The sequence below is a fragment of the Doryrhamphus excisus genome, linkage group LG15, assembly GCF_037039965.1.
Source record: "Doryrhamphus excisus strain RoL-2023G ecotype Guam linkage group LG15, RoL_Dexc_Guam_v1.1, whole genome shotgun sequence".
NCBI lineage: Eukaryota > Metazoa > Chordata > Actinopteri > Syngnathiformes > Syngnathidae > Doryrhamphus > Doryrhamphus excisus.
In genome coordinates, this window is record NC_136371.1 from 13,816,898 (window position 1) to 13,880,723 (window position 63,826).

The 63,826-nt window shown below is 44.9% G+C and overlaps 1 protein-coding gene across 2 annotated transcripts; it reads right to left on the reverse strand.

Moving 5' to 3' along the window:
* Positions 1–741: 741 nt before the first annotated feature.
* emilin3b (elastin microfibril interfacer 3b) lies at positions 742–30,456 on the reverse strand. 2 transcript variants are annotated; one of them, XM_058052281.2, is made up of 6 exons: positions 30,074–30,456; positions 11,870–11,992; positions 8,844–9,142; positions 8,425–8,771; positions 7,998–8,345; positions 742–5,055 (listed from the first exon to the last, which is right to left on the reverse strand). In XM_058052281.2, exons 1-6 carry the CDS (start codon positions 30,244–30,246, stop codon positions 3,922–3,924), a joined length of 2,424 nt encoding a protein of 807 aa, XP_057908264.2. In that variant the 5' UTR covers positions 30,247–30,456; the 3' UTR covers positions 742–3,921. The 2 variants fall into 2 exon arrangements, with proteins under 2 accessions (XP_057908264.2, XP_057908265.2); XM_058052282.2 differs by lacking the exon at positions 30,074–30,456 and adding an exon at positions 18,592–18,722.
* Positions 30,457–63,826: the final 33,370 nt, after the last annotated feature.

Here is a 63,826-nt window from a genome sequence, read left to right on the forward strand (position 1 = left end):
ATACAGCACTTCCTGTCTTGCACGATGACTCTTGTCACAGCATGAACACTCCCCAACACTTCCTCCATCTCTTATTCTAGCCTTTTTCCTCCAAATGCTTGCTCTAACCAGCATGCTGAACCTGACTGCCCTCTATAGGTTACACATGGAACAGCAGCTTGGAACAACACAATATACCCAACCTACAATATTTTGGCCATCCTTGAGGTTATGGCTGTTATTAATTATTCCTTACAGGTTCATTGGTGGATTTATGAAAAAATATCGACCAATTTAATTAATTAATTTAATTACTTTTTTTTATTATTATTATTATTATTTGTATTTAATTTAATTTAATTAATTATTCTTTTTATTTTATTTTACTGAAATACAGATACAAATACTATTCCGACTTCAACAAATACAAATACTGGCTGCGTTACGCATCCCTGTTCCTTGACATGTATGTTTGCCTTATTCCATGATGTCATCATAAAACAGGTATGCTACTTACAATATATATATATATATATATATATATATATATATATATTTATACTATCAGTTGGCAGTGCTGACAGTAATCAATTGACTGTCGCATTGGCCAGAAAATTAGGTACACCTGTGCAGTAGCTGCATCAAACACTGGATGACTATGGTCAAATATTACACCCCTGTCAATATGCTGGAATATGCACATTGTAATCTTAAACTTGTCCACCGCGCATTTCACAAGATACGAGTCGTCACTGCCGGTGTTTTTTTTATTTTTATTTTCCATCTGCTCTCGCCCAATTTGGCTGGTGAGACAAAGTCGCTTGGAAAACTTTGATTCAAGTACTGAACACTGTGTCTTTTGAGAAAAATACAGTGAACAAAGCTGACAGATTATTTCCCATCATTGCATGTTTGCACAAATCAATGTCACACAGATCATTAAAAAAAAGTCGTATTGATCACGTACATACACAGCACACATGTAGCGGGATAATCATAAATATAGCAACTTCTGATCGATCCATGTCTATTTCAGACTTCAAATAATATGATATAATAAAATGTAAGCCCCACACATTTCCGATTAAACTACATCCCTTTCCAGTTTAACCGGCAAGTGGTGCATGCTGAATAGGAAGAGAATAAATCTATTGCAAATGATAAACTCTGCTTCTTCCTACTCCTTTTGGACATGTGGAATTGCTAATTGTAATACGTGATGTATAGCAAGGTAAACGTACGTATGTCCAAATAAAATGAAACATTAGTTTACATCACATTGCGCAGGCTACGGGATCGCTGCATGGACATGCAGACTAGCTACACATGCTAGCATAGAAAGCTACTGGGCTAACTGGTTGGCCTCTCTAATATGTCAGTACTTATTCTAAACTTAGTCTTTCAAATGCAGCGGGGAAGAATGACACAGGAGTCAAAAACGTATCACTTCCACACAAAATGAGATAACTTTTTTCCACTTTTTGAAAACATGTCATGTCGGCTCAGGTCTGTCAGCTTTGTAGGAACATGATGACCAGTGACCAGAATACTACATATAACTTGTATTTCAGTGTTTCCACCAGCACAGGGGTCAGCAACGTTTACTGTTGTGATGGAAAAATTCATATTCCACAGGTATACATAGGTTACACATTATGAATTACTTTATGGCCTCTTGTAGAGCTTCAACTTTTGTATCCGAGCTATCTGTCCCTTCAAGGATGGTGGGCCCAGCAGGAGGCTATCTGTAGCCTGGGGTTACGAATAGTGTCAAAAGAGGCCACTGGTTGATAAAAGCGCCCCCTCCCAGGACACGGGGCATCAGGAAGTCTCTTTAAACACGGTTGGCCTCTCAGTCGGGAGGTTATCAAGCATGGGTGTGACAAACCATGCCAGAAGAATGGGTTGTAGACTAACCCCCACACACGAGGGCGGCATCGTGGGAGTGACAGGAATGTCTCCTTTCTCTTGTAATGTAATTCATTTGCATATTATAGAGCAGGGGTGGGCAAACTACGGCCCGGGGGCCACATGCGGCCCACCAAGCCTGCCAGTTGCTTTTTTATTTCAACTTTTAACATACAAACTGGCAACATGACTTGCAAGTCGGATGTCTTATTTAGTAAAAAAAAAAACAAAAAACAAAACTGTTAAATGATGTAGTTTGATGTGGTCTGATGATGAAAATTATAATCATAAAATAGTGTGTGTCTGTGTGCGTGTGTTAAATATATGTTCTGCCCCCCCAAACAATTTTGTTAACTCAATGCGGCCCACAAGTCAAAATATTGGCCCACCCCTGCTATAGAGTATAAAAGTTCCCGCCAAGAGGCCCTCTTGGCTAGATGCCTACAGGCCGCTGTGCATACTGTGTGTTGGCTGACCCTTTTGTTTTGTAAAGGTAATAAAAAGTGCCAAAGTTCTGTATTTATGTGGCTTAGTCATGGCTAGTTTACCGTGTTGGGGGAAGACCTGTAACATCCCAACCAAAGCAGGCAACCAAACACCCGCTTCCCCTCCATTCCTTGAGCTCATCCAATCACTAGTCAGAACTCAGCCAGGATTCATTCAGGGTCTCACAGAACGTCAGATTTTTTAAAAAGTCATTACAAATATGCACATTTTCCCCATTTGGGTGTTAAAAAATACTTGAGCATTGCCGTGGGTTGCTGACCCCTGGACTAGTAATATGCCATAGTCAACCACGAAACAGCAATGATTTATGAATTATTATTATTTTAAACTAAGCAATATATTGAGGGAGAGATATTGGAATATTTAACATACTGAGGGACGCATACACCTGCACACAACATATTATCCCCGGTGGGTGAAATGTTACAAGCTTCTTCTTTTCATGGCAGACGGCCCGGGTTCAACTCCCTGCCAGGGTTGCATCAGGAAGAGAATCGCATAAAAACAAAGCCAAAACCGTTCAAGCAGTTGATGATCTGTGGTGACCACTGACAGGGAAAAGCCTATAGAAGAATCATTTTAACTCGTACACTTTATCAAGGTATGTTGTGTTATATACACAAATGCAACAAAATGACTAGCCTGTTTCATCTAGTACTAATACATAATGCATATGCTACAGTGTCTAGCATTAATATTGTCCCTTGATGAAAACACAATGAGACATACAGTAGCACACCACCTGATATGGAAACCTCAAAGAAAATCGAATCTATAATAATCTCAATTCTAAACCCGATATTGCCTCAGTTGTATAACTTTAGGCCTCATGAGAAATACATTTGTAATGAATTGAACAAAGATACTATAGTTCACTGTGTGCTACTCATTCATCACAAGAGGATTACAAGCTGAGTAAAATATTCCTAAATTGCACAACTTACTTACTTAGATACTTTGGGATTTTATTTCTTTTCCACCAACCAATAATGTGTTATCTTTTTCTCCATAACTTGAAGCAATGCAGCCAGAAACAAATACAACAGTCACTGCAGAAATACAAAACATGTTTGTAAACAGGTAGATGTTTAGAAACATGTAAATAGCACCATATTGATATAACATACTAGAGTATATTTAAGAAAAAGACCACACAGAAAGTTGAGTGTGGTTGTCAGCAGAAACCCACAGCAACATAGTCCCAGCTCCTTCATTCTTGAACAGACATCTTAAAAGCAAACATCACAAAACAATAAGTTAAAAAGATGAAACATGTCGGGGGAAATGCCCTAAAAGTAAACCATGGTCCAGCGACATGGCCATAGGTGTGTGCCTTCCTCTTCCACCTGGCTGAACTACAAACACACTGAGGTGGGGTGCTTATGGCAAATGGTTTTCACCGCTTCAATTCATTTGCGTTTGTGCAGATGGAAATTGAAAGGAGGGGAAGCAAGCAGAAGACATCACTTGAGCCATTTGAAAAAGACACACAAGCCTCTTTTTTTGGAAGCTGCTGTGGCTCAGCTGCTACTGGTCTCCTTTCCGGTTGGCCGTTTGCTTTGGCACACGGTCTTTGACTTCTCCTTTCAGCTCAGCAAGCTGCTCTGAATGGGCGGCCAAGGTGCCGTTCATCTCAGCCAGGTAGGAGTCAGAGTGTCTCTCCAGCTCGGCCCTGATCCTCTCCAGGTGCTCTGCCAGCTGCCCCAAATTGCTGCACTGGCCCTCTATGTGGCGCACCCGACTATCCACGTCCTTCACCTCGATCTGAACTTCTCTAGCTGTGCTCCGGCAGCCATGGAGCTCCCCGCTAAGCTGTCTCTTCAAGGCCACGAGTTCTCCCTTCAGCTGGGCTAGGCGCCTCTCCCCGGCCCCCAGGAGAGAGGCTTGGTGGCCTACCAGTTTGGTGATTCCTTGGACATGATTGACCAGCTGGTGTTCCCTCTGTTCCCAGGTGGAATTAGCATGCCCCACCTCACCTGCAATAAAACTAATAGAGTCCTTGAGGCCTTTGAGAGTGCGGTTGACAGAGTTGATGTTGACTTTCAGCAGGGTGATCTCACCATGGATTGAGTCGCCGGCTGCTTCCTGGGTGATACGGAAGAGCAAGTTTTGCAGCGTGTTGTTTAGACGGTCCAACTGGTTTGAATGAGAGTCCAGACGATTCGTCATCTTTTCCTCCATATCCTCAAACTCCTGCACCACACTGCCTCTGACGCCCCCTGCTGGAGGAGTAGAAGGTGAGCAGGTGGAGGTGCACAGGAGCTCCAGGTCTATGAGCCGCTTCTCAATGCCATCTAGATTTCCATCTAATCTCCTCCTCACAGACTCAATCTCTGTCCCCAGGGCCGGGACCACCTGGCCCTCCAAGAGTGCCGGTGCAGTGGCGTTACTCAGCTCCTCCACAGCCGCAAAAACCCTCTCCTCCAGAGTTTTCAACTTGTCCTCCAGCGTGTTCTTGAAGCCATCAAGACCACCAGGGATTCCAGAGACTCCAGCGTCTGTAACGTTGAGACGACCGTCGATGTCCACCAAGCGGGTCTCAATCAGCGTCTCCACGTGGAGGCTCTGCTCACTGAGGGATGATTGGAGCTGCTTCTGGGATTCTGTGAGACCTTTCACTGACTCCTCTAGGAGCAAAACACGCTGGGAGAGACCGTTTACCTGCAATGATCATCACTTTTTAACAACAGACTTTTTTATGTCTTATATAATACTGTATATACAGGGATCCCTGTGAATTGCAGTTAAGTAGTTCCAGGCCCAACCATAGGAAAATATCCACAAACATAGTTGTAGTTAGAGAACCTGTTTACTGCATTTGAACAATATTAGAACCCTCTAAACATGAAATAACACTCCTATACGTGACCTTTGCACTCATATTATCCAACACAGGAGACACAATAAGAGTAAATGGACAATTTAAGACATAAATAAGAGATAATTAAAAGCTGCAATGAAAGCCTGGAGCTCTTGTCTGGTGCTTGTGTGCCTTACCAAACATTAAAGGAACATTACTGACACCTAGTGACCAGCAATGAGTACTGTACGTATATTCTCAAGTCTTTTATTATGTATTCTGAATGCCTTATATTTTTGTTCATTTAGCAATATTTATGCATGGAATGTGTGTTTTAGGTAAAAATACATATAATTTGCTTATTAGGCATTTTTAACTAATAATGGGCCGTATGTGTAAAACAGCATGATTTATTAATTTTAATATCTTTGGAAAAACGTGATAGAGTGAAGCCACAAAATTAGAACAGTGAGAGACTTTGGTAATGTAATCAATTTACCCACTAATTTGCAATATATTTATCTTTCTTGGTGTTTGCATCTGTACAAATATTTCTATTGCTTTGTAACGGGTCAATTTAAAAGCCTGCATTCCGGAGAAACCGTGTTGGGCAAAGTACTTTCAATAAGTCATCTGTTAAGTTAGTAGTTACTTCCCAAAAAAGGTAATTGAATTGGTCACATAAGTACTCCTTCATAAATGTAATTGGTCACAAGGGAAAGTAATTATTGCAATACTTTTTCCAACAAAAACCAGTTAGCTTTGGAGTGGCTGTGCCATTGAGAGATCATCCATGAGTATAGTCTGAGGGCCGAAAGTGAGTAACCACGACTCTTGTTAACTAGCTATTTAATTTCCTGTGTCGTAGTAAACAATGGTGACTGTGTGTGATATCATCGTGATGTCATCGTCATTGATACAGACATGCATAATAGCCAGCGCACCTCATTTCACTGTCGGTATAAAAGGGTTGTATAAATACAGTAAACCTCGGATATATCGGACTCGGATATATCGGAAATTCGCTCACAACGGACAGATAAAAAAGAACCAATTTTTCTGTAATGCATTTCCAATAAAAATTCATTGCATATATCGGATTTTTTATAACGGATTTCGCCTATTTTGGACAAAATCTCCAGTCCCCTTCCAATTTCCCTCGCATATATTGGATGGCCGCATCGTGGCCTTTGATCCATCTTTGATCCATGTTCACAGCCAAAAATGAAGATTATAACATCTTTGTATGAATTACAGACATGTACATGAGCATGTACAACGAAAAAAAAAAATTCTCAAATCTGTAGAAATGCCTTCTTGTTGCTATTAGCGAGGTTTAGAGACCAAACGATAAATGTAAGTGCAAACGATAATGACGTCACATGCTATTGAAATGTATGGGAACTTGCCGACTTGTCAATAGCCTGTGACGTCATTATTGTTTGCGTTTACGTTTATCGTTTGGTTTCTAAACCTCCCTAATAGCAACAAGAAGGCATTTCTACAGATTTGAGAATTTTTTTCGTTTATTTCGTTGTACATGCTCATGTACATGTCTGTAATTCATACAAAGATGTTATAATCTTCAGCTTTGGCTGTGAACATGGATCAAAGAAAGTTCCCCCATGGCATTGCGCATCCGTGTAATGAATGTGGCAGGAAGGGTAGGCCCTAGGTCTACATGAGGCCAAATGCCAAAACAGTAGTGAGGTTAAGATCACGTAGGCCTACGTTATGCTAATCTTGTTGATGTCACTGGCTATTGTCTTTCTCCTGGCTCCAGATTTAGGACAAATATAAAAGTGAGTGACGTCAATAATACTAGCACAGCAGTGAATGAGATCTTAACCTCACTATTGGAAATAACGTAGGCCTGGCGGGCGTAACAGGGCCTAGCTTAATTAACAATTTGTTATGCTCAGAGTCCAATAAAGTTAAATTCTCATTACCTTACGTCTCTTTTCATTGCCCAGTCCAGGTACATTGGAAACATAGTCAAGGAAGTGCCTTTTTATAACGGATAAAATCCGATTTACACATATACCGGATATAAATCTGATATATGCGTAAAACGGACATTTTCCGGTATACGCATATAACAGATTTCGCTTATATCGGACAAAACCAGTGGGAACAATTGAATCCGATATATCCGAGGTTTACTGTAGTACTGATTTAGATCACCCTTTACTGGAAGACAATAATGGTTTTAGTAACTGTTATTTTTACACAGTTACTCTCCACACTGCTAACTGGATATAGTATCTCACAAAAGGGAGTACACCCCTCAATCTTCTCAAAAAAAAAAAGCTATAGAAACTGAATTCGGGTATGAGTTTGAGTAGTCAGTGTACAGGTTCTATGGATATAGATTAGTATAGATGAACTATCCTTTGTGACTATAAGTCACTACAGCCATTCTTGTTTCAACAGCGGGAAACACATGAGTGCACCGAACAGTGAATGTTCAAATTGTGTCCAAAATGTCCAAGGTTGTCTATCATGGACATGGAGTTCACCAGAGCTGTGCTGAGCTTATTGAAATCCCCCACCATAACTGACTGTAAGCCAGACAAAATTATCTATGTGTAAGTATTTATTTTTCTGTGTGTTGATTTATTTTCAGTGGGCACTATAGTATACATTACTTCACTAGCTGTACACTGACAACTCTAAAGTAAATCCAAATCTCATTGATTTCGTATTGGGCCCCTGCAAAAATAATACAAATGGTAGCTGAAACATGAGGGGTGTACTCACTTTTGTCAGATTTCCTGCCCGGATAAAATGTGTTTTATAATACCTGTCCACAGCAGCTCTCTGTGAGTGTTAGGCCTTGGATCTGAGCTTGCAGAGAACCCAGCTCTGCCCTCAACCCAGTCTCCCTTCCATCAAGGGACTGTTGCATCTGTTCTTGGCCATCTATCTGCTCCCTCTGGCATTGTTTCTGCACGACACTGATCTTCTCTTCACAGTGGCTTTCCAGACGAGTTAGCCGGCGCTCAAATCCATCCAAGAGCTCAGCCCGAATGCCGGCCAGCCTGACATCAAGGAGGTCATCCAGTTGAGCTGAGCCAGGGACAGGGATAGGCCTTCCTCTTGCTCCTTCTAGTAGTCTCTTTATTTGTCCGTCATGGCCCAGAACCATTCCCTGCGGTGACATAGGTGAAGCCACAATCAGGTTAAGCCATTTAACACAACACTATTTGGTACAACAGGATGGCACAAACCTGAATCTCCTCTAATATATACGTTTTGGCTCTAAGCTCATCTTTCACTTGTGTCACCCTTCCTGCAAGGTCCCCAAATCCATTGAATCTGTCTTCCCCCTCCAGTACACCAGGATGCCCATCTGGGATAACCCCATGTCCCACAGCTGAGTCAGGCTCACGTGGCATGCTGGGCAGAAGCGCCACCAGGATCTTGTTGGTGTCTTCCCGAAGAGATGTACGCAGTCGCTCCTCTAGGCCCGCCACAACCCCATTGAGAGTATGAAGACCCTGAGTGAGGTGTCTTAGGCTGTCCTCCATCCGATCCAAACGTTCACCAGTCACACCGGAAATCCCAAATTTGTTCCCTATTGAGAGCATAGGTCTGATGCATAAGCATATTCACCTCGTAATTACACTGCAGAGCAGGATGGTCTCACCATTATTTGGTTTTCCCATGAGAAGCTGTCCACTAGGTAGTGGTCTGTGCTCCGGCAGACTGGGGTAAGGTTTGCCAGGCTCCAGCTCTGCTCCTCCAGGTGTCTGGTCAATAGGGACCCTTGTGCCAAGGGGGACACCTTTTATCCCAGGGCGATGTGGCAAAGCGGCTCCCATGTCAGGCAGTGAGGTGGGCCCATCATTGCAGTTCTCGCCTGAGTATCCGGGGCAGCATCTCCATTCCAGCTCAGTCACTGCTTTATAACCCACTTTGTATGTTGGTTTGTAGAATGTCCTGTACCTGTATGAAAAACATATTCATATATTTTTTCAAAGAGGACATATTGTGCTCATTTTTCGAGCACACACGATAACCCGCACAGAAAGTTTTGTAGGGCTTCCAGATTGCAAATTTCCCCACTGAGGGACAAATAAAGGCATATCTTATCTTGGACCTCTTTCTGCAGTGCTTCCATGGACTTCATGTTTCCAACCCAAACGGTCTGTTAATTTACTCCACGACTAATCTACGACAGTTACTGCACCCCACTTTGCTGTGATTGGTCACACTCCCAAGCATTCCCAAGGACTTCCAGAAACATAAGCTTGCGTTCACTGAGGCAGGCGATCTGCAGCCCATATAAGGAAGTCTGCATCACATTGACGTCAGTACACTGTTAGCCCGGATTTCGTTTGTAATTGAATTATATAAGTATAATGTCATAAAATTGTTGAGTATGACTCCATTACTATAAAATCAAGTGTACTCTACTAATTTGCTGACATAATTGAAACCACAAATATTGTTATGTTTTCGTTCTGACAACACCTCTTTATCTGCCCTGGTCGCCATGAGTTCATCTCTAATTAAATTATTTAAGTATTATACTCTTCAACTGTTGCAGTCATCACTCTAAATTACTGAGTGTATTCTATTAGTCTCGGACATCGCCAAGTTAGCGTCAACGAAGACAAAACAATACAAACACGCATTGAAATATACCGTGTGTTTGATGCAAGAGTATAAAGTAATGATTTCTCCGCTTGGACAAGCTAATATGTGTTGGTGAAGATAGCGTTGATCAGGGATGATGTCATAGTGGACTACGAGCGGAGAATAGCAGTTGAGTTCATGTCGTGCTCGACTTGCGGCTGTGCTGTCGAACACTCAAGCAGTTTACTAAGAACACGACTGGCTGAAGGTTGTTCGCGCTCTTTTTTTCCCGCTTTTTGACTTTGTCGGAGGTAGAACTCAACAGGAGGTACTTTGTTCCCTAAACAAATATAATGCGAGCAACTTTTGCACAGTCAACTTCGACACAGGGCAGTCGACAGCTGCAGTTGTTCCACGAGATGGGCTGCAGAACAGTGAAAAAAGACGCCATTTTGATGACAGTGTACTTTTTTGGTGAGTGTTTTTAGTAGATGTTGGGGGAGACGGCCATTAGTTACATTCATAAATAGAAGAAATAGAAGTTCTTCTAATCATCCAAATGGTACATGTATATACATCCATACATCCAATGCTATTCACAGGACGTCAGGTTTGTTTGAGTTTTTTGAATGATATCAGCTAAGGACTTTGTGTTCTAAGTAATGTGATTTTGCACTGCACTAATATTTTCTTTTGTCTGTAACTGGGGACTGGATGTAAATGAGCAACTGGAATTGTTGAATGCCATGCCACTGAAAGCATTTTCATCTTTCAGGTTCATCACGAGTTCAGCAGAGTGGCGGGCAAAATCTAAGAGAAAAAAATCTTTGATGCACTCGACCACTTCCGTCCAAGGCTGATGGATCTCCTTAGGATGAAGCGAGGCCTCACTGCTTAGCTTTTAGCTGACTTTTTACGTCAGACACAGGTAAACGTAGTTGTCTACTCCGTTTTGTTTTCCTGCAACAGTCCTGAACCTTTGACTGTGTTAGTTAGCAAAGAACTACATCATCACATAGACCAGCAGAACTGATGACTTGCGGTTCCAGTTTCCAGTTGAGAGCATGCTAACAAAGGCACTTCACGAACACAGTTGAACTCGGGCAGTGTATTAAATGGGTAGTTTGGATTTTCTCACTTCCAATTGTGCAAACATTTGATGCTTTGGCATCAAACGTGAGAATTTTAAGGTGAGAATGTAACATTGTAACAAGATTTTTGGATCAGAATAGTGGAAAAAGCATAATCGGTCCCCTAATGTCAACATATTGTCTCTCATCACTAATTTGATCTTTGTTATAAATAATTATTGCCAACGAGTTGAGAGGGTTGGCGGAGAGATGGGAAGGGCAGGGCAGGTAACTGGATGCATTTGTTCTTTGTGGGATTAAACACAGATTAGAGGGAGATTAGGAGATTAGGCAAAAGTGTAATGTAAATGATGTGGCATCAGGAATCAGGGATCGAGCCAGGGTCATTATTGGATGTTAGGGTTATCTTTCTTAAGCTTGGATTTCCTTTTGATTGCTTGATTTGGAATCAACGGTCTCATCACACACACGTACACACACACAGAAATAATTCTTCTTTTGGGGGTAGAAAATCCACTCCTTAAATTTCCCTTGTGAGATTCAGAATGTTATTGCAAATGGGCCCTTGAAAGTGAAACCAAAGAAAGAGTCACACAGTATGAAATCAAGAAGACATCGCACTGATAGGAATATACTTTAAGACATTTTTCCATGTCTTTCAGGCAAAAAAGAGCATTTAGAGCCTAAGCATATTTTTTCTAAACAGACAGAAACAATCCCCTCATCAGATGATATTGCTGAAATGAGCCACTTCTGCCTGTGCTTTTGTTCTTTTAAATTCAAACTGTAATCATTACATTTCCACTGATCTTCCCTCTATGGATTAATACATTTTAACACGAGAGGGCAGCAATGATGTGGCAAAAAAGCACATATGTTACAATGCACGGTTTCTTGCATTTCAGGTAATAGTTGAGTTTTATACTGTTGAGCAGTGACTTGCAATTATATATATATATATAATATATATATAGTATTACTGTTTGTTTGTGTACGAACTTACATCACAAGAGGACATTTCTGGCCCCAGATGCATTTAGTTGTGTACTGGGCCTTCACGGATGTTCCTACTCCATCCTGCATTGTGCATGTGATGTTCCTCTGAACCACGTAGGCACAGTGGTTTCTGCAGGGAAAGAAAAGGGAAGGGAAAGTAGAAGTTAATATTCCACAGTGTAGAGTCGTCCAAAAGCCTTTGCTTGTCCAGCTGCATGTGATAACAATATTTTTTTCCGATATATTTCTGATGTTAAAATGAAACCTTCATAAGTTTCCAGGGTTGTCGCTTCCATCTGTTCTTGATTTTTTTTTGTTGCTCATTGACAGGAAAAGTGGAGTGTATAATGAGGGATGCACTTGCCATTCTTTAAAACTTGCATTTTTGTTTCTCATAGATGGGTGGTAGGAATCCACTGCCTTTTCACGCTAAATGCATTTGCTAAATAATGACTGAACGGTGATATGCTTTTAGGAGAACTGCAGCAGCAGTTAGTAGACCTTTCTCTCTTCCCCTCTCATCCTTGCTTGTACGTTGACTGCAACTGCAAAACGTTCTCCCGTCTAAGACAGGAAATGATCATCTGCACTCTTTGGACTTACACGTGAACCGGGACTCAGAGGGGACTATTTAATAACACAAGCAGCCCTTAATGCTGCTCCGCAGCTGTTCCAGGCACATCGAAGTGTTTGGAGGAGCAGAGAGGAACACGGTGAGTGCCAAGTCAACCAGCAAGGAAGGTGAAAAGAAAAGATAGGACCGCCTTTAAGCAACTGTGAGAAAGTGTTGTCAGCTAATCACTGACTGTGCTGACAGTGTTTGTGTGTTGCCTCATTGCCTCATGTACAACAAGGGACAACAGCAGAGGTCAGAAGAACTGTAATCACCTAGCATGCTGCCAGGTCATGCATTGTTTGGGACGCTGTTGAAAACAGGTTTCACATTAATTTAAAAATCTTACTCTAAAGCTGATTCTGATGTATTAATTATCATTTGGGATGCAAAATGAAGAATGTGAACTTCAACTGACCTCAGAAGTGGTGCAAGAGCTAACAAAAACCTCCTAAAATAATCATTTATCGTGGTTAACTGGTTCAAGACCTGGCCATTATAAGTGAATTTCCATGAAGCCCTTATTCATAAATCAAATATTTTCATAGTTAGAGCATAAAAAAACTTTTTACTACTTTCTAAATACAGTTTTTAAAAGGGACCTATATTGCTTTTCTGACCTATAAATGTAGTTATAATGTTGTGGTCTTGTGTTAAACGTTGCCACAGTTTCATATAATGAGGTTTGCGCATTTGGAGGTGAGCCCTAAAAGAAGTCTGGGATGGCTCAAAATGCTTGGTTTGAAAAGGCGTGGTAAAACCGCCCCTTTGTGATGTTACAGACGGGCAGACTTCCTTATATATAAACTCTTGGCCCTCCCCCAAGCACTGCTCTGCTGTTGACTTGCTAGCAATGCCTCCAAAGGGAAAGCCACATTTGTTTCCAATTCCTAAAGTCCAAGACCATCAGGCACAAGTGGTTGGATTTCCTGGTTCCCTACCAGCAATAGAAATACATTTTCATCTGTCAAGGGCATTTCCCACTGGACTGTTTAGTGAACATGGGCCACTATGCAGCTGGACTAGCCCACAAACTTGTTGAAGCCCTACGCCTTTCCAACGTTACTTGGTGGGGTGGAAGAGTCAGAAGGGCCAGCAGTAAGTAATGGTTTATCAGTGTCCAAACTGTCTTTATTTTGTGGAAAGCGCTTGCCTGTGTAGCAGCAGAGTGGGCATGCCTGGAGGTGGGCTATGGGTGGAATACATTAAAACAGACCAGAACCACAAAATCCAAAGAAATACAGTTGAATAGGTGCAGATTCTGGAAGAACTAGAATGCTTTGTGTGCTGGTTATTGTGTGTAGCTGCTCTATAGGAGTCCACAACTCAATACGAAGGGCCAAAAAATGAGCACTATAAGTCCACTTTAACAATATTAGAGCCTTCTAGACATGAACTAACACCCTTACCTTTACACTCATACTACTCAATATAGTAGATATTAGAGTAGGTATTAGAGTTGAGTTTATAACCTTGTCCACACAGGAAGGTTCCTGACATTGTTTTTATGAGTGGGCATAAAAAAAGTTTCGGCCATACTTTTTGGCATTAGTAATAGTAAAAGTTGTATCCAGATGGGAACCAATCACTGAGTGAAATCAATGTAACACACAAGACACGCCTACATGTGGCGCTGTGGAGAAATGTGGGTGGAACCATGTGACACACCAAAGCATAGAAGAAGTAATCCACAAACCAGTCGTCTTCCACTTTTCAAGGCTCTTTTACACTTATGAGAAGTGGAATTACTTCTTTGAGTCATGATGGGGTATACAACAGCAAAATATGAGGAAAAATGTCAATTTGAGTGAGCCATGTCCGATATTATGTTCGTCAGAGCTGACTTCTGGTGATGTGACGGTGACAAGGGGGAGGTTCTTGGGTGGATGAGAGACTGAAACGATAAAATACTTCACCGTTTTGACCTGAGAACATTCCTTGTGGACAGCGCATCAGTTTGGGATTTTTATTAGGTATTATTGTTCCTATTGTGAGATAACACAAACCTGCAATAAAAGCATGTTGCTTCGGCAGTCACATCTGGTGCACACGTCTGTCTCACCAAACATTACAGTAACATAACCGACACTTAATAGCCAGTGTGGGCATGCCTGCCTACATAGTCAGTCACAGCGTCTTTCAATGCGTGTTCTGAATGCCTGACTGTATATTTGTATTTTAGGCCATTTTTATGCTTCAAGATGTAAGAATATGTAACATTTTTTTCAATGTGCATATTTGTTTCTGTAATCATAGGCCATATTCAACCACGAAACAGCGTGATTTATTAATTTGCTTTTTTTTTAAAACCATAATTGACTCTAGTTTTCTAATGCTTTTGGAACTGTTATTAATGTATTAAAGCTCAAGCACTGAGAGCACCCAACCTACGGGCTCTGCAGGTATACATTTCCAATTCCTGAAGGAGATTAAACGCTGTTCATTTCCTCTGCTCTCATGATCTGCGAAGCATGATTTGTTGACATGACACTCTAAATCTTTAGTTTCAAAATTAATAAAGACTTATTTCATCACATGGAAAGTTTGGCATCATTCATCTTGAGCAAGGTCCAATTTATTGCAGACAAATGTGCCTGGTGTAGTTTATCCACAATGACAATAAGCTTGGTGAAATGCATGTTTGTATAACAGAGTTGACTGGACTGACGTTTTATTGGGAGCATGTGTGAATATGTAGTATAGTAAAGAAGAGTGGTACACGTGAGATACACATATAAGTGGGGGAGCCAGCAACCTTTATTCATTGCAAACTGAGCATCCAAAGTAAGGAGAATGGTCCTCATTCATGTCTGTTTTCACACTTCCATCAATAGCTTTTGGGTCTGTGGGTGCTATTTTATTCTTGCATGTGCACATTTCAAACAGGTGTTTTTTCACTTCATATTCCGACACACACATTTTATTGCTAGGTAGATAAATAGCTAATAATTCACAAACTCTGTGCTCAAACCTGCTGCAGGTTTGTTTTGTCTGCTGAATGAGGTGCTGGAAGAAAAATGACTTCCTAATCCGGAGTGATCTAAGATTAGACATACAGTAAATGAGGAGACATAAGAGCGATTATCCTCAGTGAGCTTTTTCACATTTCATCTCAAAAGCAATATACAGTAGTTTAAGGAGAATGGTGTTAACAGTGGTTTAACACCAATACTTAAACAGCAATAAACACTGCAGGGGTCACGGCTAAAGTCATGGCGCATCTGCACACTGTGACAAAAATAATACAAATGGTAGCTGAAACATCATGGGTGTACTCACTTTTGTCAGATTTCCTGCCCAAATAAAATGCATTTTATAATACCTGCCACGGCAGCTCTCTTTGAGTGTTAGGCCTTGGATCTGAGCTTGCAGAGAACCCAGCTCTGCCCTCAACCCAGTCTTCCTTCCATCAAGGGACTGCTGCATCTGTTCTTGGCCATCTATCTGCTCCCTGTGGCATTGTTTCTGCATGGCCCTGATCTTTCCAGACGAGTTAGCCCGGGGGTCAAATCCATCCCATACGAAGGGACATCTCATACAATTCACAATGTATGTTGTGTGTAGCACAGGTGGTCACAGCAGCACTATGATGAGGGGGGGTAGTGGGAATGTGGAAAAACAAAGGGAGATCTAGCCACAGCCGTGGGAGAATGCTTTAGTGTAGAGAGCAGAGGTGGAAGAGGAAGGGTATGAAAAGTGAACCAGACATGTTCATGAGCTTGTTGAGTGTTGTGGAGACAAGGTGCTGGCATTTCTGAGTCTGTTGACGCCATAATGCGAATAAAATGAGTTCATTTATTCCCATCACAAACTGTGGATCATACTGATTATTTTTTTACAGTTTGCATTTATCGATTAATATTGCCAAACTCCAACCTTTTGAAATAGTAATCAAAACTGAATATTTTCTTACATTTCTTAATATTTTCTGCATATTTTCTCTAAAAAAGGTTTAATAATGAAAGTGTTCTTGGTGGCCCTGTGTCCCCCCCGTTGTAACGCCGGGCCCCCCTAGGGGCTGAATCCCCCAGTTTGAAAACCACTGTGTTAAAAAGTGTATGTGATGTTTGCTTTTGAGTTCACGGGTGACAGAAGGAAACGGGTGGCCACACATGATTAAACAGTAAGTGTCAAAAGCCAAGCCACAACAAACCTTTAGATTTATTGTCAGACCTGGACAATGAGGACGTGAGAAGGAGAAAAAACAGTCAGTGGAAAAAGAAGCTACCGATTTGCCCAATAAATCCTAAAAATATCTGCTGCTGTTTGGAGATAAAGGAACAAATCTAAATTGTCTGTTGGGATCGTATACAACTCTACACTTGGGCGTAAGTGATTGAATACGAGTGTTTGCTTCACAAACCCTTCATTGTAAAGAAGATTGAAATTTACTGGTAATGCACAAGGTAAAAAGAAACCATGGAGGATGACTAAAGGATCCATCCATCCATTTTTTGTACCATTCATCCTTGTCACAGTGGCGGGTCGACCCAGGACCAGTTGCCATATGGATACATATACAGTAAAATTAGTGTTTCTTGTTGTCAACCATTGCAAGTAGTCCACTTTACAGATACGGTCATCACCATTCATTATTTTCTCCCCAGATTATAATAAAATGCAACATTGTCAACTCCACTGCCTGTGCAGTTCTCTCGTATAAACGTGGCAGCATATCAAAAACCTGGGAGAAAATGTGCTGGTCCATCCATCTTCCAGAACCACCCATCTGACCTCATGCTAAAACCCAATTCTCAAGTGAGATAAACACTCCTCCTAATCACAGCATGCCTTAGGCCCCCCAACTGCAATCCTCAACAAAACACTTCTCACCTTGCAGGCAGGACCACACTTACCGTTTCTCCTGCTTCTTGGTCATTGAACACATTGGCCCTCTAATACCAAAATATTGCCTTTTGTCAGTGACTGAAGTGTGTCCATTTTTCCCCCCATGAGCTGAGTCCTACAAGTAAATATTTCCAGTATTGCATTACAGTTGTAAACTGGCTTTCTGTCTCTCAAGGGGAGAGCAGAATTCCTATCTTGGATTCTCACGTGCAGCGTTTTTGGCAAATATTTTTCCTGCAAGACCTCCTCCCTGTGCTGGGCCCTTTCAAGCCAGACTTGTTCATACAGCCTTTACTGGTGCAAAATATGCAGGCATTCCTTTCTTAATGAAGGACATGTAGACTCCACGTCCTGCCATTCCTGTCCTTCTCGTTTTGTTCTTTTTTGCTACTCTGATGACTCTTTTTTTAGGATTTCCTGTGTTTTTTGTTGTTATCCATCCATCTACTTTCTAGGCTGCTTATCCTCATTAGGGTCGTGGGGGTATGCTGGAGCCTATCCCAGCTGACTTTGCGGCGAGGCCGGGTACACCCGGGACTGGTGGCCAGCCAATTACAGGGCACATATAGACAAACAACCATTCCCACCCACATTCATACTATACCAAACAATTTGGAGCATGTTTTTGGAACAGCAAGTAAATAAATACTGTAAGTAAATACACACAGGACATCTACCAATACGCCACAGAATGACAAAAAGCTAATTCTTCTTTCTCTTTGGGCTTTTCCGTTCAAGGGTCGCCACAGCAAACCAATCTCCTCCGTCCAACCCTGTCTTCTGCATCTGTCTCTCTCATGTCCTCCTTCACTGCATCCCTAAACCTCCTCTTTGGTCTTCCTCTACACCTCCTACCTGGCAGCATCCTTCTACCAATATATTCACTATCTCTCCTCTGGACATGTCCAAACCATCTCAGTCTGGCCGATAACTGACTTTATCTCCAAGGCCTCTAACATCTACTGTCGCTGTGTTTGACTTATCACGGATTCCATGGCCTGCCAGAGACTGGAGCAGTGCAGGTATTGTTTTTATTGTCATATACAGTGCTACCTTGGCATAAGAGTGGCCCAACTAGCCAGTGCTTTTCACATTTTTACATCTCTGATGATTTTAACATTGAACTGCCAGCTAAATTGGACTTCCAGCTGCTATTGATGGGCTGTCAATGTGATGACCGTGGATGAAGTCCAGTGTATTGCTAGCGTTAGCCATTTAACATGGAACTACCACAATGATGCACATTAGCACTCAAAGTCAAGGCTTACCTTTATGGGTTCCGACATAGTATCAGCATTCGGGGGCGAGTATGAGGTGAAAGAAAAAGGGGGAAATACACCCAAATACATCCATACAGCCGTCTTTGCATCGGAGAACGGTTGTTGGTGCGTTCAATGGCCATCAAAAAAGTATATTATTCAATATTATTAAATATTCAAAAACTGTATTTATTACAACAGTATTGTAATAAAATCGTATAATGCAATGCGTAATTTGTATGTATTTTAATGTGTTTTAAAAGAGAAATGAAATTACCTTGAGTTTGCAATTTTTATTAAATGTTTTATGACTATTGCCCTGTGTTTTAGGGATTTTCATTTGTACATTTCATGAAGGAAGAAATGTTTCTGAATGTTCTTAAATAGGCTTTTTTACTCACAAACATTCAGAATTTAAAACCAGTATCATAAATAAACAAATTTTGAAAAATCCAAATTTTGAAATCCAAAAAATATGCTCATGTCAGTGTCACATTTTGTATTTGCCGAATGTTTGTGGGTGACTTCAAGAGCCAAAATGCTAATAATAAACAGCCAAAATGCTAATAATAAAGAAAAATAGTGCTTGCTGACTGTATTTTAAATAATGGCCCATTTTTCCGACATTGATATTGTCACGATGTGGGCGTTACCCCCTCATGACAGCTCTTTAATTTCCTTCTTTGCCTCTGTTCCTGTGTCCATGTCATTCTGTCACTACTTCCTTTGTTGTTCCCTTTCTAGTTTACTTTCTCCTTGAATGCTCTTATTTTTGTATTCACTTCCAGTCTTGCCTGGTTTCCGTTTCCTATCTTCCACACTCAATCCCTCCTATTTAGTTCAGGTGTGTGCTCCCTCTGTTTGTTGGTTCTTTGTCATTTGTTTGCCTTGCTTGGCCAATTGGCCTGTTTCCTGCTTATCTGCTACCATTATTAAATCGAATACTTTTTACCTGCACTACGTTCCTGTGTCTGCATCCTGGGGTCACGACCATGCCAAAACATAACAGAAAGAACCAGCCAATACACTGTGACCACGCTGAGCAGGAATATTGGCACTCGCTTTTTTTTAAAGACTTGGATGCCATGTGTGAGCCTTACTCACAAGAGGAGTTGGATATGTTGAAGGTGGGCCCGAATGGCAAGCTCGTCCCCATCAACACAGTGCTCCCCAGCACCACTGCTCGCCCTCCCGGCCGCTGTGGATGCAATTGGAAGCCGGAGTCAACCCTAGTGGCTGCTCACACACCAGCCCAACGTTGACGCAGACGCACGTCTCGGCTCCAGGTCCAAGTCAGGTTAAAGATTGTTCTTCTCCTTACACTTTGACATTCCTGGTTAACCACCTTCCAATGACCCCAAAGCCTAAACCACGCAACCTCAAGGTTCAGCAACCCCCGGCTCCCACGCCGCGCTGCTTGAAGCCGCACACTCCACCAGAACCCACACCACGCAGCTTCAAGGTTCAGCAACCCCCGACTCCCATGCCGTGCTGCTTGAAGCCGCAGACCCCCCCCAGAGCCCAAACCACACAGTTTCGAGCCTCTGCATTCCCCGGCTCCCATGCCCAGCCGCTTGAGACCCCAGAGCCCCCCAAAGCCCAAACCTTGCAGCTTCAAGCCTCTGCACCCTTTGGCTCCCGTGCCCAGCGGCTTGACGCCTCAGACCCCCCCAGAGCCCAAACCGCGTCTGTACGCTACCGGCTGCCCAAGACTCACAGTCCTCTGCTCCACAGCTCAGCCAAGACCCAGGGCTTGCTGCTCCCGTCCCGGCGTTGTCTCCTCCACGTCGGCACGCCACGCCTTTGGTGTCCTCTCCTCCACGTCGGCACGCCACGCCTCCGGTGTCCTCTCCTCCACAGCAGGTGAGTTGTATTTTCCCTGCACTTTTTTTTCCCCACACAACATTTGCTTTGAGCCCCGTTGTGTTATTTTGGTCTAGACAGTGTGAGTTCAATCCGTCCTCAAGCTCACGTACCAAGCAATGTGGTACTATGAATAAAATTATATTGCTTCAGATGAAACATTGACATTGATAATAATAATACATTTTATTTGTATAGCACTATTCAAAATACTCAAAGACACTTTACAGAAGAATGGAGTTGAATAAAAGCAAGTAAACAGAGTAGAAGACACACCAAAATACAACATTCATTGGTTAATACACAGTTAAAACATGAGAAAAAGCGGGGTGGGGCACAGATATAAAAAGTTAGACATTAAAGCAGATTTAAAGAGGTGGGTTTTAGTTGTTTTTTGAAACTGGGAAGGTCAAGCACGGAGTGAATGGGGCAAAGAGTTCCAGTGGGTGGGGGCAGAGATGGAGAAGGCTCTGTCTCCCCAGGTTCGGAGCTTGGTCTTACAGGGGAGTGCCAGGAGGTTTGAGTCTGAGGAGCGAAGGGGACGCGGGGGATTATGTGGATGGAGCAGGTCTGTGAGATATGGGGGGGTCAGATCGTGGAGGGCTTTGTAGGTGATGAGAAGAATTTTGAAGTGAATGCGTTGGGGAACGAGAAGCCAGTGGAGGTTTTGGAGGACAGGGGTAATGTGTTCACGGGAGCGGGTGGAGGTGAGGAGGCGGGCAGCGGAGTTCTGAATATATTGTAGTTTGTTGAGGGTTTTGGACGGTGTGCCATAGAGTATACTGTTGCAGTAGTCGATTCTGGTTGTGATGAATGCATGGATCAGGGATTCAGCGGCAGAGAATGTAAGTGATGGACGGAGTAGAGCTATGTTCTTAAGATGGAAAAATGCAGTCCGGATTAACTGTTTGATGTGGGGTTCAAATGAAAGGGTGGGGGTCCAGGAGGATACCAAGGTTGTGGATGAGCGGGGATGGAGTGAGGGTGGCGCTGTCAAATTGAAGATATAAGTTATGGGTGGGTGTTGTGATGTTTTTGGGACCGATGATGATAATATCTGTTTTGTCACTATTAAGTTTAAGAAAATTTTGTTCCATCCAAGTTTTGATATCAGCTAAGCAGTTGGTGAAGGTGGACTAGATGTTGGAGTTGATCGAGGTGGTAGAAATGTATAGTTGAATATCATCGGTGTAGCTGTGGAAATTGAGGCCATGTCGACGGATGATATTGCCAAGTGGAAGGATGTAGAGGATGAAGAGAAGAGGACCAAGCACCAAACCTTGGGGAACACCTTGAGGTAAAGGGGCTATGGAGGAGGAGCAGCTATTTATGTGCACAAACTGTTGACGATTGGTGAGGTATGATTGGTGCCAGGACAGAGCAGAATCAGTGATATTGAGGCTGGTTTTGAGGCGGGACAGGAGGATAGAGTGGCTAATGGTATCAAAGGCTGTGGTGAGGTCTAGGAGGATGAGGATGGTAAGATGGCCGGAGTTGAAGGAGAGAAGAAGATCACTGGTGATTTTAAGAAGAGCTGTTTCAGTACTGTGTTTGGGACGGAAACTGGACTGGAAAGATTCAAACAGGCTGTTGGAGTTGAGGTGAGTTCGAAGTTGAGAAGCTATGACACGTTCAAGGATTTTGGATAGAAAGGGGAGGTTGGATATGGGACGGAAATTGGAGAGGTTATTGGAATCGAGACCAGACTTTTTGAGTGTGGGGGTGATTGCCGCCAGCTTGAGAGACTGTGGGACGGATCCAGTGATAAGGGAGGAGTTAATGATACTTGTGATCAGCGGGGAGATGATGTGGAGGCAGGGTTTAATGAATGAAGAAGGGATAGGATCCAGGGAGCATGTTGGAGTCTTCATACCGGTTAGTATTTCAGTGAGTTGCACAGGTGAGATAGGTGTGAATTTGGACAGCCGTTGGGTGGAGCCAGATAGCGGAGGGTTGGGGGGCAGCGAGTGAGTCGAGGGGGGTTTTAGGGAGCTTTATATTTTGGTCATTTTGGACTGGATAGGTTAAGAAGTTGTTGCATTTGGTGGTGGTGAAGGATGAGGAGGAGTTGTCATTTGGCTTTAGCAGTGTGTTGATTGTTGAAAAAGGGATTTAGGATTGTTGGAACCAGATGTAATGAGATTGGAGTAGTATTGTGAGCAGGCAGTGTTTAAGACATCTTTATATTGCTGTAGAAAGTCTGTGTAAGCTTGGAGATGGACAGTTAGGCCAGATTTCTTGTACAGTCTCTCAAGCTGGCGTTTGCGGGACTTCATATTATGGAGCTGAGGGGTGTACCAGGGGGCAGTGTGGGAGAAGGAGACAATTTTGTTTTTTTAGGGGCCAGTTCATCAAAACAGGAGGAAAGCGTATTGTTGTAGTAGGAGACAAGTTCAGAGGGGTCCTCGGACAGCAGGGGAGGGGAGACAGCAAGGTTTATGGTTAGAAGTGAGATAAGGGCATGAGGGTTGATGGATTTAAGATTCCTGAAGGTTATTTCACGTTTAACTTTTGGGACACTAAGAGATGTGTGTAAATCAAATGTGATGGCCAGATGGTCTGATATGTGGAGGTTATGGCTAGTGAGGTTGTGAATATTGATACCAGTAGAGCAGACAAGATCCAGGATGTGTCCTCTGGTGTGGGTGGGGAAGTTAACTTGTTGAGTGATGGAGAAACAGCTGAGAAGGAATGGAACAGCTGTCAAGGAATTCTGTCGCGGGTTTGGAGTTGGAATTGTCAATGTGAAAGTTGAAATCACAGAGCAGAAGAATGGATGATGAGATGGCATTTAATTGGGTGATGAGGTCCGTAAAATCTGATCGGAAAGAGGAATTTGGTTTTGGGGGGCGATAGATGGCACCGGACAGTTTGAAGGCAGTGAATTCGAAGGAGTGAACATTTTGGAGGGAGATTGGAGTGACTTTGATTTCCTTTTTATATATGACTGCTGTGCCACCGCCACGTCCGTCAGGACGGGCGTTTTCAAGGTATGCAAATCCAGGAGGTGTTGCTTGGTTCAGGGAGAAATAGTCCAAAGGTTTGTGCCAGGTTTCAGTCAGACAGAGGAAGTCCAGTTTATTTTCAGTGATGTATTCATTTAGGATGAGAGCCTTGTTATTGAGAGAATGGACATTTAGGAGGGATAATTTGAGATTATGAGAGTTCGTCAATTGATCTTGGCTGCGGGAGAGTGGGCTGAGATTTGTCAAATTGTCCAGTCGGGCGGTATGACCAGTGGGATGGGATCTTGTTTGTTGGTGAAAGAACAGGCTGAAAAGTAGAACAAGCAGTAGCAGAGTGCAGTGGACGCTGTGGCCTGCCGGAGGAGCTGTGGGTAAAATTGTAGCCGGATATGGAAGAAGAGAAAGGGGGGGTGTCTGATTAAATGTAAATAGTCACGCACTGTGAACAGCGTGTTGTAAGTGTACTGTTAAAATTCGACTACCAAGCTTGCTAGGATGGAGGCCGTCAGGATTAAAAAAGGATTTCCGGCCCCAAAAAGATCGAAGTTGTCAAAATAGTTAAGAGAGAGGGAGTTTGTAGCAGACTGGAGCCAGGTGTGGAGGGACAGAATGCGACTGAATATACCATACCCGTGGTTGTGAGGGCCACTAATTAAGATAGTCTTGCCAGTTTTGCGAAGGAACTGAAAAAGATTATTGAACTGCACTTTGGTAATTTCAGACTGATGGCGGAAAGCATCAACGCAGCCAACGTGTACAATTATTCTACGGACAGAAGGGGGGAGAGATTGCTCAACAATGTCAACAAGGTTTGAGTGGATGAGGGGGACAGTGGCTTCGGGGAAACAGTACGTTGAAGAAGCGAATGTTCCTTGTGATCGAGTCCCCAATGATGATGGTGGTTGGGGGGAAGTGGGGACGGGGCGGTGCCGAAGAAGCCTGGACAGATTACAATGGCAGTGTCACATGGGGTGGTGAGGTCACATGGGGTGGGGGCGACTCGGCAGCTGGAATGGTAGAAGTTAAAGAGGCAATATGGCGCCGTGGTGCAGGGGTGAAGTTCACAACAGAGACGCGACGAAAGCTTTTTGGCCTGGATGACAGTTTAGCTGGGGTGGAGGTCGCCAAGGACTTGGGTTTATCCCCCAGCAAGACGGCTGCGGCGTCGGGAGCTGCCGGAGGGACAGCGGAGGGAACATCCGGCCGATCGTGGAGGACATCATGCATGGACTATCCGTTGAGGCAGCGAGGGAGGCTGGATGTGTGTTAGATTCGGACCGTGTAGATGGGAGACAGAAAGTAATGGTGTCCATTAAGAGCTCAGCTTTGCGGACACTGTGCATGGTAGCAATGCGCTCCTCCAACTCGTGGATTTTTCCCAGGAGGATCGAGCAGTCAGGGCAGCCGGAAGTGGAGGTGAGTGGGGCCATGGTGGGTAAGGTTGCTGAAAAACGGCCAGAACAAGGCCAGAACAAGGCTGAAAGTGCACGATTCTGCTTATGGCAGGCAGCAGTGGAGTAGAAGAGTGGTGGTTAGCGAAGACAAGGACAGAGACTTACACGCAAGGGCTCCAATGGAGCCCTCTGTGTAGAAATGGCGTCATGTTCGCAACTGAGAAGTAGCAACAGTGCAGTATATGAAGGAACGGGACTTACAGATAAGGGCCCAGAAAAGGGCCCAACTGTAGAGAATACACTTCTTAGATTAGCGGAAACTCAGGGCGAATGAAGATTTCAGGAGATCCACGTTAGCCAGTTAGCCGGTTGTAGTGACAGCACTTCCGGGTGTAGTGAACATTGTCCTTATATCACTGCCACCTATTAAAGGGGACCTTTTTTCCACTTTTCGGACCTATAAATGTAGTTAGAATGTAGTATTGTCGTGTTAAACCATGCCAAAGTCTCAGATAACGAGGTTTGCGCATTTGTAAGTGAGCCCTGAAAGAATTTTGGGATCGTAAAAAGGCATCGTAAAACTGCTGCTTTGTGATGTCACAGAGGTGCAGACCTCCTTATACGGCGTGTCTGTAAGCAGATAAGCTATCTGCCCTCCCCCAAGCTCTGCTTCCTCTATCCTCTCCCAAGTGCTGTTCCTCTGTTTACTTGCTAGCAAGCCACATTTGTTTCCAATTCCTAAAAACGTCCCCATCAGGCACTTGTGGTTGGACTTCCTGATTGCCTACCAGCAGAAGAAATGGATTTTCATCTGTCTACCGCATTTCACATTTCACTGGCCTGTTTAGTGAACATGGGTCAGAATGCAGCTGGATTAGCCAGCACCTTTCCAACGTTACTTGGTGGTGTGGGCTGAGCAAGCAGTAAGTAAGAATGTATCAGTGTCCTTAACTGTGTTTATTTTGAGTAATTCATAGAACAAATGTGCTTTCATACAGGGAGCGTAATAGTTAAAACCATAATTAGCGACCACATTCGGATACCAATGCTGCAGAAAATCTAACACTAAAAGGCTAAAGCTACTTACCATTGAGAGACATCTGGAAGTAACCTCTTTGCTTGAGAAACTTGGAACTGTCCAGTGTCTACATTCTGATTGGATTCAGGATCCAACACATATGGTTGTATGTATGTACCGACACTTTAAAAAGATAAATCGCAGTTTATTATCAACTCCTATACCGTTAGCTAGCAGAGCGGAGTGGGCGTGCCCGGAGGCAGACTGTGGGTGGAATAAATTAAAACAGATCGTTTTCACGGGAAGCACAAAATCCAATACAGATGAAGAAATACAGCTGACTAGGTGCAGATTCTGGAAGAACTAGAAAGCAACTCATTTTGGCAGGATAGCTAATTCCCAGTGATTATTCCCAAGATAAAATGAGTTCAGACCAGGCAGGCTGCTTAAAATTTAAAGGGGACCTGTTGTGCTTTTTCCACTTTTCGGACCTATGTAGCTAGAATGTTAAACCATGCCAATGTTTCAGATAATGAGGTTTGCGCATTTGGAAGTGAGCCCTGAAAGAATTTCTGATGTCACATTTTAACTGCATTATGATGAGCAATGAGGGCTTTGCATTCAAGGACAATATGAAATTTAAGTCATAATAATCATAATAATAATAGTCATAATAATTCCAAGTCATAATAAAGTTGTAAAAGAGTGGGGGCGTGACACTGTGCCTCCATCTGCCATCATAGCAGAGAAACATGGCTTGCCATAATGTGCCTGTGTTAATTATGCCATAAATTGTAACATAATTAATTAACTACACTAATTACCACCAATAACACGTTGACACCTCCACAAAAAGTGACAAAATTCCTCCCAGTTACTGAACGTTGACTCTTCCATGTTCGTCGCAGGCCAAAAATCCAATCAGTTGGACAGGACAATTGCGGGCGGGGGCAATATTACCACTTTACCTCCTTGTTGGTTTATGTGAAGCTGAGCTATGATCCACAGATTTACATTTAAAGTAAACAGATGTGAGGGCCTTCAAGAATAAGGTGGCGCATATGCACCCTTCCTCATTTGTATATAACTCCAATGGAATTTGATGAATCAATAACCGACAGTATGTTGGCATATGAGGATTGCATGATCCTTATCATGGATAAATCAAAATCCCTGCGAACTTCCATACAAAGTGGAAGGGTGGATGAATATGTTGTGTGAGGCCAGCCTGGGAGTTTATTACCCAGGCCCTGTGACCCCTTACTGGAGACTGTCTCCATTCTCCCCACTGGACACCCACAAACTTACAATAACAGCCCGTGCCCTTTGGCCTCTGCCAACTCTATGGCCCTTCGTCCTCTGATCTGTGTCCCATGCATCATTGCAAAGCACTTGGATATACAATATCTCTGACCTAATCAGTGATGGCATGTGGCATCCGCTGGGATAAATCAAACACCTGCTGTGTACTTTGTGCGACACTGGTGTGTCGTAGCTGATAACCATGAAAGATGCTTGTGAGATGCCACGTGCAGAGCTGTGCTAGTCCCTTGTGACATGCAGCTATAGAATCGCTTTTATACTTCTTTTCAGCAGCAAGCATTTGAAATGAACACTTTCATTTGTACATTTGAAATGTGCCTTGCATTTACAGGCTGGTTTCGCATTCCGTGCATTTAACAATCTGTTTACAAAATACAACAAACAATTGGGCCTCTTTTATAAAATCTATTGTTTATAAAACGAGGCCAAGAAGCCACACTCATGGTGGCCTCCCTAGGTTTCTTCCTAGTACTTTTAATCCTTTGAAATATGCAAATTCAATGGTTTCTACTTAAGAAAATGTTAAAAAAATAAAATAAAAGAAGACACAAAATACATTTGTAATAAAGGTCAGTGGACAAATATATAGATTTATTTTGTATTTCTGTCTGCAATTGGCTGCCCACCAGTCCAGGGTGCACCCCGCCTTTTGCACGAAGTCAGCTGGAATAGGCTCCGGCATACCCGCAACACTAGCGAGGATAAGCGCCATAGAAAGTGTGTATTTGTCATCATGACGTGCATCTTCCTCTGACTGCATGTCACTGCAAAAGTGATATTAAAAAAATGACTGGAATTTGCCAACATGCATAGTGACAAGCTACACAGCTTCTCCAAGTCACATAAAAGTCTGTAAAGTTGTTGTTTACAGACCCAAAAATTAAGCACAGAGAAAAATACCCACTGTGAAATATGGAGGAGACTAGGAATGAGCCAGATACTTGTTTAGAACCAGTCAGGTTCAATTACGGATAATGCTTTTTTTTACCAACTGGAGTGTGAACATGTTGCCCAGTGTCAGAAAGCTTGGTCTTAGTCACAGGCCAATGGTCCAAAAGGACAATGAACCAAAAGACACAGCCAAAACCACAAACACATTGGGCTATTCTGAAGAGGCTGATTTCAATGACATTTTTGCAAAGAGCTGCAACATGCACTCTGAAAAAGAGCCCATCAAAACCGGGAGAGCTGGAGCAGTCTGCTCCAAATACCCGTTTAGAGGTGCGGGGGTCTCCACGAGTTACAGGAAGTGCTTTGACATGAACCTTTGTAAATGTCCCCACCGAGGGCCGAATAAAGGTGCTTCAAAGGGTTGTGCAACAAAACATAAGGACAAGCGCCATGATTTTGTCCCGGTTTCATTCTTCCTTTTCTTGAACCACAATTCAAAAGCAAAGTCTGATTTGTTTTTTTTCTGTGATGCCGCTTTTGTCAGTTCTCAAAGTGTATGGTCTTGTTCGTCATTTAGAGTGTCCGCTTTGAAAATGTATATCTGACATTTGAATGCAAAATTCATAAATCAAAGAATCTATATCTAATTTGACACAATGATAAATATTGCATTTCTGAGGCAAACTAATGTGTTTAGAATTTATGACCCCTCCCTCGTAGGGAAAGGAGTAGTAACACTAATAACTGGAATAGGTTAAAAAAACAGAAACCATATTTAAAAGACTAGTGCATCACATGCTGAAACAAGTTAACAAAACATTGTTTTGGTCCACTGCGACAAAGTGTTTACATTGCAGTTGACTTGAATCCCACAAAAATGCCCAAGTCTGAAAAAATCAGTCACAGAAAAAAAGGTCAACAGAGTTTTGACTAAATAAACTCCAAGAAGGTGCTACCTTCTGTGTGTGGGATGCCGGGGCGTCTTATTTTGTAAGGTGAGCACCCTCAGCAGACTGAGGCGGTGCTCTGGGGCCGTTGGAGCGAAGCAGCAGGTAGCTGGGGAGCTGTCCAAAGTCATAATAGCTCTCACGGGAAGCCAAGCAAAAGAGACAGGAAAGGGGAGGAAAAAATGAAAGCCCCGCAGGCCAAACATCAGCCATCTCAATCCAGGAAAAACATATATCACAGTTCTGTTTCAGCTCACAGCTTCATGACTTTCAAATGACCAGCATATCACAGGCTTTGTTATTCCTCTCTGCTCGTGTGCTGTGACCGCCAACAACGTATCAGGCTGGAATGTTATGTTTATGACACATATCTGATCAGAAACAGAACATCCTTTGCCTCATTTCCATGCAGTGCTTCTCAAATAGTGGGGCAGGAGGAGGGAGTGCAAACTGTCAGGGTGGGGGTGGGATGGAGGACTTTCAATATTAGTAGAGTCATGCCAACATGGATGAATTTGTCGTACGGCATGCAATTTGACTCTTGAAAATGCTTGTATACTTCACCGCTGTCCATTTTGTTGCATTTTGCTACTTTTAGTTTTGAGTTCATTGCAGTTGGCTGGCGACCAGTCCAGGGTGTGCCCCGCCTCTCGCCCAAAGTCAGGTGGGATAGGCAGAATAGAAAATGGATAGTTTTGAGTTCAGTCTGTACAATACAGATAAAGAAATGACTACCAGTGTCTCAATAGTGTTTCAAGTCAGGAGGCTGAAATGTCTTTGATTGGAGAGTACACCAGTTCCCTCTGAGAGGGGGTACCCAGCTGTACCCAGCCCCCCCTCACTACATACACAAAAAGTGAATGATCAATACACCTGCCATCACGTCATGCACCAAAAAGAGCAAAACAAGTCGTCATGTCATTCTTCCTCTCAAATATGTCGCTCAAGTACAGATGGTTGTCGCAACCATATTTGCAACCATATTTGCGCAAATAAATAATCAATGAACTGGTGTTTCTTATGGGAGCATGAGTGGGCGGGGTCCATTTGGCAACTCTCTAGTGAATGAAAAGAAAGGCAAGCACTTACTTTTGGCGCGTCATGGGCTTGTTTGGGGTATACTGAGGGATGGTTCCAGCTTTGTACATGTTGTATCTGTGTCCATAAAAAGGCTTGACATAGCCTCCATAGAAACTTCCTTTGCTGTCCACCGCAGACAGCAATACTCCCAAGAGAAAGAACGGGACAAGCTGGCCGTTCATTGTTTTGCCTGCCTTGATATTAATCCCTCAGACGAGAAAATGAAGGCGGTTGCAGAAGAAATGAGGACTGGTAAGTGGAAGCTGTGGGTTCCTCAGGGTCCTGTGCTGAAGTTCCTCACAAGACATGCAGCATTGTCTTCCTCAGTGGGCCCTGAACAAGACATGAAGTCCAAACAGCTGCAGCATAAGCAGCATCCTGCCCAGGTTGCCTTCAGCTTGCACACTAACAACACTGCACACATTGGACAGAGAGGAGACGAGGCTGGAGAGGGAGGGGCTGGAACCACAACACAAAGGTGCGCCCAAGGAGAGATAGTGAGGGTGCCTCCAGAAAATACAGCATGTGCACGTGTGTGTGTGTGTGGAACCTGCTGTCGGCTCAACCCACTCCGGCATGCTGCATGAATGAGTATGTGCGTGCGTTTGTGGATGTGTATGCAAGAAGTAGTGAGAAGCAGGAGGGGGAAGGCAGACGGACTTTATTTGCATATCCAACCCCTAATCCAGCCTGGCTGCACCGTAGCAGCAGGAGGAACAAATTATGCTGTTTTTCCTTCTGAGTTTAACGCACTACTTCTATGACTCTACCGGCTCTTTGACTCAGTACATTTAGTACATTGCTGCCGCTGTACCGAGTGTTCACCGGCAAGATGCTGCAGAATAACACGATGGACCTCCTCCTTGCCTCACAATCAACTCGTAGACAATCCAAGCCCCAGCCTCAGTGGGGGCCTGCCCCTCCGCACTTTCATGCCTTCTGGGTTTTTCTCAAATGTGAGATTTAAGATCGTAGCTGACATATGCAAGACAATGTTGGAAAAACAATTGGATTGTTTTTGTTTTTTTTAGAAAGTGATGAAAAGTGTTTTTCATTGGGCCGTTAAGTTGAGCAACATTAGGGCACTTGGCTGCATGTGACATACTGTAATTTGAGAGGCTGCCATATGGGTGACTTTTTGAATGAATGTTGTCAAAAAGCCAAAGTAAAATCAAAACATATGGACGGCGTTAACCTTGACGCATGCCCAGTTAAAGTCTTGTAAAATTCCCAAGCTCTTGCAACGTTAGAGGGCACATTTTCTACAAAATACTTACTTACATTTCGCAACTGAACAAGAAATTGACCTCTGGCTCCTTTGTCATTGCGTTTGTGTTACATGAGGCGTGGCTTGCAGCGTCAAAGCAGGAAGTGGGTGGAATATACACATTTAAATAGTTATGCTTTGTGTAGTCACTAACTACACCGTGATCGTAAGTGTATCTTCCCCACTTTCTTTTGGCCCATACAAGAGCTTTATGCTACGGCTGAGCTCCCCAATCAGTACTGTGAAGGCTCTGGTTCCAATTGACGTCACTGCCTCATTATGGCCTAGCCTTTTGTCAGCAAAACTGGCTCCTTTTGTGAACAGTGGCAAGACAAGCTGTCTATGTTATAAAAATCATTTAAGGACAAAGCCTTGCAAAAGTATTCCATTTGTAGAACATAGTGCATAAGAGCATGGCTTGTAGTCAAACAACAAACCATGAGAAAGTGAGAAGCAGGTGCCTGAAATGGACTATTCGTTTGAGCAGTTGCTTTGTTGGGTCTTTGTCACCTGTGTGTGGACTGGGCTCCGTAATGTGCTTTATTTATCCTCCATTTACTGGTCGGTGTGAAAGAAAAACACACAGCATTAAAAGGGCAAAAATTGGGCGTGTTAAAAAGAAAAACAACACTCTTGTAAACTGTCCAGTATACTCTCTGGTGGGCTGATTCAAGCTCTCCTGAAAATACAGTATATCTTGCTAAACATTTTTAATGATCTTATGGCATTACATTTTGTTTCTTCAAATTCTTGCTGCTGCATCTGTCCAGATGTTGATGGTAATGCTTTCATTTATTTTGAGCATGCATACAATCACTGTAAAGAAATTGCACAACAGTCATAATGAATAACAATAAATATTAGGGCTGTCAAAGTTAACGTGTTAGTGACAAGTTAACGGAAGTTTCCTTTAACTGTAGTAATTTTTTTGACACGTCATTATCATGTGCTCCTCCTGTTTGGCCCTCGGCCCCCACCGTAGTTTTAATGAAGCACGGGAACTCTGTAGCCACAAGCTGGAACAAATATTACCATGAACGTCTTTTCCAGTCGACAGGAAGCAACATTTTGGGGGAAGATGGGGATGAGAAGAGTAAAAGCTATGTCTTAACTCTAGATCGCAATCCTCTAAGCCCCGTTGATCTTATAAGCAATATATATTTTAAATAGATTTTAGCCCTTACTGATTCACAATCTAATCTTCTGGACAAGATGGCCGTCAATATGAGCATAAGGTGCTATAGGAACAACCTTTCTAAATTGTTCTTGATGGATTCCCCACTTCAGCATGGTGGATCATGTGGTTAGCAGTCCACCTCATAGCCAAGCGTTTCTGGGTTGGAGTCTCAGCTCAGATCTCTGTCGAGTTTGCGTGTACTTCCCATTTTTTAGTGTTTCTTCACACAGTCCATAAACTTGCATGTTGGGCTAATTGGAGACTCAAAATTGTCAATAGGTGAGGTTGAGACTGTAAATGGTTTGTCAGGCCCATAAAACGTTGGCATCGTCTGAAACTAAAGGATGAAGACAGCCTAAGTTGATGTTGTTTTCGTGCAGCCTGTGTAAAGAGTAGGCTGTTGTTGTCAGGTACGTGCCACTGTTTACTGTGTCTGCTGCTTTTCAAACAGGAGCGTATGCAGGCAACCCCTCGCCTGGTCCTTGGCCTCAGCCACATCTTTGCTATAATGTGACAACTGGTGCTGCTCAATGTGTGGTGGAAATAATCAATCCACTTGTGAACATTTTTTGGTTTTCTCCAAGAACATCCAAACAAATCAATGCTATCAACTCCTTGGCCAAAATTAGGGGATGTAAGTCTTTTCACGGGTTACTCTTACTGATATCTTTGCAAAATACAAGGTCGGGGGGATATAATCAATGAATGGATTACGTGATACAGACACGCACGCACCAGTGGTATGCAGTCAGATCCAGCAAGGCCTTCTCTGCTTACCTAAACCCTATCAGAAGCAGTGACCTATGTTTACAGTTTAAATTCTACTATTGGTTCAATGAAATTGTATTCATTTATTCCCAACGGCCCATTATTTTCATTTTACGGTCGTGTCTCTTGGTTGCACTGCTGTGTGGGTGTTTTGTATTATGTATGTATTGCTACGTATATCAATGTAATCTGGGCCTTCAGAATCAAGAGTGCTGGCCTATTTATTCCACCCACGGCCACCTCCAGGCACGCCCACCCCCCTGTGGTTGGTCACACTTCCAAGTGCTCACAAGGACTTCTGGAGAGCTGCCAAACCCAGCTTTATGGCTGTTGATAACGGTATAAGAGTTAACAATAAACGTAATTTCTGTTTTTAAAAAGTCAATTTGTAACATACAGCCATGTGTGTAGAGACTGGACAGTCCGAAGTTTCTCAAGAAAAGAGGTCTTTTCAAGATGTCTCTGAATGCTTACTAGCTTTAGCATTTTACTACTAGTGTTTAAAAAGCTAGGTTCGACCCGCTGATTCTGGTGGGTGATGGCTAATAGCAACTGCAGGAAAGGCGGTGTTTGCCTCGTTAGGATTGGTAAAACAATTGGCTTTCCCTTACCCCCGAAGAAACACTTCCTGGGAGACATTGCTAACACGGTAAACAGAGAAGCAGAGTTTGGAGGAGGCCTACAGTGCATGCCCATATAAGGAAGCCCAGCACTCTGTGATGTCACAGAGAGTCAATGTTAGAAAAACCTCTCTGAAACCGAGCGTTCAGAGCCATCCCAACCTACTTTCAGGGGTAACTTCCAAATGTGCAAACATCATTAGCTGATATTTTGGCATCGTTTAACATGAGAATACAACATTCTAACAATATTTGTAGGTCAGAAAAGTGGAAAAGCAAAAGAGGTCCTAAATTCACAAAATTCTGTGAGAGGCATAGTTTTTTTAAATAAAGTTTCAGGCACCTCTTAAGCACAGACACTGCTTCAAAAGCACAGATTTGGAACTGGTTAATACTGGTTAATACCAAACCCTGACATATAGCTGACAATAATTGCTGACAATAATTGCTGATGGATCACACATCAGCCATGCTAAGAGACAGAGGCTGGCATTCCAGATCCAGATTCACGTTGTGTAAGAAACATAAATAAATCGTTTGGAAAAGTGGCCTTCCTCATTGTTTTCTGGAAACAGTAGAAATCGATAATGCTGCTTTGTTCAGCAAATGAATCAAGTTCAGTGGTACATGCATGTCTTCTGAATCAGGTGGCTTTAATCAACCATTAAACTTAAAACACTAAAGCAATTGTATCTAGGAAACCTCTGGCCTCTGGCCTGAGCTGCAGCGTGAGAGAGAGGCGCTGTGAAGGAAGGAACTGGTTTCCTCACTGAGGTTGCCTGCAGCTCCTCATCTCTCAGCGACTGAACATGATTCTTCCATTGCTCCCTGCTATATTTCACACCGATTGCCAGTCAAAGGTTTTCTGTATGTTTAATGAACAATGGCCTTCTATGTTACACTTACTGACAGTTTGAATATGGTGTTTCCTGATATTATGTCATAGTACAGGACAACTGTAATTTGGCTTGGATATGCAGCTGCAGTGGTGGAGAGAGTTTTTATGTCTTGGTTCTTAAAATGGCAACACATAACACAACTTCCCCGGTAATTACAACCCTTGAGCAGAATTATATACAGTCCTTGTTTATGTCATGTGTAATATGTATTCATAATTCATTCATTTTCTACCGCTTATCCTCACGAGGATCACAAGGGTTGCTGGAGACTATCCCAGCTGTCTTCGGGCGAGACACAGGGTACACCCTGGACTGGTGGCCAGCCAATCACAGGGCACATATAGACAAACCATTCACATTCATACCTATGGACAATTTGGAGTGGCCAATTAACCTAGCATGTTTTTGGAATGGGGGAGGAAACCGGAGTACCAGGAGAACATGGGGAGAACATGAAAACTCCACACAGAGATGGCTGAGGGTGGAATTGAACCCTGGTCTCCTAGCTGTGAGGTCTGCGAGCTAACCACTCAACCGCCGTGCAGCCCTATAATCATAACAATAATTGAAAAGGAATAGTGTTTTTGCATTGTGACTGTAGCATACTTTCTGATGAAATACATCTGTTTGGTCACATGTTCCCACACACGTGCATCTGTTTTTCTCTCTCTCTGCGAGTGCGCCTGTGTTTCTACTTGGTGGTGTTGTAAGCATGCCCATCACGGTGATGGGCAAACCTGCAGCATTGCGTCACTGGCAGAGAACACAGCTCTGCTGGCCAGTAAACTTGCCTTTAATTGGTCTGCAACTGAAAACACATTGCAAAGGAAACAAAGACTCATTGTGAGCGTGCTCATTGTAGCACACCTCGTGTGTTCTGCCTGCGCTGCACCAGCATTACAATAAAACACAAAGCAAGTCATTTCATTTAACTAAGCGTTTGCATGCAATCCCCCCATGCAGAGCCTCTTTACACGTGCATACACACTTCAATAGGCCATTAACTACAACCGGGTTGAGATAACTGAGAAGTGACACTGCTGCTGCTTGCTGGTGGTTGAAAGTACAAAATTGTGCTTCTGTGTTTCACTCTGTAAGAGTGATACATGATCAGGTATTAAAAATGAGTCAAATTGAAAAGCTGGTGTATCGGGTGCTGCTGCTGAGATGTAATCCAGATGTGCAGTGGGTGCATTACCCACTTGAGGGAGAATGATGCCTGTGTGCGCATGCAGAGCACCAGAATTGATGACTGCTCCCACAACAACCCCACTTGGCGTAGTGCAGCGACATCGAAGTGAGCTCAAGCTTAATATGGCACAGAAATGATATAGACAGACGCTGCTGTAGGAGTGTTATGTTGCTCATGTAGTTAGATAACTCTACATGACTACATGCTGACTCTGTTTTCATGCATATTGAATTTTCATTGATATCAAGATGAGGAATGATGATGAGGTCAATTCAAAACCAACGTCTCACTTGTGCAACAAGTCTACAAAATTGTATGTAATTTAATAAAAAGACAGCCAGTCTCTCTACAAGCACTTTTATGCAGGATACGACTCGATCACATTTTAATAAACTCTGTACAAACCCTGTAAACTTGTACAGGTGATACACTGTGTGTGTGTGTGTCAGTGGCGGGCAGTTCATTTGGACCAGGACCTTCCTTTTTTCAGCAGACAATGCAACAGCCAGAACCATAAATGAATAAAAATATGTATTTAAAAATTGGCCGTGGTTAGTTCACCATTACCGCTGTGCAATGCTAGCGATTTACACCAGGGGAACCCCAACACAACTGCAATACCAATTTTGCAACAGTAAAAATGAGCAGACAGATGGTTTGACAGAGGAGCGAGTGAAGCCACGTATGTTGAGTAACCATCACTGAACAGAGGGGGAGGTCTGTGACACCATTTTTCTCCCACATACGTATGTACAATGCTGTGGCTTGCTGTCCTTTTACCCCTTGCTTCATCCCGCCAACAAATAAACGAGCCCAGCCACAATGACCATGATTCCATCTGAAGGAGACGCCACTCAAACATCCACCAATGGCTGGAAGAAGTTTCATTCCATCTTAACAACGATCATTTGACACCAGAAAACCGTTTCTGTCTGGACATGTCTCTTCCTTTAGAGGATAAATACAATGACTCTCGCACCACTTTCTCAGACTAGAAGTATCCTATCTAGTCAAACTAGTGTTTGTCCCACCTGGTCATCGAGCGTGAACTGATCACGAAAATGTCTTCTACTGTAAATTGATCCAGTGGGGATCAATTCAATGCCCTGAGAACACAATGGCCTGGATGAAAGAGAATATTAATTTTGTATTGATTTTTAGAGAGTACAAAGTTTTGTGGAAATGGTCATTTTGCATAATCCTGCATACCACACAACCCAAATCTTCCCTGGCAGAGGTAATAAAGTCATGACCAACTGACCAGCATGATCATTTCAATCAATAGCCTATGCAAAAAGGTTACATTAAAAATAGATTTCCTGTTCTTTGTATAATCTTGTATGTCAGTATTTGGACGTGGGACTGCAGAAGGAAGCTCATAGCGCCCCAACATACTGGAACTAATGGTAGTACCGTAGAGTGTGTGAACGGGCATAAGTGCATAAGTGCCTCCATGTGTGAAGAAGCGGTTTTCACCCTTATTTTACTCTGCCTGGAACCTTTCCAACAACAGTAAAAAGACGCATATGATGAAGGATTATTGTTATTTGGGCTGACTTGAAAGGGGATTCCACAGTATTGGGCCTGCTTGGGGTCAACGGGTTTAAGGCTTTTTCACGTGGCTTCATGTGCATGATAGGAGAACACTTGGCAGTTGCATCAATTTTCTCTGAGGAGTTACTTCCGTTTCCCGATGTTGTTTCAGTTGAAGTTATCACACTCAGAAGGGAACAAATCAGCCAAAGGATCAGTCAGGGATTCTAGATAGCGGCTAATGTGTCCTATCTTATCTCAAGCTGAAATTGGAACACACCATCCTTGTGTGCTTGTGTTTGTTTTCTTTCCTGCCACTGTGCTGCACACAATGGGAGTTGGCCAATCACTCAACTTACAACTGTGACAACTTACGTGTGTCCTTATTTGTGCAAATGTGTTATTCCCACTCGCTCTGGGAGGTCGTTGGTGGTTCACGTGAGGTCAACGGTGTAAGGCCATGATACAAAAAACATAATTGCCTAATAATTTTTTCAAGCATCTTAAAAATCACCCATCTTCATTCCTCATATTTGATTGCTTCATTCACTATGACAGTAATCTTTCCATTTCTCTTCTGCTTATTTCTGTTACATCACCCTACTAACATGAAAGAATGTAAGTGTGTAGAAACTTGGCTTGCTTAACTAATACCACGGTTAATACCATGTGTTAATGGCCATGGTCGCCACTTTTTGAAGAAAAAAAACTTGGCCATGGACTAAATGCCTCCTTTAACTTCTAAAGCATCACCGTGCCAGTGACCGGTGCCAACTGGTTTCTTCTCACTTTGTAAAGTGAAAAGCTCAGTCAACAACAATTCAATGCCACCTAAGCTAGGAAGCTAATTGCGAAATAATTCATTGGCACATTTGACAGCTGGGATAGGCTCCAGCATCCCTCCGCCACTTTAGTGAGGGTAAGTGGTGTAGAAAATGGATGGATGGTGTCTGTATGTATGCTTTTGAACGCATATTGTTTTGAGAAGCCAAACTCTTAACTTAACTGTCCCCAGCAACTAGCTACTTTCCTCAGTATTGAAATCCGACCAGAACTTGGCTCAGGACACCAAGTGGGGAGTGAGTCACTGTTGATGGACTTCACTGCTTATGGGGGTGTCATACACATTCATGTCAAAAAATGCTAACGATCCCTTTGAGTTATTTTTCTTTGTTTCAGGTCAATGGACAGCTTTGTGAGCAACGCTTTGACAGAGCAGCACCTGACATACCTTGTAGAAAGATTGAAAAATAAGAAATTAGAGCTGTCATAGTTAACGTGTTAATGACGCGTTAACTGGAGTTTCCATTAATGGTGGTCATTTTTTTGACGTGCACTCTTCTTGTCTGACCCTCGGCCCCTACCGTAATTTGAGTGAAGCATGGCTGTAGCCACAAGCTGGAAGAAATATTGATGGGAAATAGAGTAAGAAAAGAGTATTTAGATTGGTAAAGTTAGCTTCAAAGCCCTGGCAGATGGCTCTTGTAGCAAGACTTTTCACGGATTCCATGGCCTGCCAGAGACTGGAGCAGTGCAGGTATTGTTTTTATTGTCATATACAGTGCTACCTTGGCATAAGAGCGGCCCAACTAGCCAGTGCTTTTCACATTTTTACATCTCTCTGATGATTTTGACATTGAACTGCCAGCTAAATTGGACTTCCAGCTGCTATTGACGGGCTGTCAATGTGATGACTGTGGATGAAGTCCAGTGTTTTGCTAGCGTTAGCCATTTAGCATGGAACTACCACAATGATGCACATTAGCACTCAAAGTCATCAAATCTTACCTTTATGGGTTCCCACATAGTATCAGCAATTGGGAACAAATAGGAGGTGGAAGAAAAAGGGGAAAAATACATCCAAATACATCCACACAGCCCTCTTTGCATTAGACAAGGTAGATGCTGCGTTTAATGAACATCAAAAAAGTAGGACAAATTACAGCTCACATTAAACATTCAAAAACTGTCAGATTTTGAAATAATAATTAAAGTATAAGTAATAAAATTGTATTTACTGTAATATAATTATGAATTTGTATATATGTTAATGTGTTTTAAAAGAGAAATTATCTTACATTGCGTTTGCAATTTGGCTGAAATGTTTTATGATTATTCCCCTGTTTTCAGTATTTTCATTTGTTTGTTGCTTTTTACTAGCAAACATTTAGAATTTAAAACCAGTATCATAAATGTTATTTTCAGCTGACACTGAAAAAACATGTTTGTGTCAGAGTGAGAGGTCTCACTCGCTCACCTTTGCTGAATGTTTGTGGGCGGGTTTAAGAGTTAATATGCTAATAATAAAGAAAAATTGTCATACAAAAATATGCTTACCGATCGTATTGTTTTAAATAATGGCCAATAGTTCCCAAATTGATATCCCTTTTCATAAAATTTGATGTAATTATCGTTGTAGTTGCACATCGAATCGTTTACCAAAAAGAGATTTCCTCTACGTATTATAGCTAAAAACTTATTTCTACCCGTGATTAAATTAGATTAATTCTGAGTTAACTGTGGAGGAGTGGAGCATCAGATGAAGCATGACTTATTGTGTCATTTGCATGCATTATTGTGTTTATTTTAACTGATAGAGTGCTGGGCGTCTGTGTCAAGCATACTTTCTCAGAAGCCATTTGGAAAGCAGGTCAAACAGCAATAAAAAGGCCAGATTCAAGGCTGGCTATAATATGCTGAGCTCTAATGCTACGTTCACACCGACGCCGAATTGATGGCGAATTAAATCGGTGAGCAAAGCGGCGGCAAAGCGTAACAAAGCTTAATGAAAGCGTAAAGACCGTAATAGAGGTTTGAGCAATTCGGGACATTCGGCAAGAGCGGCAAAAATTTTTAAACTGTTTAAAAATTTGAGGCGATCTGTCACGAATTGCGTAAAGCGGGGAGAGCGTATTGTAGCGACCCTGATGTTTGCATGTTACGTTGTGCTCTTGGGTGTCCGACTGTTCTGGGGGACCGTGAATGCACCAGGGGTGGGGGCGTGTCTGGTGGTGAGAGAGTGTGTTGTGTTGCTGGCGGGAGTTGCAACGGCGGTGACGGCCGACAGTAGCCATTATTCTTGTTGCCAATAAAGAGCTTGTCAGCGACAACAGTTGTGTGATTTCCTTAGCGTCAGCAACGACGCTACATTGGTGTCAGAAGTAAAGACAAACCCGGGCGGCGTGATGGCTCGGCGGGTCGACGGCGGCGGCCGCCTGAAAGTTAAGGAGGAGGAGGTGGATGCTGTTGGCGGCATGTGGCGAGGCGAGCCGGTGCTCGACAGTGTCGCGGAGCACGCTGCTCACCTTCGCCGGGCAGCCAGACGGCTCGCGTCGGAGGCCGGCTTCGGATCGCTGAGAGACGAGAGGTACGCTGAAACAGAGAGTGAAGACGATCGCGGCGCCCATGGCGGCAACATGGCTGCCGGCGTACGAGGCGTGAGCAAAGATGGCGGCGCCCACGGCAGCCAGCAGCATGTGAAGACGCCGAAATACAACGGAAGGGCAGATTGGGAAGCATTCCACGCCCAATTTGAACTGTTGGCAAGGGCTGTTGGCTGGTCAGATGATAATAAAGCTCTACAGCTTGCCCTGTGCCTTACTGAGGAAGCTTTGTCATGTTTACTCTTGCTGAGCCCAGCGGAAAGACATGACTATGGGGCCTTGGTGGGTGCCCTACGGCGGCGTTTTGGACAATGCAGCCAGCCTAGCGTTCTGCGCTCTGAGCTGTCTAACAGGCAAAGGCAGGTTGGGGAACCGCTCCGTGTGCTGGCTAATGACATTGAAACCCTGACGAGACGTGCGTATGCACACATGCCCACTGATGTGCAAAGCGAGCTAGCCAGAGACCAGTTCATCCGGGCCATTACCCCCAGGGAGCTGCGCATACAGACACAGTTGGCACACCCCCTTACCCTGCAGGAGGCGCTGGAGCTGGCGGTGGAAAGAGAGGTCGTAGGAGGCGTCGCACACGGCGATCATGGGGGTGGCAACCCTGTGGTGAGGACCGTGGTGCAGGATGGCCCAGACAAAGAGAAGCCAGTGTGGGTGGACGAGCTGACCAAGCTTATCCGTGCGACAGCACTGCAATCACCGCAACGCAGTTCCCGTTCTCGCCGTGGGCCTCCAGGGTGTTGGGTGTGTGGCCGCCTTGGACATATCAGCGTGCATTGTCCCAAAAAGACTGACATCCAGGGAAACGCCCCGGGGTCTGTGTGATGGGAACAACACAGACCCCTGCACCTGTGTCCCAGAGTGCCTGGCTTCCCAAAGACGGAGCCCGGCTGCACAGACGGGGGAGCATGGCTCCACTCCCCCCCGAAGCAGATGACAGCATTGAGTCGGCAAGGGTGGTAGGGTGGACCCATGTGGGGAATTTTTGCCATGTCCCCATCACCCTGGCAAGGGGCCCATGCGTAGCCCTTGTCGACACCGGATCCACGGCAACTTTGATGAGACCCGATGTGGTTCCACCTGGGACGCAGTTGGAGCCCACCGCTGTGAAGCTGAGAACGGTGACCGGCGAGCTTGCCCCTATGCTTGGAAGGGGAGTGGTAGCCGTTCAGGTGGGGGGACTGGAGGTGAACTTTTGGGTGTGGGTGGCAGCAGTGCAAGACCCCTGCATATTGGGACTGGATTTCTTGCGGGCAGCCGGGTGTGTGTTGGACCTGGGCAGGAACACCATGACCTTCCCAGGGGGTCCCACAGTTGATATGGTGCACCCCACACAGGCTCCGAGACCACCCCCCCCAACTTCTAGGGCAGTCGAGGCCTGTCGGGGGCAAGACCCTCCAAGTGTAAACTCCCCCACATCCCCACAGCCTGCTCACGTCGACACGCTGCCCCCTGACCCGAACCTGCAAAATTCAGCAGCCGGAATGGACAGAATTACCGCAGTAAGAGAGGTGTGGGAACGCAACCGGGATAACTTGGATCCCGTACAGCAGGGGGAGCTGTGGCAGCTGCTGGTTGAGTTCAAGGACATCTTCGCGCTGACGGAGGAGGACGTGGGCCTGACGAACATGGTGCAGCACGACATCGATACCGGGGACGCAAGACCTATCAAAGCGCGTCCTCGCCGCCTCCCACTAGCTCACCGGGCAGAGGCAGACAGCGCCATCGACGAGATGCTGAAAGCGGGCATTATTGAGCCATCTGACAGCCCTTGGGCCTCAGGGGTTGTGATGGTAAACAAGAAGAAGTCGACCAAAAAGAGGTTTTGTGTGGACTACAGACCATTAAACAAGGTGACAAAAAAAGACTCGTACCCCCTGCCCCGCATTGACGAGTCCCTAGACACAGTGTCTGGTTCATCATGGTTTTCCTCATTGGACCTACGCAGCGGTTACTGGCAGGTACCCCTGAGCACTGAGGCCAAGCCAAAGACTGCTTTCTGTACCGGCAGAGGTTTGTGGCAGTTCAGAGTCCTCTGCTTCGGCCTTTGCAACGCACCAGCTACATTTGAACGCCTCATGGAAAAGGTGCTGGCGGATGTCCCCCGAGAAGAATGTGTGGTCTACCTGGACGACATTCTGGTCCATGGGAACACCTTCCGAGCGGCCTTGGGATCCCTGCGGCGGGTGCTGCAGAGATTGTCAGCGGCTGGTTTGAAGCTCCACCCCGACAAGTGCTGCTTCCTGAGGAGGGAGCTAGAGTTTCTCGGACACAGGATCGGGGGAGAAGGCATCAGCACGCTGCAGGACAAAGTCCAGGTAGTGAGGGAATGGCCAACCCCCACCAATTTACGAGAATTGAAGGGCTTCCTGGGACTTGCGTCCTATTATAGGAGATTTGTGCGAGGCTTCTCGTGCATTGCCGCACCCCTTTTCCACCTCCAGCGTAAAGACTCAGATTTTTCCTGGACACTCGAGTGCGAACAGGCCTTCAACTCTTTGAAGGGGGCCTTGACTGAATCTCCTGTCCTCGTTCCCCCAGACCCCAACCGGCCGTTCATCCTGGACACAGACGCCAGTGACGTTGGGATGGGGGCGGTGTTGAGCCAGGTTGGGGGGGAGGGAGAGAAAGTGGTGGCTTATTTCAGTAAGACTTTCAACAAGGCAGAGCGACGCTACTGTGTCACACGGAGAGAACTTTTAGCCATTGTTAGAGCAATAAGCCACTTTAAATATTACGTGTGTGGGCTGCCCTTCATAGTCCGAACTGACCACGCTGCACTCCAGTGGCTCATGTCCTTTAAAGAGCCAGAAGGACAAATCGCACGTTGGCTTGAAGAACTGTCACCATATGTCTTCCAAGTGGAGTACAGGGCTGGGTCCCGCCATGGTAACGCTGATGCCATGTCACGGCGGCCTTGCGCTCCTGCTGGATGCCGTTACTGTGAAAAAAGAGAGGCCCGGGAGAAAGAACTGTGTGGAGAGGAACAAGGCCCCATACTTGACGGGGATGTTCCTGCGTGTCGGGAGGTGCAAATGGTGGACGCACCTGACTGGAGGATGCAGCAGGAGCAAGATGCAGATATACTTCCAGTGCTGCAGTGGGTGGAGTCAGGGCAGACTCCGTCATGGGACGAGGTGGCGCGGCACTCCCCAGCCACTAAAGGACTGTATGCACAGTTTGGAGCACTTCGGATTAAGGATGGAGTGCTCCAGAGGGCCTGGAAAGAGCCAGCCACCGGAGAAGAAAGATGGCAGGTGGTGGTCCCCGGGTCTCTGAGACAACAGGTGCTGAGCTTTTCCCATGGGACTAGTGGAGTAGGCCACTTTGGGGTGTCAAAGACACTTCGTCGGCTCCGGCAAAGTTTCTACTGGGGACGGCTCAGGAGGGATGTCGAGGACTTCTGCCGACGGTGTGACCCCTGCACGGCGCACAAGGGTCCCCCAGGTCAGTCACGTGCCCAACTCCAGCAGCTGGCAGTGGGGGCCCCGATGGAGAGGGTGGCGGTGGACATACTGGGCCCGTTCCCCCGCACGGACAGCGGAAACCGGTACGTCCTGGTCGCCATGGACTACTTCACCAAGTGGCCTGAGGCGTATGCCATCCCGGACCAGGAAGCAGGCACCGTTGCAGACGCTCTGGTGGAGGGCATGTTTGCACGATTCGGCGCAGCGGAGGTCCTGCACAGCGACCAAGGGAGGAACTTCGAATCGGCTCTGTTCTCAGCAATGTGCAGGCGAATGGGAATTCAGAAGACGCGGACCACCCCCCTGCACCCACAGAGTGATGGGCTGGTTGAGCGGTTCAACAGAACCCTCGCGAAGCAGCTCGCCATCCTCACGGCAGAGCATCAGCGGGACTGGGACACGCACCTTCCTTTTGTGTTGTGGGCCTACAGATCAGCTGTGCAGGAGTCCACATCATGCACACCTGCCTTGCTCATGCTGGGACGTGAACTGCGTACGCCAGGGGAAATGGTCTTTGGTAGGCCTCCAGATGCGCCGGAGGTCCCGCCTGGTCCTGAATACGCCAGGAGGCTGCAGGACAGGATGGACTCAGCGCACGCTTTCGCTCGAGACCAGCTGCAGAAGGCGGGCGTAAGGCAGAAAAGGAACTACGACATGAGGGCCACGGGCAAGGATTTTGAAGCCCGAGACTTGGTTTGGGTGTATAGCCCAAAGAGGAGGAGGGGCAGGTGCCCCAAATTGGACAGCCACTGGGTGGGGCCTTGTGAGGTTTTGGAGAAGCTGGGGGAGGTGGTATATAGGGTCCAACTGCCGCCGAGGGGGAGACGGGTGGTCCTCCACAGGGACAGGTTGGCCCCGTACTTGGGCGAGGGTCACCCACAGCAGTGCCAGAGGCCTCAGGCACCTCCCCAGCAGCACCAGGAGGCCACACCCCCACGCCCGAACACTCCTGGGGGGTCCCAGCGTTCTTTCCCATTCCTGGACCTATCACCTGCCCCCCAGCAGGTTTCCCCAAGACTGCAGGTGCAATCCAGAGAGCCCCCTGCGGGGCGGCCTCAGAGGGAGAGAAGGCCTCCGGCCCACCTCAGGGACTTTGTGTGACCCCCTCGGGGCGAGGGTTTTTGTACGGGGGGGGCAATGTAGCGACCCTGATGTTTGCATGTTACGTTGTGCTCTTGGGTGTCCGACTGTTCTGGGGGACCGTGAATGCACCAGGGGTGGGGGCGTGTCTGGTGGTGAGAGAGTGTGTTGTGTTGCTGGCGGGAGTTGCAACGGCGGTGACGGCCGACAGTAGCCATTATTCTTGTTGCCAATAAAGAGCTTGTCAGCGACAACAGTTGTGTGATTTCCTTAGCGTCAGCAACGACGCTACAGTATTAAAGCTTATCAAAGCGTCACAAAGTGTCACGCCCTGTGTGGGTTCCCAAGTGACAGTTTGGGTTTGAGTTACCTTCTTGGGCTTTGGTTTCCGTTTTGAACTCTTTTGGTATTGGACTTCCTCTTTTGCCCCGTCTGCCTTAGTTGCCATGGTCACCCACACCTGTCCCTAATTTGTAATCTATTTAGTTCAGGTGTGCGCTTCTCCCTTTGTGGGATCATTGTTAGTTTGTCCGTCAGCCAGTTGAGTTGCTTTTTCCTGTTGCTGCAATTATTGCACAAAATAAATGTTATTTACCTGCTATTGGTCCTGCTCTCTGCATCCTGGGGTCAAACTTTAAAGCTCTCAAGCCGAACCGTGACAGAATGATCCAACCATGTGACGACGACCTCGCGGAGAGCGATTTTTGGACCTGGCAGCGTTTCAAAGCCTTGGAAGAGGAGGAGATGGCGAGACCGCCATGGGAACTGGAGGAAATGGTGCGCGGGCCGGACGACACGCTCGCTTCAATGGCGTGGTTTTATCCCGGACCCACCGACGACACTCCAGACCGGCCGCGACGCCGACGCAAGCCGCGGCTCCGGAAGGCGAAGCCACGCTCGTTCTCCCCTCCATGCAAAGCCAAGGTGCACCCGCCCTCCTGCCCTGCCGGTTTCGACGAGCCCGACAGAGATCTCGAGTTCGACGAGTGGACCCGGCAGTTTTTCAAGGCGTTGGAGCAGGCGTGTGCGATGTACACGCCGGAGGAGCTGGAGACTATGGTATGGGGGCCGGACTGCACCTTAGTGCCCATGACTTCGGTGTTCCCGGTACCCGCTGCACACCCTCCGACGCGGCGGCGTCGCCAACGCACGGCACGTCGCCAAGAGGTGTGGCCGCCCTCTTCCGCCTCGCCGTGTCACGCCGCGGCACAGGTCAACCCTCTCGCTGTTGCCGAGTCGCAGCCCATCGTGCATTCTCCGACGGCTTCCGTGCCAAGTAGCGAGGCGCCCCGGATTCCTCCAGTACCCAAGCCACGCAGCCCCAGGTGTTTCCAAGACCCGGCTCCCGTGCCAAGCTGCGTGGCCTCTCAGATTCCTCCAGTGCCCAAGCCACGCAGCCCCAAGTGTTTCCAAGACCCGGCTCCCGTGCCAAGCTGCGTGGCCTCTCAGATTCCTCCAGTGCCCAAGCCATGCAGCCCCAGGTGTTTCCAAGACCCGGCTGCCGTGCCAAGCTGCGTGGCCGCTCAGATTCCTCCAGTGCCCAAGCCATGCAGCCCCAAGTGTTTCCAAGACCCGGCTCCCGTGCCAAGCTGCGTGGCCGCTCAGATTCCTCCAGTGCCCAAGCCACGCAGCCCCAGGGGTTTCCAAGACCCGGCTCCCGTGCCAAGCTGCGTGGCGTCCCTGATCCCGCCCGTGCCCAAGCCGCGCAGCCCCTGGGGTTCCCAGGACCCGGCTCCTGTGCCAAGCTGCGTGGCGTCCCGGATTCCGCCTGTGCCCAAGCCGCGCAGCCCCCGGGGTTCTCAAGACCCGGCTCCCATGCCAAGCTGCGTGGCGTCCCTGATCCCGCCCGTGCCCAAGCCGCGCAGCCCCTGGGGTTCCCAGGACCCGGCTCCCGTGCCAAGCTGCGTGGCGTCCCTGATCCCGCCCGTGCCCAAGCCGCGCAGCCCCTGGGGTTCCCAGGACCCGGCTCCTGTGCCAAGCTGCGCGGTGTCCCTGATCCCGCCCGTGCCCAAGCCACACAGCTTCAAGCCCAAACAAGTGGCTGCGGCCGGGACTGCTGACCTGGAGGAGCCAGTGACCCTCCTCCAAGCCTCCCTCCTCCCTTCCCTGGTTTCGGCTCCCTCTGATGACGGCGCCTGGGATCCGCCTTCGAGAGGGGGGGGCTATGCTGGAAGCACAGCCCGGCCCGCCAATGGAAAAAGAGGATGGCGCCACCTGCTGGGGGAGTGAGGAGGCACAGCCCACTCCACCTGCAAGACGAGGAGCAGGGCTTGCTGGAGCAGATGGAGAGGCTCTGGCATGGACGACGCCTGCTTCTTCGCCGTCTCCGCGTCAGGGCCGGACGCCTGCTTCTTCGCCGTCTTCGCCGTTCTCCGGCCGACCCCCACCACCCATCCCTCTTTGACTGAGAACTGTTTTGGACGTCTGGGATCCGTCCTTGAGGGGGGTGTACTGTCACGCCCTGTGTGGGTTCCCAGTGACAGTTTGGGTTTGAGTTACCTTCTTGGGCTTTGGTTTCCGTTTTGAACTCTTTTTGTATTGGACTTCCTCTTTTGCCCCGTCTGCCGTAGTTGCCATGGTCACCCACACCTGTCCCTAATTTGTACTCTATTTAGTTCAGGTGTGCTCTTCTCCCTTTGTGGGATCATTGTTAGTTTGTCCATCAGCCAGTTGAGTTGCTTTTTCCTGTTGCTGCAATTATTGCACAAAATATTATTTACCTGCTATTGGTCCTGCTCTCTGCATCCTGGGGTTGAACTTTAAAGCTCTCAAGCCGAACCATGACAACAAAGCTTATCAAAGTTTTGCTCAAAGTGTAGGAAAGCTTAACAGAGCTTGGTTCAAAGGATCAATGGATCTGCTGCATCTTTATATATTGTAGCGTCGTTGCCGACGCTATGGAAATTACATGACTGCGATCGCTGACAAGCTTTTTATTGCACAACAATAATACTGGCTACTGTCGGCCGTAACCACACAGTTGCAACCACCGCCAGCAACACAACAGTACTTCCTCCACCAGACACGCCCCCACCCCCTGGTGCATTCACAGTCACCCGGAACAGTCGGACACCCAAGAGCACAACGTCAACATGAATACGTCAGGGTCGCTACAATATGCTCTGGATCAGAGGCGGGATGCAGTCGGGATCTCGAAATTTTCCATTGTGTAACAGAGCTTAACAGAGCCTATCAATGCACAAGAGAGCTTGATAATCGTATCAGAGCGTTATTTAAAGCGTGATAAGCGCACCAAAGCTTATCAATGAGTATTAAAGCGTATCAAAGCGTGTTTTAAAGCGTAACAAATCCTGATCAATCTGCATCAAAGCGTGAGTTTCGGGAAATAATTTGTCGCCTAAAGTGGAACGAATTTCGTATCAGAGCGTATCAGAGCTTATCAGAGCTTAAACATATCTGAGGAGATCATGAGATTTTTTGAAAAATGGAAAAATGAATTCGTTGCCGATTCAAAGCGCGACATTCGGCGTCGGTGTGAACGTAGCTTTAAGCGTGATAAGCGCACCAAAGCTTACCAATGAGTATTAAAGCGTATCAAAGCGTGATTTAAAGCGTAACAGATCCTGATCAATCGGCATTAAAGCGTGAGTAGCCGTAGCGATTCAGGAAATAATTTGTCGCCTAAAGCGGGAACGAATTTCGTATCCGAGCTTATCAGAGCATAAACATATCTGAGGAGATTGTGAGATTTTTTGAAAAATGATGCCGAATTCGTCGCCGATTCAAAGTGCGACATTCGACGTCGGTGTGAACATAGCATAAGTCAATTTGTCTTCCATTTGAGCAAGCTAAAACCACGATTGGTTGAGTTGTCACACCATGAAAGACAAACATATGGACGAGTACAGGAGTAGTCATGCTCTGTTTTCTCTAGCAAGACACTGAACACGTAGCTACGAAGAATCTATTCATTTTTGACGAGCTGTCTATGACCCACCAGTTGAGTATCACTGGTTTAAGGCGGCGTTTCCCAACCTTTTTTGTCTTGTGTACCCCCAGAGCCGTTTTGTCACATGATGAGTTTGACATCCCTCACTCAGATCTCACTCATACTGTCGGTGTTGGTAATTCGCCAAAAGTAGAATTGATTGCTGTGCTTCAGGTTATTCAGCTTAACATGAAATGATTGAGAATATTTGCTTAGCATTCCAAAAATTCCCAATAATTTAAATAGTTAGTTTCCATGTCCTCCCTGCAATTTGCTCACGTACCAGTAAGGGTACATGTACCCCTGGTTGGAAATCCCTGGTTCAGGGTGTGTGTATTATGTACAAGTCAGCCGAGGGCAGCGGTGGGCAAACTTTTTGACTCATGGGCCGCGTTGAGTTAACAAAATTGTCTGAGGAACCAGAATATACATTTAACACACACACACACACTATTTTACGCTTAGAATTCCAACAGTCCACCTTGAATGATTTGTCTAATGTATTTGTGAAAGTGTCATACTATCAGCTGTATGTTCTCATGTCCGTTTTTTCAGGAGCACTTTAACCGTCAGAGCACATCAAACTACGAAATCCCATTTTACAGTTTTTGTTTTTTTGTTTTTACTGAATTAGACATCCGACTTGCAAGTCTCGTTGCCAGCTTGTATGTTAAAAGTTGAAATACTCTCAACTTTTTTTCAATTCAACGCTTGGTGGGCCGCATGTGGCCCCCGGGCCGTAGTTTGCCCACCCCTGGCCTAGGGCATGGTTTGCTTCCACGGAAAGTTTTCCGGAGCAGTGTTCACGAGTGAATGGGGAGTATTTTTGTTATTTTTCTCATGTTGGACAAATATCGATTCCGAACGTCCCCAGATGTTGTAGTGTATATGCTTGGAATTGTTTAGTGACCATGTAATCGAAGGGTTAACTGGGTTTCCTGCTTTGGTCAAAATGGTTTTCATGCTAATTATGCAATGCCATGCATTGTTATATTGACACAGTGGTGGTATTCAGAGGTGGGTCGGGTCGTTTAATTCTTCTCTGAAGGCCCGGGTGCCGAATGCTGTGCCTGCCACGAGTGGAAGCCCTTCAAAAAGCAGAATGACATTACTCTCCCGATCACAGGACAACCCGCTACTACACCCACCTGTAATATCCCTGCCTGGGGCCTGCTGTAGTAAAAAGGTTTCTATAAATAAGGCCAAACGTTTGTCTGCACCACCTACATCTTAGAGCGCTGTCTCTCTCTCTTTTGCTCTCTGCTGTGGCAACTGGCACGTGGTTATGTGTGGCTGCACTCAACAGCAACCTTTGCCATTATAAACTATTGCTGCATTACAAGCATTATTAAGAGGTTTTATTGGAATAGGAAAACAAAAAAAATCACACAAAGTTTAGACGCATTATTGCTTTCATGGTGAAGATTATAACAAGCATTTCATGTCAAACTGTTGAAAGGGAGTCTTATCTGAAACTTCATATCAACACTGATGGACAAAATAAAACCTACTACAATAGAACCTAACTCGAACCGCGACTTAGTTCTTCATCAGTCCTTCAGTAACTACTCTGAATTAATGTGCCTGAGTTCATTGGTTACTGCCGTACTCTACTGATTAGTTCCTCATTAGTTCTTAAGTAGTACAGACTAAGCCACTGCTGTTATCTGCTGGAGTACCTACTATGTTGTTATCTAATTTCCTCTAAAGTATGTAGGATGATTGCAAAACAATGATGAACTAACTGATCTTATGTCAGATAGCAAAGAATCCTACGGTTTCTCATCGGAAGAATCCTTCTGAATTCCTTCAGAATTCCTTCTGGATCTGGCAGGAAACAGAGGGTCAGTTTTCTCTTCGCTGATAGTGGAATGCCAGTCAGAAAGGCTTCCTCTGTTCAGGGATTGAGTTGGTCAGATTTGCTGCAAATAATGTATGCAATTTTGACTTTTTGTGTGGAAAAAAATTATTTATGAACAATACAACACATTTTACAAAAAGTATTAGAAACACGACTTCAAGGGAACTATTATGCTATTATGCTTTTACCATTTTTGTGACCTTTGTTGTGTTGTTAGAATGTTGTATTCTTGTGTTAAACAATGGCAAAATTTCAGACAATGAGGTTTGCGCATTTAGAAGTGAGCCCTGAAAGAAGTTTGGGGTTGCTCTGCATGCAACACCAAGTTCTCCCGACATCAATGCGATCCGGACTTCCTTATATAGGCTGCAGATTTCCTGCACTCGGTAAACACAGGGCTAAGTGTCCGGAAGTCCTTTGGCGCGCCTTGGAATGGGACCAATCACAATGGGGTGGGTGTGCCCAGAGGCGGGCCGTGGCTGGAGTTTAATTTGGGTCAGAAGCAGACAGTTTGGGTCAGAAGCAGGAAGTCAATGGAAATACTACAGAAAGAGGTGCAGAATCTGGAAGATCAAGAAAGCTTTCTGTGCTGGTTATTACGTGTAGCTGCTCTGTAGGAGTTTTTCAATACAAAAGTGTTGAAAATGTGTGTAATAGGTCCCCTTTAATGGATATAAATTAGACCAAACACAAAGCAGCTTCTGTTGCTACAATGAAACATACCCTTCTCTGTTCCCAACACACATCTGCAAAATCATTAACAGATGTCCTATCGCCGGCAGACCACAAGAGGCAGCTCAGTCTCACAGTATTATTCAATTCTCAGCAACCGTGTCGGACTCTATTCTGTCCTCCCTCAATTCTTCCCCCTCCTCCGCTCACATCCTGATGTTGCCAGGCCACAAGCGCATGCAAATACTCACAAAGAAAAATGCAAGATGTGCAGAACCAGCCTCACACATAGTCACCTCTGCTGTGAGAGTCATTATTTTCCCCCAATGCCATGATCATCACAATAACATAACTTTGTATTTGTGTCACATCTTTCTCATCTCCTCTCCTTTCCCTTGTCTTCCTGCTTTGCTTCTATGTCTCGTTTAGTTTAGTTAAGAGCCTCTCTCTGCAGCGCTCTTTAAATCTAAATCATGGAATTGATCGACTGGTCTCTCAATTGACACACAATTGACAAGATCTTCTCGACGAGAAGCTCCGGTCCGGGGGAACCTCTCTGCCCTGACAGAACACGAATGGGTACATGATGGACATTTACCTATTTGGAACCATGACAACAGGTCTGGTGCTGTTTGGATTATGCACTGCCCTGGTGTATCGCAGAATTTGTAAGATGGAAGCAGCGCTTCATCGTGCCCCAGCATCTGCCCGTCATGATTGATATGATGGGTAAAACCGTTAGCACTCGGACTGTGACTATGAATCACAACAAGGAAAACATCTTGGAGAAGCTTTCAGCTTTGCAAAGGCAGATTCATTCATTTTTTAACAGTCTCACACTATGCTCCTTTATTGGAAGTTCCATCCATCCATTTTCTATACTGCTTGTCCTCATGAGGGTCGTGGGCATGATGGAGCCTATCCCAGCAGTCTTCAGGCGAGAGGCGGGGTACACCCTGGATTAGTTTTCCCCTTCCCATCTCCTCCTCTTCCTTCATCGCCCAATCATCCTGTCCTGTCTACCCCTTGTCTCACTGTGTATGTGTGTGTATGTACAGTGCATCCGGAAAGTATTCGCAGCGCTTCACTTTTTCTACATTTTGTCATGTTACAGCCTCATTCCAAACTGAATTAAATTAATCTCTTACCTCAAAATTCTACACAAAATACTCCATTATGACAATGTGGAAAAAGTTTTTTTTGACATGTTTTGAATTTATTAAAAATAGAAAACAAAAAAATCACATTTACATAAGTATTCACAGCCTTTGCTTAATACTTTGTTGATCCGCCTTTGGCAGCAATTACAGCCTCAAGTCTTTTTGAATATGATCCCACAAGTTTAGCACACCTATCTTTAGGCAGTTTTGCCCATTCTTCTTTGCAATAAGTCTCAAGCTCCATCAGGTTGGATGGGAGACGTCTGTGCACAGCCATTTTCAGATCTCTCCAGAGATGTTCGGATTCAAGTCTGGACTCTGGCTGGGCCACTCCAGGACATTCACGGAGTGGTTCTGAAGCCAATCTTTTGAGATCTTGGCTGTGTGCTAATGTCTACTGTCTATATGGTCAAGGTACATGACCAGTCTACTGAGGTCAAGAGTGCTGTGGAGCAGGTTTTCATCCAGGATATCTCTATATATTGCTGCATTCATTTTTCCTTCTATCCTGACTAGTCTGCCAGTTCCTGCTGCTGAAAAACATCCCCACAGCATGATGCTGCTACCACCATGCTTCACTGTAGGGATGGTATTGGCCTGGTGATGAGCAGTGCCTGGTTTCCTCCAAACATGGCGCCTGGCATTCACACCAAAGAGTTAAATCTTTGTCTCATCAAACCAGAGAATTTTGTTTCTCATGGTCTGAGAGTCATTCGGGTACTTTTTGGCAAATTCCAGACGGGCTGCCATGTTCCTTTTACTAAGGAGTGGCTTTCGTCTGGCCACTCTACCATACAGGCCTGATTGGTGGATTGCTGCAGAGATGGTTGTCCTTCTGGAAGGCTCTCCTCTCTCCACAGAGGAACGCTGGAGCTCTGACAGAGTGACCATCGGGGCCTTGGTCACCTCCCTGACTAAGGCCCTTCTTCCCCGATCGCTCAGTTTAGAAGGCCGGCCAGCTCTAGGAAGAGTCCTGGTGGTTCCAAACGTCTTCCATTTACGAATAATGGAGGCCACTGTGCTCATTGGGACCTTCAAAGCAGCAGACATTTTTCTGTATCCTTCCCCAGATTTGTGCCTCAAGACAATCCTGTCTCGCAGGTCTACAGACAGTTCTTTTGACTTCATGCTTGGTGTTTGTGCTCTGACATGCACAGTCAACTGTGGGACCTTATATAGACAGTTATTATATTTCCAAATCATGTCCAATCAACTGAATTTACTGCAGGTGGACTCCAATTAAGCTGTAGAAAGATCTTAAGGATGATCAGTGGAAAAAAGATGCACCTGAGCTCAATTTTGAGCTTCATGGCAAAGGCTGTGAATACTTATGTATGTAAATGTGATTTTTTTGTTTTCTATTTTTAATAAATTCAAAACATGTCAAAAAAAACTTTTTCCACATTGTCATAATGGAGTATTTTGTGTAGAATTTTGAGGTAAGAGATTAATTTAATTCAGTTTGGAATGAGGCTGTAACATGACAAAATGTAGAAAAAGTGAAGCACTGTGAATACTTTCCGGATGCACTGTATGGGCGGATGGAAAGCAAATCTGAAGTCTCACTGATTATGATTATCTTATTAAGTGGCATGTCTTTTGAGGAAAACAAAGTGCAAAGGGACCCTACATATGCCCACCCAGCCAGTGTCTCCATCCACAAAACAATTATCACCTCATAATTAGCGCTCCATGTTTCATGAGCCAAAAAACAGAGAGTGTAAAGTGTCTGCCAGGGCAAGCAGTTAAATTGATAGAAAACTACAACAGGGACACAACATGCTGCAGAATTTATTGTTGGTCTCATAAAGACAATGAAAAGCAGGACTTGTCTGTTATTACACTTGATTGATATTCCAGCACATGGTTGACTACTGCAGCTTGTGGTTGGCTCTTCATGGTGAGAAGCACTGTAGCTAGCTTTATTTGTGTGGTTACCAAGTAAAGTGATTGGGACATAACGAATAATGTTCAATGTAAAGTGATAACAGAAGTCCATGAGTACAATTCCAGAAGGCTCAGATCCTGTCCATATGCGAACTAGGCTCATTTGGTGCCAAACCTCATGAACGTCCTAACCAGGACATGGTGTGGTTATACTTATACTGGCACTAGGTAAGTGTAGTGTGTGTGTGTTTTGGTGTTCAAACATTAACCACCAAACAGCTCTGCTCGCGGAATTTATCGTCCCTTTACATAGCAGCATAGTTACGTACATACACACTCTGGATTTGTAGGGGACACAAAGCATCGGAGTGAGAGAGAAAGCTGGACATTACTGACAAAGTATAGTGCATGGAGGTCTTTGCTTATTTGACCTGTGTTTTTTTGTCTTGTGTTTATCCTCAGCACATACATATGTTCAACATTCACCCACAGCCTGTTTGAGTCCCTCACCCAACTACACACAACAATGGCAGGAGTCTGCTTGTCGCACAGACAAGTCTTTGCCATGCCAAACTTGGCAGAGTCCCTTTTTCCACACCTACTGCTTGTTTTGGATCTTTACAATGTTCTCTTCGTCCATAGGTTGGCGCCCAGGTGGGGTTTGCGTATTTTTAATGGTTTAATTTATTCCGAACATGCATTCAGGTTTTATACTTTTTTATTGGTTTCATTGAGTAGCTTCTGACACGCACCAGCACATAGCACAAAGCTAGTTATAGGGCCAAATTACTCCTGCACAGAAGGTAACCTAATATTTAAATGAATGATATATTGACATCTAGACGAGTGGTTAGCACATAGTCAGGTGATTGGGATATTTTTTCCATGGGGCCCAGAATTCCTGGTTCCCTGCCACTGGTTATATGATATGAAAATTGCAACCATAAAATCACCTTCACTCACACAAAAAAATATTTACCTTACTTTTTCTATGAACATAGTATATGAACTCATGCAACCTTCTGAGGATTAGCCATGTTTTAGGAGACTTTGGATGTTTGAATTCAATTATTCTGGGGGGTTATTTACTTTAGCGTTCTGACTGTCACGCACATGTGGGTGTGTCCAGTGTCCAGTGTTTTGGCTACATTAGCTTCCGTTTCACTGATGATAACACCGTGAGACTCAAAAATACGCCATACTTTGTCAAGTGTTTTTCTTCAAATGCTGTATTAAATTGAAGCCTTTTAATGTGCTACCTCAGCAAGATATTTTCTGTTGCATGTTTTACATGGTGCAAAATGTATAGCACTTACACAAATGGCAGGTAAGTTCCACATGGCAGGAATGTGAGTGGGTTTTCTCACCCAAAGGCAGAATTGGCAGGCACTACACGAGGTAAGGTTGGTGAGGGTCGGTACACAGGAAGTCAGTCCAATAAGGCAAAGGTATCCAAGAACGGCAGGCAAAAGAAGGGGTCGAAAAGCAGACGAGGGTCAGAAACCTGGCGAGGTATGAATGTACAATTAACTTACAGCTAACAGGTGGAACCAGAGGAACTAAATAGGGACCAGGAAATCAGGTGATGAAGAACACCTGAGCACAATAAGGCAGGAGACGGGATCTCCAAGGTGAAGGTGGGGTAGGAGATGACAGGCATGACAAGGTTAGGTTAATTGACGACAGCTTGGATAGGCAGCAGCATACCCGCGACCCTAGTGAGGGTCTTTTATCCCAATGTTAGTATCCAGTGATCCTAATTTAGCAGTACAACCCTTTAATGTGGTGAAAGAAGTAGTGGGCAAGTGGGGAAGAAAGCAACCATGGCATACGCAACACATCAGTAGAATTGTTTCATTGCCAGTGAAAATTGCTACCGTAAGTCCATGTTAAAATTGTTGCAGACCCTCACCCTCACATTGGAACAGTGTGGATGGGAAAGAGGACAACCTCCCTGGCTGCTGAGCAGGTAACCACCAACTTGTTTGCACCCATGCTGGGGCCCAGTTTGCAGGGCAAAGTGTGTCCACGATGAGTTGCCTCAACTACCAGAAGACATCATCATCCAACGAGGGCTTGTCACTGTTGGACAGGGAAGAGCAGCATACATCCCAGTGTCAATTGCCAACAGCAACAGGCAGGATGTCACTTTCAACCCTTGCGCCAACTTGGGACATCTGGTGGAAATCAAAGCTGCTTACCCCATCGCTGCAGAGCCTCTCGGTGGACAGACAGAGAAATGGCCACAAGTCGCTTCAAGAAATCCTATTCATCTCAATGAGGTAACGAGCAACACACAACACAGCCACAAGCCACCTCATTGGGGGGAGCCCCCCCAAAATCAAATTACATTATCTCAGGAAAGACCAGCAGCAAATAGTGAGACAGCTATAAGGTGAGGAATGCCATGCTTTTGCTTATGATGAAAGACCTACATACATATATATGTGCCAAAACCCCTGCACCAAGAGGTGAAAGACACAAGACCTGCTGAACCAGGGGTGGATATCCAAATAAAGGTAATCATATTTGCCTCCAATTGTGTGTGTCAGGAAAGGTCCACCTATTCCTGGCTGACCAGATTTTGCAGAGCTGTTCATCCTCCACTGTGATGGCTGACAAGAAGACCTGGGGGCTGTGTTGAATCAGCGACAAGCAGGCAAGTTGAAGGTAATCACATATGTTTCACGCTCATTAACACCCCCTGGGAAGAATTACTACATGCATTCTGGAAAGCTGGAATTTCTAGCTTTAAAGTGGTCAATCAGTGAACGCTTCAGGGATTATCTCTATTATGCCCCGCATTTTGTAGTCTATACAGACAATAACCTCCTCACTTACGTATGTTGTCACTACAGCAAAGTTAAACCAAACCGGCCAACGCAAGGTCGGTGTACTGGCTGACTTTAATTTCACAATGAAATATTGACTAGGCAAGAAAAATGCAGATGCTGACGGCCTGTCCAGATTATCAGTCAACACATTTATAGGACAGTGCACAGCAGCAGCTCAGCAAGATGTCGTCAGGGCTGCTGTGTACAATGCAACATTTCAGAAGGCCAACACCATTCAGGTGACGACTGTAGTTTGCCAAAGTGCACCCAGTTTACTACGAGATGCCAAAACACTCTCCGGAGAAAAATCTCTTTCTCATCTAAGGACATCAGAGAGAGTCAGGAGAATGATGATGTGATTGGACGTGTCAGACCAAGCCAGAAACCATTTGCCAAAAGGTTGCACCCTGACAGCAGAACCACCCAGTGTCAAAATCTTGTTGCAAGAGAGGAACCAGAAAGCAAGTTGTATACCGCATTGTATAGATTACATAACAGTTGCTGTGAGCCAAGTTGCAACCATTCCTGTTGTTATGTTTAGATCATGGTAACATCATTTATAGGCAGACAACATGAGGGGTGGGTGATGTCGGGCATCTAGGTGAAGCTCTGGGATGGGCAGCAGTGTGCTGTGGCCTCGTAAAGTGGACCCTGCCTTATCTGGTGTTGTCTGGGCTACTGGGGGTGTGAGTCTGGGTCTCGGGTGCTTCAGCACACTTGTGTGGCTTGCTGCTCTCTGGCTGGGCTGGGGCCTCAAAAGCCGCAGATGGCGCTTGGGGCGCCCGGGCTTGGTGGGTGCTTCTTATGGGAGCATTCCGTGTGGCCTCGCAATAATGAGGTAAAGTGATGGTTGGACATCGGGTGTCACGTTGACCACATGCTGGTGACATGTCGGTGGCACGAGGAAGAGGTCTGTTGGATAACAGAACAAACAATCCATCCAAATGTCGGCCCGCCCAGGGATCACACATACTTGTGGGTCCAGCCAAAATGGCGTATTATTGGAGGGCAGCGGGGTGTGCGGGGACTGCTGGGGTGCTGGGCACTCGGTGGGTGTACTCAGGGGCTAGGGGGGTCGGGTGGGTTGGCTGGCGGGGTTGGTGGTGTGCTTTGGCAATGTCCTGGGGTTTTGCTGGGGTGTCCGATGTTCCCACTCTTCTTTTGTTGTTTTGTCTTATGTAAGATTCTGTGATTATATGTGTGGAAAAAATCCCATATTGAATTGGTAACTGCTATGGCGTGGAGAAGGGGTAGGATTTAATAAGCTTTGCTTCTTCCTGCTCCTTTTCAGACATGTGTAGTCATGAGGTGTTGTGTGTGTGCATGTATGTATGTGTATATGTATGTGTATATGTGAATATATGTGTATATATACATATATATGTGTGTGTGTGTATGTGTATATATATATGTGTGTGTGTATGTATGTGTATATTACATATATATACATATATATGTATATATATATATATATATATAGATATTGTAAGTGTATTGTATTGTAAGTGTATATGTGAGAAAGAATAATGTAACATAGTCTGCATGTCTGAAATAAATTAAGAAGAAGAAGAAGAACTGATTGCACGTAACAATGATGGAATCCTCTTAAGGATTGGCCTCGTCATAATGGACCTAGGAGGACAAGGGATGGAGTAAATTAGACAGACCACTTGGCATCGGAAGCAGGAAGTCCATGGAAACACTGCAGAAAGAGGTGCAGAATCTGTAAACCTTTCTATGCGGGTTATCGCGTATACCTGCTATATGGGAGTTCGCTATAAGAGTTCACAAGCAACGCAACACAATGCATTCATATATTCTAAGGACCTCCAAGGACACATGCCACAAGTTGAATATGTTTGTCGCAAATTGATATCATCCAGACACTATAATCATGTTTACAACTAAACCTTTTGTACTGGATAAAGTGACAAATATTGCATATTACTCTTTCTACAGTGACACTGTATCATTACACTCGTTCAATATTTGCATGTAATTCATGAAACTAATCCTTACCTATAACAACGCATGTATGAATTGTTAACTGCAGTGCAACTGAGTCCCGGCTGAAATTGAGTAGCGTTGTTGTTGTATCCTGAAGTATGTCATTCCAGACACACACTGTATTCAGATTGCAATGTTCAGAATGTTTGATGCTGCACAAAGGCGGCAAGCATTCTGCATTCATGGCTGGCATAAAATATTACTCCCCTCTCAATACGTTGCAGTATGCACCATGCAATCTTAAACTTGTTCCATAAAAGACAGTGTTTATAACAGGACAGCGGGCACGACCGGGCATCGGTCACTGACGCTGTTTTTTTTCTTGTCTGCCTGTTTCGGGTGGTGGCTGGTCTAAAGTCAGTTGGAAAACTGCTTGTAATACTGATGTAATACGGTGCTTTTGAGAAAAATACAGTCAGCAGGCTGACACATTTAGTTTATTAGAATGTTTGCAACTTCACACAGCTCATATATATGAAATAGTTATATATAAATAATTAAATAAATAATCTGATCAAAAGTTTAAGACCGCAAGCTATAAATGCCAAAATCTGCTAAAAAATTCTAATTTTCTTTCAAGCATTCACACAGTCATGCCTTTCTGATGGCTAAAACTAAGAAGCTTTCTCTTCATGAGTGTTCAACAAGAACGGTGGAGCTACTCATTACTGAGTCTGACTGAGAATTTTTTTTGTTGCTTTTTTGTTCGGACAGTTTTTTGTAATTTAGAAAGCGTGAGCCAGTTTGTATCTTCCTTAACCATTCACAATGTCTTCTCCCCGCTACAAGATAAAATTTGACAGAAGTGTCCTCCCGTAGTAAGAGATCATTTGCTTCAAGTAAGGTCATGAATCCACACTTGTTTTGGAAACTCTTGTATTGTTACTCTGAGCTCTGCATTCAGTCAGATTGACCATCTGTGCAAAGCCGTGCAAATCAAGCCCCACCAATGAATGTTCACATCTGCCAACCAGATACACTTCAAAGAAAACACAACAGAGGCAGGGTGACACATTAAATATCCAGAGCAATTATGTTTCTGCACACATAAACCTGAAGTGAGACATGTGAAAACTTATGAAGGACCCTGTAGGGTTTCATTATTCTGATTTTGCATCATATTTTGGAACAAAACCTGACAATAAACAAGAGCTGCAATCAGCTACAAACAATCCCATTGTGCAATGCTTGGTTTAGTTCATTAGAAAAAGACATCACTGTCGGTAATGTCTTTAAAGACTTTAAAGTACACAGGTGTTTTTATTTCTCTGTTTCAAATAATGTGGGCTAGCTCGGTAAAAAACAGGTTACTTTGTCAGTCAGCCTCTCAGACAGTAAAAAGGTCAGTATTTTTTAGGGCACTTTGCATACATCAGCTGAAAAATCTTAGCAGATGACTAACAAATTCATAAACTCATCTCTCAAAGTCAGTCAACCTCTCAAGCTATTTTTGAGAAGTTAGCATGTGTCCATTAATATGGAAGGACAGCGAGGAAGTTGAGGACGGAAACAATAAGACATCAAAGAAATGAAGGAAAGTCCTTGACACTGATGGACATCCTGTATTTTGGTGCCTGCTTTCCAGGAGCGTGCCAGGAACTTTCCATAGCAGCAGTAATACTCATCAGCCCAAAGGGGACACAAAAAGATTTCATGTCAATTAAATAAAACACATCTCCACACCGGCTCAGACTTTCCGGAAAAACGCACCACTTCCTCTTACTGCCACTGCCTTCACAATAAAACACTCCTAATCAAATGATATAATCACACATTCACCGTACTACACAGTACTTTTTAACCTGTTAACCTTTTTACGAACCAATTTTTAACCTTATTTATTCTACTTAAATAGTTTTAAACATTAACTTTATTACATGTGATGTTTTAACCTGGTTACATCCTCCCCCTTCTAACCGTCTGGTGTCCTCAACAGACTTAATGAATAATTTATCAACTCAACAATGTGGGGAATGTATTTCAAATAGCTAGCTCTAGCCTTTGCCAATCTTTATGGTAACACCTCTGTGTACTATTGTCAGAGGTTGGTCTGTAGCCTTGCCTGGCTCATCATAAACAAGTTTCACAATTGGTTTTATTGCTCTTTTAGGCCTAGCTGGTTGTGGAGTCACTCTTCTGTTAGGACTTCTAGGCTGTTGTCTGCCATCTTTGCTTGAAACAGACTCAGGCTCTGAACCTGTCTCAGGAGCACTATCTGGATCATCCTCTTCTTGAGGAGAATTCTCTCCCTCAGAGAAACTGTCATTGGACAGAACTCCAGGTCCAGTTTGTTCTGGTCTGTTTGTATTTGTCTCATCCTTTCTTTGCATTATTTTCTCCAGATATGTTCTGTATGGCCGACGAGGGTAGTCATACTCGAGGTCAGAAGACTCTGTTGACATCTCACACTCCATTTGAACTGAGTGGTCGGTTGTGCTTCTGTTATGCCTCTCGTGCATCTGTGCTTGAGGCTTCGGCCTGCTCCGCACATCGGTATTATCCAGTACTGGGATTCACACAAACTCTCCTATTGGCAAGATATTATGTCTGTGTAAGGTTTTTTGCTTTCCTTTGCCACTCTGAGGTTTCACCTTATAAACAGGTAAGTTTGGCATCTTCTCAACTATGACATAGGGAACATCACACCAGCGGTTGTCAAGCTTATGCTTCCCTTAGAGTCCTAGATTTTTCAGCAACACTCTGTCACCTGGCTCTAGGTTTTGAAACTCTAGTCTCTGGTCGTTTGCCTTCTTGTTGCGCAGATGAGTTTTGGTGGAAGCTTCCGCAGCCATCTGGTAGGCCTTCTGCAGGTCTTTCTTTAGTCTTGTGACATAAGAGGGGTGCTGACTTTCTCCTTTTCCATCTGGGCGGGTCCCAAAACATACATCCACTGGGAGTCGAGCTTCTCTCCCAAACATGAGGAAGTATGGAAAGTATCCTGTAGAGTCACATTTGGTACTGTTGTACACATGTACAAGATGTATAACATGCTGGCTCCATTGTCTCTTCTCTTGGTTCAAGGTGCCCAGCATGGACATTAAAGTCCGACTAAATCGTTCAGGCTTAGGTCACCTTGTGGGTGTTAAGGGGTAGTACGTGACTTTCGTATTCCCAGTATCTTCAGCAGTTCTTTGATGAGCCGTGAATCAAAGTCTCTCCCTTGATCGGAATGGATCCGTGTTGATCCATAATGGAGGAAATACTTCTTCACTAATATCCTGGCAACCGTAAGGGCCTTTTGGTTCTTAGCTGGAAAAGCTTGTGCATACCGTAAAATGGTCGGTAACCACCAACACATTACTTATTCCTCTTGAATCAGGCTCCATGGAGACAAAATCGATGCATACAAGGTCCATTGGCCCAGTGCTGACTATTTGGTGTAAGGGGGCAGCTCTTTGGCAAGGACTCTTCCCCAGAACACACTCTCCGCAGTTTCTGACATGTTGGTCCACATGGTTAGCCATCTTGGGCCAAAAGAATCGGCTTCTATTCATATCCGTGGTCCTTTCTACTCCTAAATGACATAAGTAATCGTTCATAGCTTTCAGTACTACTGCCTTGGACCTGCTAACTCAGCAGGTAGCACAAGCTGGTGAGTTTTCTCTCCTACATGACTTGTACTCACGCGGTGAAGTAGCCCGTTTTTCATGAGCAACTTTCCTCTTTCTCTTTTCATATGCAGCATCTCTGGATTTGACTTTATGTCGTCTGGCCAACGACCACACTTTAGGGCCTGGATCGTTGGTCCTATCAGGGGATATTGCCCTTGAGCCTTCATCAGTTCCAGCACAGACATTTGTCCCAGGGTGTTAAGCTGCATGCGTGTGGGATATGCATACATATCTGGAATACAGTCAGGAGAAGCTCCAAGTTGTTCTGCGTATCTAGGCGAGTCTCCAGCTACGCCCCGGACCCCAACTCACTGGCATATAGACTCAACTCCAGCCTGGGAGATGCTCTGCCACTCGGCCTCCTCTTCTTGTGGCTCCATTCTTGA

Coding starts and splice junctions, on each gene's coding strand:
- emilin3b (XM_058052281.2), bottom strand. CDS start 30,246: ATGAACGGCCAGCTTGTCCCGTTCTTTCTCTTGGGAGTATTGCTGTCT. Junction 11,993..30,073: donor AAGCCCATGACGCGCCAAAA/GTAAGTGCTTGC, acceptor CTTTCCCTGCAG/AAACCACTGTGCCTACGTGG. Junction 5,056..7,997: donor CAGAGAGCTGCTGTGGACAG/GTATTATAAAAC, acceptor TGATCATTGCAG/GTAAACGGTCTCTCCCAGCG.